This window comes from Passer domesticus, chromosome 33, assembly GCF_036417665.1.
Source record: "Passer domesticus isolate bPasDom1 chromosome 33, bPasDom1.hap1, whole genome shotgun sequence".
Taxonomy (NCBI): domain Eukaryota; kingdom Metazoa; phylum Chordata; class Aves; order Passeriformes; family Passeridae; genus Passer; species Passer domesticus.
This window is the reverse complement of record NC_087506.1, coordinates 1738292-1808188: the sequence shown is the minus strand read 5'-3', so window position 1 is coordinate 1808188 and position 69897 is coordinate 1738292. Positions and strand designations below refer to the sequence as shown.

The following is a 69897-nucleotide window of genomic DNA, read 5'->3' as shown; positions in this document are numbered from 1 at the left end:
GGGCATATGTCTTAGAGGTTCCTTCAAGGGGATTAGACATGTCATCATCATCATCATACCTGGCAGTTCGGCTATGGGCAATTGGAGCTGCTTTCCTTGTGGTGGAACTTCCTCTCTGAGCCCTGTCTTCCTTCAATTCACGCACCCTTCGGGCCAGAGCAGCGGTGGATTTTCCATCCCACAGCCTCATGTTTTCTCCACAATCATGCAGAAAGAACCACAGCTCAGCTCGTGGGGTGTACCTTCTCTCTCCATCTGGGGAACGTCTGCGTTGGGTACTAGAACCTCTGATCTGTACTGCCGAGATTTGGAGAAGGTCTTCTTTAATCTCCTCTCTGAGCTTCTTATGATTCTCCTCTATCTTATCCTCTAATCTCTGCAGACGTGTTTCCACCGCTGCGATTCTGGCATGTGTTGGGCCCATGTACAGCATCTGCATAAGCTCGGAGCTTCTTTGCCATGTCAAGCATGGTCTCATCCCTGTCATCCCGCTTCATGATAGCTAGAGCAGAAGCATATTCATGTGGCCCAAGTCGTACCAGTTTTCGCCACATCACAGACGTGCATGGTACCAAGTCTGGATTCCTAGTTGTTATGTCATCTGAGAAGATAATCTCAGCCACTGCCATTTCTCTCAGGCATTGAATCCCTTGTTCTGTGGTCTTCCACTGTGTTTGCTGCATGTAGAGATCATAGGCACACAGGTATCTTTGCGCTACACTGTCCAAGACCCGTGCCCAGAGGCTGTGAGGGTTAGCCCCCCTCATCATGCCTTGGTCGATGACAGGATCATGTGACAGGGATCCCAAATGCCTCGCTTCTGTGCCATCCAGAATTGTAGCCTCGCTTGCAGCATCCCAAAGACGGACTAACCAGCTAATTATGGATTCATCAGATCATCGGGTGTATACCCTTCCTTAGGCCACGCAGGTCCTTCAGGGAGAAGGACTCAATATTGGCCTCTGATCTTGTGCCAGTTGCTTTGACTCCTGATTTTATGTCAGGAAATGTTGAGGGTCCTTCTCCTGCATCATCATCATCATCATCCACTGGTCGATCGGTCTTGTCTGTGCACTTCCCACTTCTAGTGCTAGTAGCAACAGCCATTGCTTGAGGCTTATTGTCTGGTTTAACTGCTGGCTTAGGCTCACTATGTGGTTTAGCTGCTGGCTTTGAGCCTGGGGTGTTGGCTGCAGCCTGAGTGACTGGGATAGCTCTTGATGTATCTCCCTGCCCTCTTTCTTCTGTCTGCTGCCCTAGAGTATCTAGCAGTGTGTGATAAGCATATGCTAGGGCTTAGCTCACTGCAATGATCTTTTTCTCCTTAGGGTCATTATGATATTTCTCTTTCAGATATTTCTTCACCGTAGCTGGGTTCTGAATTTGTTCATGGGGAAAGTCCCAGACTATAGGGTCAGAGAATTCTTTCAGGATTTGGCCCATATTTTCCCATTCTCCACCCCACTCAGGATTCTCCACATGTGGGTCTACTTCTGGGTCAGGGGTCTCATCAGCCCTTCTAGACATCTCAGCCCTCATTCTAGAGAAGCTGCAGACCATATAGAGGAAGCTTACCAGATTAAATACCAGAAAGATGGTGTCTTTAACATTCAGGGGAAACTGAACATTCTCCAAAAGTGACGTAACAGATTCAAAGGAGAAGAAGGAAAGGAAAGGCTGGAAAGCCTCATTCCCCGCTCCTCCTCTAACTAGCTGGGTGTAATTACTAATAAATTCTCAAAACATACTGTTAGAACTGGGATGCAGGGTAGGACAAAGAAACCATAAACCACACATATCGTAAACAGACGCCAGTATCTTTGTAAACGCCCTATAAATCATTATCACCAAGGCCAGCACAATAGCTAATCTAATCCGTGTCTTTTTACTGCAAAAACTACATGATAGGGACAATAATTTTAGTGACCAGAAAGGTATTGAAACCTCAAAAAGGTCTAGAGACCAGAGCCACATAAAGGCCTCCCCAAGAGACATTACAAATTCAAACAACATGGCTACTGGGTACTTTAACTTACTACACAGCAAGCATAACCAACCTGCGATCAATAAAGGGGTTTTTCTACTTTCTCAAGCCCTACACTGGGCGCCACTACCTGTATTTGTCCTGGTTTAGGGCAAGTTTGGGAGATAACTCTTAAAGGGGCTTCTCTACAAAAGCAGATTCAATTGCCTTTCTTTTTTCTAACTGGTTCGGGAGAAAATATTTCTTTGGAGAAAAAGTGGAAAGAAACCTGTTCATTAAACAATGGAACCCAAACAATATTAAAGAATAAAACTTCTCACTGCTCCAAAAAAAAAAAGCAAACTCAGAACAGTCCCCTCCCCGAGTTGCAGCTCGGCTCACTCAGTCTTTGATCAGTCTCTCTGGTGCTGGAAACGCCGCGGCCCAGGCCCGGCCAGGGGTCCACAGGTGGAGCTGTTGGTGTTCTTTTGGGTGTTCAGTCTAGAGCAGGCTTGAACCGGTCTAAGAAAAAAGGAAAAAAAAATACAGTCTAGGGAACTTCTTTGCCTCAGCTAGCTAAAACTAACTAAAAGTAAAAAAAAAAAAAAAAAAAAAAAAAAGGAAAAAGGAGTTCTGTCCGGTTGTTTGTACATCTGCAGAAAACACAGTTTAGGAGCAGGAATGTGGAGGAGTGAGAACAGTCTGAAAACAAACTGTGCGCTTCTTCCCTCCCCTCTTCACTGTCTGGGAGAGTCTTAATGGTGTAAAACTTATTATTTGGTATAAACAGAACAAGATGATTGGGGATAAAAGCATTATATAGTCAACTCAGGACATGTAGTTAAAAACATTTTGTGGATTTTAATTGTAATTTTTTTTTGTTTTGCTTACATTTTCATGGTTTTTACGCTGTTGTAAAATAGCCATGGGCGAAGCCTTTTTAATGAATAAAGGTAGTGGAGTTGTGAAGGCCAGTGGGCCAACAGGGAAAAGTCTACAACTGTCCCCTGGATGGAAAACCCCTCAAGCAATAACCACTCTTGTCAAGGTGAGAAGAAAGGCTTCTTCCAGCATGCCTTGCTGTGATATGCAGATTCAATGTATCCCATTGGCCCTTCCCACTCTCTCCACCCCTGTGCCCTCATCCCATTGGCCCTGGTGTACTGTCCCGCCCCTCAAGAACCCTATATAAAGCTGTGCTTTCCCTGCCTGAGTGGCTCCTAGTCCCCAGACTTTCCTGAAGAAGAAGCTCAATGAAGGCTCTCCTTGGAACCCCACACAAAGACCCCATCTCTCTTTCTGCGTCGCCTGTATCTCAGAAGAGCAGAAATCACCCTGCATGAGCGCAGTCGTGCCTTGTGCTCCTGAGGAGTCTTTTCCAAGACACTTCTTTGGGAAGGTACTCTAGACAGCCACCCACCACGACAAGTGGTGCCCAACGTGAGGCAGCAATGCTAAGGCCCCTGAGGCCCTGATGATCATTGATTGCCAGCGTACCAGACACACTCCCCTTGGTAAGAAAGGAGAAGAGCTGAGCATCAGAGGCAGCAGAGACCGGGTAAAGACCAACAGCCCCGTAAGTCTTTTTTTTAAAAGTGCTGTCAAGCTAGGACAATTTTATAAAGAAGACCCAGGTCTCATCCCCAAGAGCTTTCAGGCCAAGATTGCAGGAACCCCCAGTCCTAGTGTTGCATGGGGGAAAGTTTACAGGGACAAAGATAAAGATGGGAACAATAATTACAAAGGAAGAACAGGTCATTTATAAACATTTTAATTTATTTTTAGATTCTTAAGGGACAGAGTTTTCTAAATGGGATCTGAAAAGAATTGTTTGGTGGCTTTACAACACTTTTCCTGGTGCATCTGCAAGACTCCATATTTACCATCAACTTTTGGGACCTAGTTTGTGTGAAGAACACTCACTATGGCACCTGAATTGCTGCCCATATCCTCTGCCATCCAAGAGACCTTACACCATCATGCAGCACATCGAGGCCTCCTGCCTTTGGTCATGTCTCCCAGAAAACCCCTTCTAGCTTCTGTGAAGCTCCCCTTATTCTGCCCCTCTCTAATTTTCCCATACCCTCCCCAGTCCCTGATCTGGAGTAGTGTTGGCCATGCCATCCCAGACCCTCCTTTTCAAGATGGTAATGGTCACACCACCTTGAAACTGTTTTCCAGCTCTTCACCTTCTCTTCCTGGCTCTGATCTCGCCTCTGGCTCTGCCTCTTCTCCCGAATGCACCATCTCTGGAGGCTCTGACCGTTCCATCATAGGGCACGTCTCTTCTAGGGAAGATGGAACCAGAGACCCCGCTCCGGAAACCATTCTTTTTTTTACTCCGCCAAAATGGTGGTGCCCATAACCCCGCTACTGGACCCCCAGACAACTTGCTACAGTTACCCAACATACAACATCAGGGCTTCCACTCCCTCTCCTGAGAGGGTCTCCCCCTTAGTTGCCTCCACCAGCACCATACAGCCCCTCTAAAGCCAGGCTGATCCATCAGACAGTTTGGGACATGTGTTCCAGTGTCGAGAGCCTCCTTGGAATGCAGCCATTGCCATCTGGACTCCCCAAAGAAACTTCATATTCAATGAATTTGTGCCTGCGCCAGTGACCACCGCCATGGATTGCAGTGGCAGGCATCTCCAGCATGCTGTGGCAAACTGCATTCAACAAAGTTTGACACCTAGAGCTCCCAAGCGCCGTCAGCAGAGGAGAAATCATCACCAAGCCTGCTCCAGGCAGCAAATTAATGTAACTGTACAAGTTTTCTATAGAAATCATAACACTTCCCCTTTTATTCCTCCTTCCTGGTAAATATATTTTCAGTTGTATTTAGATAATTTTAAGTTTAACCAAGTTCTAGATCACCTTGAAGATGTGTTTGTTTGATTAACCTTTTACAGATCCCCAGTCTTCATTAAAAAGGAGTAATTTGATTTAATAGTATTAATTGAAGTGATGTAAGCTATTCAATACCAGTACTATTATTTTGTTGGTTAAAGTTGATTTAGTTTTTACAGACTGTTATTATCTCTTTCAATTTTAATATATACAAAAATGTAAATAGTTCTCAACTAAAGTTACAAGAATTTAATATGACAGAAACAATCCTAACTCCCATTATTCATGTTAAATCTTTAAATGCCTCTATTTTAATTCATTGGAAAAATCGAGTTTTTAGAATGCACTCTTTATACCCTGTCTATTGTCCTTTCTGCAAGGAACCCCGCAGAAATACAATATCATATTGTAAAAGTATGTGTCAGTCATAGGTTAAGAAGGAAGTGAGTTTTTTTGGGAAGCTGTGATTAAAGCAATCAGTGCTTAGATTTGAATATTGGCACTTAGCTTGGCCACTGAAGGTATGGAGTGCCTTTGAGAACACCAGGGGTGAAAAGAGCAGAGAACTCCTAAGAGAACTTTCCTGGTCCCAGTCCGTGAAGCAAGTCAGACCTTCCCTACCCAGCCAGGGCTGGGTGGGGGAGGCGAAGCCTTGCGGCTGGGTGAAGTAGGCCGGAGCTTCAGGCAAAGGAGGGGAGGTGAAGGCCTTGTAAGATGAAAAAGTGGAACAGCCCTGAAAAGCATTGAGCCACCCCCTACTCCCCAGGAGAGAGAGAGAGCCAGTGCCTGTGCTGCCTTAAAATTCAATATCACAGCCTGACAGCACAGCCAGCCAGAAGGAGAAGTAAGGGATGTGGCACAAAAAAAGTGCCCAGCAGCCGTGGGAGTTCTGATTGTAAGACAAGGAGTGATAGTATAGAATACTTGAAAGACTTAAAGGGAAGAGAAAGAGGAAAAAAAGGAAAAAGAAAAGAGAGACAGTGAGAGTGAGAAAAAAGGACTAGTTTACTTAGATTAACGGCATTAAGTTGAGAACAAAGAAATGAAAGAAAAGACTTTCCTTAAGTGTTACTTTGATTATTATGTTAAACTTATTTTCTTACCTATACCTTTCAATCTTTACATATGTCAAAATTATTTTCTTGTATATACCCCTTTCATGTTTAATCTTTCCATTAAGATTCTTTATTGTCTGAAGTTTAGCTAAAATTATCAGTTCTATAATTGTCATTGTCTTGTTAATAGTGTTTCACTGTTCATTATTATGTCCCCGGGAATCCCTTTATGAGTTGTCCTAATGCCTCTAGAAGTTACCCCATAAGTATTAAGGAATTTAAGTTGAAGAGTATTCTGAGGCCATAACTTAAAGATTGTTCTCCGGTTTCTAAAAGAAATAAAAAAGGGGGAGTTGTTTTGTGCCCCCACCCCAGGTGGCAGGGATTCTACCCAGACAGACAGCATCGGTTGAGGGGTGTGATTTAAAGAAGATTCCACCCCTCCACCCTGTGGGGCATGTCCCTGGAAGTCCGGAAAAAGGCATTCCACTCCATCTTGTCAAAGAAGGAATGGCTCCAGAATGTTCTTCCTTTCCTGTACCCCCATTGGTTTCAATTCTACTGCAATGTCCTCACCTTAGTTTTTTCCATTGGCTGTCCTCCTGGACCCACCCATTTGCAGTCCCCTGCTCCTTCTGCTATTGGACCCTGACCCTAAATGCCACCCCTAGCCTGTCATATAAAACCCATGACTACCCCCTTGTTTCTTGTCTTGGTCGCTGGCACAATAAAGGATCAAGGCTTTTGCTAAAGCAAGAAGCATCCTGTTGCCTGCCTTTCCCTGTTGGTCATCGGTGCCTGCCTGAGGTCTGAGACTCCAGGGCCCAGGGGAGTTGTTGCAGCACAGTCCCCATCCCACTCAATTTGGAATTTTAGGAGGTGGAAGGCCATGGGGGGCCACAGGCCCCTGGGCTGGATGCAGATCCCTGGACACGAACGCCAGCCGTTTTTCATGGGAAACAAAACTGACCAGGCCAGTTTGCTGATGTCCTTTCCAGGAGGTGCTTCCCACTGCCAGGGCAGCCTGAGCTTTAGGTGGTACCAGGTTGCCTCTGGGAGACATCCTGCGCTGTCTGGGATTTCAGGAGGCAGCAGACTAGTTGGGGCCACAGGCCCCTTGGCTGAATGCAGGCCATTTTCCATTGGAAACAAAACTCACCACCCCAGTTTCATGGTGTCACTTTGCAAGAGGCACTTGGCACTGCCAGGGCAGCCCGAGTTGGAGGTGCTGGCAGCTTGGGTCTGGGAGACATCCTGTGGCATTTGGGATTTTAGGAGGCAGCAGCCCACTTGGGGTCACAGGCCCCTGGACATGAATGCCAGTGGAGGAAAGATCTAATTTTAAAAGCATGGCCCAGGCAATGCTCCTTTGACAAGTTCTGCCCTGAGCTTTCCTCAGGAAGATCTGAAATGTTCAATGTCACCAGCAAAAGCTCCTGCAATGGCTGCTCACCATCAGAGCAGGGCTGTCAGCTGTGAAACAAGTGCTGCCACAAGCAGCAGCTTACCCAGGGCAGCAAATCAAGAGCTAGGAAGGAGCTGATCTGAAGGCCAAACTTCCTTAGCTCCTTCTAAAAGAGCTGGAACAGTTCCTCATTCCAGTGCGGTGGAATGCTGGGCACCACAGTTCTCGGTGAGAACTGGGCACAAGTTTTCTCTCACTGAGTGCTGTGATGGTTTCTGGAGGAGCTCTGGGCTTCTGTGCATGCTGGCCACAATGAGGAGAGAAGGAATCAAGTGCACTGACACACCTTTGCCTTGAGCATAACCCAGCCTGGACCAAACACACTGAAAGGTTTCCCCCTGTCTCAAAATGGCAGGTCCACTGTTTGACAACTCAGGTTGATTTGGTGTCAAGGAATTTCCCTGAGAAATACTCAGTTTGTCTTCCTCTGTGCCTTTCCCTCAGCAGCCTTGGGGATGCTCCTATGTGAAGCCATCTGTCTCACAGAGTTTGAGACAACTTAAAACAGGATACTGTGCAATAAGTCGTCTCCTCTAAACTGTTGCAACAATCCCTTTCCTGCAATAGGAAATTATTACTAATAGATGAAAGTGGAAAAAAACCCCAACAGTTTATTAACAAACAGATCCCCCTATGACACGTGTTACAAGGTGGAGCCGGGATCTCTCTCAGGAAGAACAGGAGCTGTCATGGAGTAGTTCTAGCAGCTGATGAAAGCTTGCTGGCTCGTCTGGCATCGACTTTCTCCTAGTGGCAGAGCTCCATGGAACAGTCACAGCAGGTGAAGCAGCTGGGCTGGAGCCCCTCAGTGCCTTTTCTCCCTGGCGTGGCTCAGCTCACAGACTCTTGGGCTGGGAGCAGGGCTGCTCCGCTTCTGCCAGCACCATGTCCCTGGGCTTGGACAAACAGTTTTCTGCTAGGAGAGCCCTGCACTCTGTTCCACATCTCTTTCAAAAAGGCCCAAACCAACTCCAAACACTCAGTCTACAGCAGCTTTTCACAATGGGCTGCAAAAATCGAGGACTGCTGCAAGTGAGTGTTGGAAGGCTCTTGTCTTGCTCCTGCCAGCAGAATTCTCTGTGATTTTATGCAATTTTATTCAGATGCAACAGGAGAACTGAGGTTTTTTATTAAAATATTCCATAATGAGTAACAGGCCTCGGGAGCATGAGGTACAGAACTGACATGTGAAAGCATGAGCATATCCTCCAAAGTGGTCAGTTTAATTGTCCATTTTATTACTCTTCTATTTACTCTACACTAAGAAGGAAACGCAAGCTTTGCTTGGAGGCAAAGCAGGCATGGGATACACTAGGATCCCTCGCAGGCTCACCAGGGCTGGCAGTGACAAAGCAGGCAGACTGCTTCATTGTGAACCACTACAGAGCTACATCCCAATGTGCTTTTAAGTACTATGGTATTATTAAGAGCTCCTTTTCTGCATGAGATACAAAAAAGGAGGTACCAAATGATCTTCATGCAAGCATGCAGTAAAGACCTGATCCTGCTATCCTAATGAGGCTTTGGCTTTTGGCAATTACACTCTTCCCATTCATCTTTTGAGGCAAACACTTGTGGTTTTCCCCTACACCCTTGCAAGGCTGGCAGTTGCTGCTTCCCATTTCCTGTTCTTCCCTAGAGACAGTACAGTGGCTGCTTTGAAACAAAAAGCCCTGAGATCTGGATAGCTTGAAGGAGCATGAAATGCTAATTGAGTGTTCATGGTGGTCATACCCAGGTCTGCACTTCCCAGTGCTCTGAAGCAGCAGCAGGAGGACCGTGCATCATTCCTGTTGGTGGATGTTCATGTTTCTGGTGTGCAAGAGCAATGACTTTGAGGAGGGACAAAAATGCCCCAATTCAAACAGTGGCTGTGCAAGGAGATGTGAAGTTTCACAGCCTTTTCTAGAACATTATAGAAAGATCTAAGAGAATATTGTGGCATTGAGTAGGTCCCTAATTTTGTCTCCAGAGAAATCCCCAAAGGCCACATTCACTCTGCTGGTGATGGCAACCCCACAAGCTCACGGGTTAGTTTTCCCGGCAACATGCCACCCTGCCCTGGCTTTACTAGGCCAGGACTAGACCCATAGCTAAGCAAACACATGCAGCCAGGTGACATAGAATTTTTCTTTCAGAAAACCTAATTAACACATTCCCATGCCGTTTCTTCTGTAACATCAGAAGGTGGCAACCGTGAGAACTTTGCTGGCAAAAGGTTACATTTTGCACTGGGCCTAGAAGTGTTTTTCCCTAAGGCAAAGCAAATTGCAATGTGAAGTTCAAAAGCTTCAAATGCCTATGAAAGGAAACTGCAGAATAATTTCTGGAAAGGCAGCATTGTCAATGATCATGCAGCCCAGCAACAGCTGGAGCTGCATCCAGAATTGCTTCTTCCAGCTGTGCAGGAATTCACTTCAGTGGCAAGCACTGTTCCATGATGAACAAATTGTCCCCTAGCTCGGGCTGAATGGCACCCAGGCTGCGGTACAGATTTGAGGAACCCTTGTCACTTGTTATTGGCCTCCCAGTGCACTCATCCTTCTGCAAACAAGGTGCAAACAACACAGCTGGGCTGCTGTCCTGGGTAAATATACATACAGACGGTTTTTCCAAATCAGTGCATCTTTTCCCAGTGAAAGACACGAATTCCTCTTACCTATGAAATTGTGATTGAAGACACCTGTGAGCCAGATCTGTGTGAGACTGCAAAGGAGCAAAGCTTTGGGGTTTGGGCACATTTCTCTTTGTTTCTTTGCTCAGGCTTTTTCTGAGCACAGAACACACCTAGGTAGAAAGCTTTTGACTATAGCGGATCTTTTGGATCCATTGTCCCCCAAATAAATCGACACGTGGCCCTGTCATAATGCCAAGTAACAAAGAGCAGCACAAATGACACAAAGAAAACATGGCCAAAGAGGAAGAGGAGAGGCCCAGTGAGGAGGAAAGGATGTGGTGAGACACTGGCACATTGAGTGAGCTGCACTCCCACCATCTCTAGGCTAGCAGGACCTGGTCTCACATTCTTCTCCTGGTTTATTTAAATTTAATTTAATTATTTACTTTTTTTCCATCATCAGTATAAAATATATACAATTAAAAATATGTAATCAAGATTTAAAGGTACAATCAAAACACATTTATTCAAAACTACATCTAAGGATCAGAACATATGTACATCTACTACAAAACCTAACATATAAATCCTATTCTTCAAACAATATTCATACAGGCAGCAGCTTCTTCCTGAACTTGGAGAAAAGAGAGCTCTTCTGTACAGCAGGCAAGGACTTTGTGGGTAAGGCACCATGGGAATTGTCCAGAGGAACCTTCTCAGTAAGACTGTAACCAGTCCGATCTGCAAAATGGAGACACAAAATTTTAACAGGGGCCACAATGCAAACCTAAAGCAGCTAAAGCTCCATATCTCATGGGTCAGACTTCCTGCAAACTTCTAAAGAGCTGCACAGGGAAACATGCTCCTGCTGGCAGGCACTTGAGGCAGGCCAAGGGAAAACCCTGGCCCACTTCCACAGGGCTGCCACAGGAGCACCCTGGCCTCTGGGCTGCCCTGGGACAGCAGGGAGCCCAGAGCCCTGTGCTCTCCAGCAATGGCTCAGCTGCACATGCACCTTCCTGCTCCTCTGCCTGCCCCACAGCTGAGGAGCCCTCCAGCTCCACAGGCACTGGCAGCAGCACAGCTCATTGCAGGGGCACATGCAGGGCACAGCTGTTCCCTGGCAATGTGCACAGGCTCGCTGGGCTGCCACAAGACCCTTCCTCCCACCAGAGATTGGCCCAGCTCCCCCTCACCTCTGTGTGAGGCTGAGTCATGATCAGCCTTCACCTTGTCCTCAGTCTGGAGTTGCTTCAGGCCCCCCATGCCATGACTAGGAAGGGCGATGGAGAGAGAGGGGGCAGGTGCACACCCTTCCTTAGCATTTGGTCTCTTTTGGCACAGCTAACAAGGCAGATCTGGAGGTGTCCAACTCAGCACGTTGTCATCTCTCTGGAGAACATCATGCCTTCACCAGCCCAACATTTTGGAGAGGTTTTCCCGCACATGTGGAGGCTGGCTGGCAGCACATCTCTTCAGCTTGGTGCCCATCACCTTGTGGAGGGCAGAGGCAAGCTTGGTGGCCACAGTGCGGACATTGGCGCTTCGCACCGGCAGCGCCTTGTTCTCCAGGAAGGACCAGAGCACGGGCAGGGCGTCGTGCTGGACCACTTCAGGGCTCCTGGCATAAACCCACTCCACAAGCACTGCCGGGAGAGAGACACAGCTTCTCAACCACCAGCCTCAATGCAAACAGGGATCTACCTCTGCTTTTGCTAATTGGAAGCCTTCTGGCTAAGATCAGCAAAATAGCACAGAGCCCCATGATCCAGAAATGGGCAAAGCAGGTGATCATCCTGGAAACAGAACCACCAACCCCTCAGGACTAATTTCTCCAACCACAGCCTTGTCCCTGTGGCAGACTTTGTACCTTTACTAAATTATTCCACAATCACTTTCTGCATGAGCAATGAATGAAATGTCCAGTTGCTTTTTATTTCCATTAAGAAGTTGTCTAAACCCACACTGAAGATTTGGAAATGCACCATAGAGAAGAAATGGAGGGATTTCTAATAAAAGGGATGATTCCATTTTCATAACTTTGATGTCAAGTGCCACATGTTTAATCTGGCTCTTCCCTTTGCTCAGTGGCACACTGCAAAGGGCAGGATTAGAACACACCTCAAAACTCCAGCCTACCAGAGATGGCTGCTGCTTGACAGTTGGATTGGAAACATCAGTGACTAGCTGGTGTCTTTGGCAGAATGCTTCTGGGGCTTCCAACAAGCAGCTGTTTCAAACCTCAGGGTGCCTTAGAGAATTATCCAGACCCCATTGCTGTGGCATTTGAGCATCTCCACATTTTAATGCCATTTCCCCTCCCAATCTTAATGGCATTTTTTCTTATAATGTCCACTGAAGTAGGGGCATAGAGAGAGCAAAATGCTACACAAGGGACTGAAATTCATCCAAAACACAAGTATTTTCTCATATTGTCTCTGAAAACTGCTCTCTGCTCATTTTCTGAACCAAACTATGTCAAACACAGACAAAAATTTACTACCAACAGGCTCCTTGCATGGCAGATTTGGCTGAAAGATCAAATCCTGAAAAGCTCTGGAGACCATTCTTATTTTCTGATCAGGCAAAATGTTATCTAGTAGCCATTTATTATTCTGTGGTGGAAGAGACTTCATTTTCTCTATGCTTTTAATCCACTGGCAGTCATCAATATTAAAACAGCTCCTGAAAGTACCCAAACCCCAATTGTGCTAAGCAGGAAAAGGGTTATGATACCCATTTTAACATGGGAATTCATTTGAGTTTAAATGCAATTAAAGACATTGGTGACTATTGAAGGTAAGGAACAGCTGTCTCTTCCTACTGAATCTCAGAGAGAACATCTACTTTTTCTAAAGTAGTCCTAATTTATGTTTCATTCCTTTATTTGAAAAAGAGATCAAAAGATCTGTAAAACTAAATTCCCTGTTGCTGGAGATCTACTTTTTTCAAAGCTCTTTAAAGGGCCTTTGACATTCCCAATTGCTGAACATGCCCTTTTGAGATTCCCAATGAAGACACAAAGTGTATTAAACCTTGCATTCAAAGATGTTGGCCTAATTAGCAGTGGCTTTAGCCCCAGTTAAAGCAAGGCTATCAATAGTCTGTTCTACTATATATTGGGATTATAATTTTCCCATTCCTTGGCTATTGCTGACATAGCAAGCCCCTCTGAGGAATCAATTATCAGCTGCATTTGTAACATTTGGGACAGTGCTGACACAGGCAGACACTGTTTGCACACCCTGAAATGCTCAGTCCAGCGCCACTTTGGCAGCACAGGCAGGGAGCCTCAGCACTCTGCTTCTGCCCCTCTGCCCCCAAAGGCTGCCTTGCACTAAATCCCTGCCTCTAATACGTCTGTTGAGTTTTGACCTAAGCTGTGACCCCAGGCTCTGCACAGTTCAGCCTCAAAGCTTTCCAAGAGAAAAACAAGAGTTCTGTGAGGACAAAACAAACTGATCCCCTGAAACAGCATTTGCCACCATTTTCCCTAAAAGATGACAGATGTCCCTGAGCTTCCAAGAGAGGGGCCAGCTGGGGTATTTTGAGCCCCTCCCTTTCCTGGAGCTGGGTTCTGAGATGCCCCAGTGGGAGCTCAGCCCCGAGGCCGAGTTCTGCCCCCATCTCAGGTGCTGCACAGCTCTGCAGCAGCCAGGGAAACCTGCCAAATACACCTGCCTTGGGCACTGGGCAGGAGGGACAAGCTCAGCACCTCCTGGTTTGGAGGAGCTACTCTGCTGTCTGTTCACAGGCATTGCCTGTAAATACTCCCTGGGAAGACCTCTTGGCCTAGAAGGGGAGGCCCTACCTGTGATACACTCCGTGACATCCAGCAGAGCTTGGCTACTCAGGTGATTCCACTGGTAGCTGAACTCCTTCAGCAGTGATACTTTATCTACAAGTGAAACACATGTTTCTGCTCACTTTTCTGAGACCATAGGAGAAAGGACAGTGCAGAGGGAAAGGGCAGGGGCAACCACATTTTATAAAATAAAGACCATTTCTGCTGGTTTTTGAATCCTTTTCTTCTTTCCTTCCAGCCTGCTTGGCAGGGTTTTAAATTGCAAAAGAAAAGCTCTCCTTTCACATTTGTAAATGCAAAGTTGTCTGCTGTATCAGGAGCTATGTTAAAACATTGCCCATCAGGGACCTCAAGAGTTCAGTCACATGTAAGCAGTGAAAAGATTTTGCATCCCAGAGCAAAAAGGAAGAACCCCATACTTGGGACACAGAAAGGCACCGAGTCAGGCAGTTCCTGAATTCACAGAGCAGCTGAGGAGGAGAAAGTGGCAACTCCCCTTGAACACCTGCCTCTTCAACACTCCTATTTTCAGGCACATTTCCCCAGTGTGGCATTTTCAGAGCTGACATAAATCTGTGTGGCAAAGGAATTTAGAGCAGCCTTTGCCTATGTAGTTAACTGCTGTAGACATCTTGCCCCATGCAAAACAACATGTGGAACAGGGCATCATTGACAGCTGGGTTTATACCTATTTGTTATAAAGAAATGAACTTGGGGAATCCTAAGTTCCCCTTTGAAAATAGAAGACAAAGAAGAAAAGGGGTAAATAGGCAGCTAATGCCTATCATGTAGAGCATTCCCGGTGGCTGCTCTGCAGGAGCTCTGATGGGTCACTCTCCCTTCATGCCAAGAGCAAAGCTATTCATTTGGGAAGTCAAACGGGACCCAAGCAAACTCCAAACCCCCTTTGCCTCTGAACTGCAGCAAAGCTGTAGTCTGGGACTTGCTCTTCAGACAGGCAGCACAGAGCCAAGGGCTCCTGGGACTTTTGGGAAATGCTGATCACGTTCAAGCCTGTTGGGGGACTGGTGCATAAGGACTGCACCTGCACAGCTTCTGGGGGATGCCAGCTGGAGCTTTCCACAGACAACAGCAGCTATCAAGGCACTCAGCACTCTCTTGTGTCGGAGAGACAGAGACACAGGTGAGGAGAGTCCATGCCAGGGCTCAGCCTTACCTAAATGAGCAATGGATTCTTCCAGCGCTTTCACAGCTGCGGCACGAACCCTGGGATCCTTGGAGTTCAGGTTCTTCGTTATTCCTTCCAGCAAACCAATGATCACCGGGTTCAAGGCATCTTTCAGGACGCCTGTGATTTCAGCCAGCACGTCCAGTGCCTTCTGCTTCACTTTCTTGTGGCTGTCAGATATTCTCAGGACAAAATATTCAAAAATCTGTGAAGAGAACAAACAACATGAAAGCTGGATTCACATGTCCTTGTTTGAAGAGTGGATGTAGCAGTCAGCAATGTAAAAGATGAGAGTGATACTTTCTGTCAGGTCAGCACTTGCTTGCACAATTTCACTCTTTTCCTGTGGGCCACTCACTGGAATGGTGGCACAACCTCATGCTGCTAGAAAGATTTTCTTCTGTTTTTAAGAGGTTTGGTTGGGGACAGAATAGTTCCTATGGTATTTCACTCCATCTGTAAATCATTAAATCCATTCCATTTCTTCATGCTAAAGACTACCTTTGCTTTAGAAGTATGGAAGCAGATGTTTACAATGCCCGGTTTTCTACACAGTTGCCTCAAGTACTGAGGGCAATTAGGATTTTGCCAAAACTATGGCAGGAGGAGATCTAAGTTTTCTTTTGTTTGTCTCAGCAGCAGTATCTGGAGAAGTGCAGGGCTCTGATCAACTCTTCCAGGATGCAGATCATTTCTCTAAGTAACAGGTAGACTTCTGGAATTTAATGAGCTGTACAGCCCTCATTAGAGCAGGTTCAGTCCCTTGACAGACACATCATCAGGCACCTTTTCTTGGAGAAAGGGGAAAAGCAGCTACTGGGAGGAGATGGCAGAGATGAGTCCTTAGCTGTTTTCCTCCTTTTCCAAGGAGAAAAAAAGACCCCCCAAGAAGGGTGAGCACTGTCTTTACCAAGAGGAATAGGAACAAGGATGGAAATGAGAGCCAGAGTTGTGCCTGTGCAAGACAAATGGAGTATATGGAAGTATTCTTAAAAAAACCCTGGGTTTAAACCAACCCAGTCTGATCTTCTCTTCCCTAGGTAAACCCATTTTTGGTCTAGAGAATAATTGCCATGCTTTCAGTGGCTGGATTGCCTTCACTTAACCCAGCTGGGAGTAGGAGAGAGCAGCAGTCACACCAGCAGAAAATTCTGTCATCATCGATGAACAGCATCAATAGGCACCTGCCAGACAAATACAGCTGGACTGAAATAACTTGTCCTGAAGCCTGGACCTGCATTAAATTTGCCTGGGTAAGAGGGACCAGCATGTCCCAAACAGCCAGGATGGAGTGCCAAGACACACTGAATTAACTTTACTGCTGCAGGCTTAGGAAAGGAGCTAAAGGAAAGGAGCAATGAAGATACACTACATACCTGGACAATGTTAGTGGAGATGAGCTGGGGGCTGGTTTTGCACAGGTCTTGGAGGAGTGACACTCCTTCCATGCGCGTCTGAAACCCCTTGGCCTCCAGGAGATTGTAAAGCTTCTGGAGCAGCTCCGTTTCTTCCTCAACTGGAGGTAACGTGACCTGGGCTTGTGCACGGTGTAGGAGGCATCCATCAGAGGTAGATTTCACCCTGGAAAATAAAACCAAATGAGGACCTGTTGGTGATAATACCTTCAGTAAATTGTGAGCAAAACATCTTCAGTAGCTTTTCTAATGATGTGATTTCAAGCTAGAAAGTCATGAGGCTCTGAAAACCAACGTGGACCTAATAACAATCATTTTGGGAGACAATCTGCAAGGAACATTCTCGCCAGTGCTCACTCAGAAAAAGCAAGGATGAGATGCATCTGATCTATCTTCAGATGGCTGCCAAGGCACACAGGTCACATTGCTTTGTGGAGAAAGAGAGACACTACTTCCAAGTTTAAGTGGCTCCTCATATGGGATGTTTGTGTCTCATAATAAGGAAACTCATCACTCCGGAGAAGTGTCTCTACAACCAGGCATGACAATCTGCAAAAATAGCTCAGATGCATCTGAACAGATGAACAGGGTCATATGTGAAGGATTCAGAAAATCAGTCACAGAGATAAAAACAGAAGCCAGACACCCCAGACCTACACTCACATTTCATTTGCTTCCCTAGAGACTAAATCCACAGCTTAACAACCCCACTGGGAACAATTCTCCTGGATCAACCTGTCTCTTCCATGAGCATGGAAAGATGCTAGCTATGCTACTGAGGCATGTGGTCACTTTCCTGCCACTGCTGAGCATGACAGAGCTAAATAAATCCCCTCTGTGATCAGAGGAGAACAGGTACAAGTAGCTCTGCAACTGCCATGAAGAGACAGCAAGGACCAAATTCCTGTCTTAAATGCTGATTGCAGCACAGGACAAAGGAAACCAAACATGCTGTCTCCATCAAGCAAATCATATGAAGGACAGGAATATCAAGACAAAAAGTCCACATTGAGACACCTGTTGCCTGAAGTTGATCAGGAATTGCATTGCTACTTACTACTCAAACTTGATACTGTTTCAGGGTAAGAAAACCATGATTCAGCCAGGCCAAACCACATGCATGAGAACTGCATCTTTGTGGAATGGCATCCTCCTTCTAGACTGAGACTTCTCATCAAAACACCCATGTGGAAAAGACTCCACTCAGATGAAAAAAAAGCCCTGGTTGAATTTCCTTGTCCCAAGTCAGGCAGCAGAAACTTGGCCCTGTCATAGCCTCCATACCACTGCCCTTGCCACTGCACTGGATCGTCTGAGCTGCAACCAATGGGGTCTTTTTGTCTCTCAATTGTGAAAACCCCTCCAAAGAAGTTGTGTTCAGCCTAATGCAGAAGTAGACTTTTTTTTATCATAGAGCATTTGTAGGGAAAGAGAACAATCTGTGTCACTGGCCATCTCTGCCAGAAAGATTTTCCTGAGGAAGAGACATGTACAGCTTGTCATGTGCTTTGTCACATCTGAATAAAGTGCTCAGTACCATTTGCTAGAAGACAATGTGGCCTGGGGCTTCTTGGAGCCATCGTTCCTCTTCTTCACCAGCTCCTTGACAGATGGGCGTTCAGCCTTCTGGTTTTCCATCCCCTACAAAGACATAGAGAAACCCCATCAATCTTTAGAGTATAAAATAGGAAATTCCCTGCTTAAAACACAAGTTAGAACCAGGATCACTGCTACCAAGGCTTAGGGAAACATTTCCTAACTTGCAGATAGAAACAGCCCAGGGATTCAGTGATGCCAACTCTTTGCTTTCAATAGCCCAAGGCAGGCTATGGGTGCTACTAGACTGAGCAGCAGTCTAAAATCCCAAATTCATTAGTCTTCAGCATAAATGGGAATAATGCAAACTGGCAGGCAACAAGTGTTCGTAAACAACAGAAGCAACAGAAAAATCTGGACTCTCTGGGGGTTGGCCCATTGTGTTGGAAGGATTTGGTTCAACACTCACTCTCCCTCTGCCTGAACAAAGGCATGCTCCCTTCTGTAATGTCGATAAAAAAAATAAAATCCCCGCCCCCCCCACAAAAAAAAAAAAAACAAACCAAAAAAAACCAAAAACAAAGGGGTTTCCACTGGATGCTGCTGAATTCACCAAGATTTTTCCAGTTCCACAGAACTTGACAGCAGGGCAGTATTCCCAAAAGACTGTAACTGTAGTAACTAGGATTGACTTGGCCATCTTTTGTAAATTTGGAAATTTTTAGTACTACTACTTCCAGTATCTTTTGCAAAGACTCTGTTCTCTTCAGAAGCACTATTCTCACTTAATTGCTTTACTGGGCAGAGGAGGGAGAGCATGGTGGGGCCTTACACTTAAATGTAAACCCATTTGCTCTCTTTCCCTTTCTTCTTTGTGAGTGATATTGAAAATATTCAAACCCCACTTTTTCCCTAATAACATCAATTTCTTTGTGGTCTGCAGATGAACAGGCTGAGGATTAACAGCTCATTCCCAGGAGAAAAATGATTCAGTAGTAGAGGAATGAGATCAAGACAGATTGGGGATGTTTGACCTCACATTAGCAGTGGCAATACTTGCACAAAGGAGACATTTCTCCTGCCAAGCACTTACTTTCTTCTTCATTCTTGTCAGAATATCTTCCAGGTCACTGGTGGAAAGAGATCGTTCCAAAAGCATTTTAAATTTTTGATGATTGAGCAACATCTTCACCATCTCCTGTCCATAATGCCTAAGGAAGGAAGGGAGGGAGGGAGGAAAGGAAAGAAAAGTGAACAAAGAAAGGAAGAGTGTGAACAGAAGAGGCTTATACCTTAAATTCATCATGTGCAATCCTTGCACAAGAAGGCATTACCTACTCAGCAAAGAGGGAGATTTACCTCCAGTTGATACTGCACAGTGCTGTCAGATGAACACAGGAGGCAAGAGGAGAATGTGGGGCAACAGAAAAATACCATTTCACTCTGAAACTGTGGGTGTGCTCTTGTGGGATCAAAGGATCCCAGAGAACAAGCAAAACACATCTGCTTTGTTGTCAGAGCCTATTAGCAGTGTCTTGCTGCCATTGCACAATAATTTGCCTTTCTTTAACTGGCAGGGAAGCCAGGACAAAACACCTCATGCATCCTATTGATTATTCTATACTTTATGTATGCACAGGGGCAGTTAGTTGCTCTGGTGTTCTTGGCAGCTATTAATGGGAATTTCATCATCAGAGTAAGGGGACTTTGGTGGTTTGGGTTGATTTTGCCACTAGGAAATCACAGCTTTCTTCAAGAAGAAATTTGGAGGTCATTGAGCCACAGAAAACAGCATTCTAGAAATCTGCAGACCAAGTTCAGAAAGACTGAATATGTTGGCTAAAGACCCCTGAAATATTTCTAAGAAAGTCTGAAGTTAAGGAGAAATGGATGTTTGGAATCCTTCAGTGATAAATATTAGCCAACACTTTGGCTTTGTGTTGTGCACCCAAGGCCAAAGAAAACTGTTGGACTGGCTCATCTGAGCTCTTTTGATCTCAGTAAAGAATCCTTCAAGCCACAGGAAGCTGGCAATGCTCCTTTCTGCTAGCCAACCTCAGGTTACCCAGTACAGCCATTTGCCCAGGCAAGCCAGAGCAATGGTCACAGCACCAAGGCTGACAGAGCTCCAGAAGCCTTTGGACAATGCTCTCAAGCACATGCAGTGACTCTTGGGGTCACTGCACATGGCCGGGAGATGGACTCGATGACCCTGATGGGTCCCTTCCAACTCAGCATATTCCATGCTTCTATGACCCTTATTCACACAGTGAGGGAACTTCATATTTCCTTCAGTTTCCACTCTTATGGGGTTTTACCTTTATAGCCAGGCACAAAAGGCTTTTCCTGTTTTAGGAGGTGAAATGAAGATCATTACCTTGTGTCCTTGTGACAGTCCTGAGCAAGCTTCCCTGCCACGTGTGCCAGCCTCTCAGCCCTGGCTGTGCCTGCCAGCTTTGTGACTCCAATTCTCTCCATCAGGGACAGGAGGAGCTCGGCCCCACACTTCCGCACCTGGGCGTGACGGCTCCTGGGAAGGAGAGAGCAAACCCTGGGGCACAGGGAGAAGGAGCAGCAGCAGCACAGGCCTTGGCCAGAGCCTGCTCCCTGTCCTTGCTGGGGGAAGGAGGCCTGGCTTCTCCCTGCAACTTTAGACACCGCTAGAAGGTTCTGTCCTCAGGTAAACACAAAGCTAGCATTCTACAGAAGGACTGCCTGCAAGGCAGAGGGAGGAATTCAGTCTCCCTGCACTCTCTGATACCCAGCTCCTTTCACAGTATTTACTCTGAGAAAGATTAAGGAAATAGATTACACATTAATGATTTAGAAATTAAAGACACTTCATGCTGACCCATCAGAGGGCACCCAGTACACAGAGCTGCAGCGGGATTGAGGCTCTTTCCACCCATGATCCCCAAATCTGCAGACCTTTGGAAAAAAACAAATGCAGGGAAAACATGTTGTGGGCCATGAAGTTGCAGAATATCCAGCAATGCAGCCTGTTTCTTCTGTGAGGCTTGGCAACGGATACATCTGAATGTTTTACCCTATTCCAAAGCTGAGGAAAGGAGGGACAGGCAGTTTAGCCAGGCTGTCCTGTTCTAGAGAGTGTCTCTTGGGAACTATCAGGCCCAGCACCAACATTTAAGGCAGCATGTGCTTCAACTGTTCCATGGCAGTCAGGCTGTGAAGGTGCCTTTAAAGTGATTCATCATCCCAAGGCTAACATGAAACATGAGTTTGAATAGAAAGTAGAGTTCTATGGCCAGGACAGTCATACAAGACTCCTTTTGGCAGGAGCTGCACCTGCTGTGCAGGCTGTGCCACACCCAGCAGATTGTCCCCCATGTGCTCCACACCCCAGCAAGTACCCTCCTCCTTTCTCAAGCTAATGGCATCATGAGGAGACATGGTTTTCCCAGGGCCCCTGTGGTTAGTGCTGTGAAATACCAAACACCACTCACAGCTGCAATTGCAATTGTCCCTCTTGCCACAAAAGCACAAGGCTCTATCCTCAGGCTTTGCAGGCACTTTCACTTCCCCACCAGTCACCACAGCTAGGAAAATCTGACAGCCTGGGAGAACTCCAGGAAGCAGCAGGAAGCTGAGTCAGAGGAGCTTTCATTTGGGTATCAGGAAAAAGGTTTTTCACCCTGAGGGTGGTTGGGCACTGGAACAGGCTCCCCAGGGCAGTGGTCACAGCACCAAGCCTGACAGAGTTGAAGAAACATTTGGACAACAATCTCAGGCACTTGGTGTGACCCTTAGGCTGTTCTGTGCAAGGCCAGGAGCTGGACTCAATGGTCCTGATGAGCCCCTTCCAACTCCCCATATTCTAAAGTTCTGGGATTCTGAGAACTAATAGGCTGCAGGAGGGCAGAAACAGGTGACAAGAAGAGAGAAATGACGTTGATTGGAGAATGAAGTCACTGAGTTCACAGAAGATGCAGCATACAGGACCCTTCCCTCCCACCATTCCCATTCTCTGTCTCATCCCTTCTCCCTCCCACACACTAGAAGGTGAAGAATATCACTAAAAGAAGAACAACCTACTTGACTCCCATGTCCATGAGAGCAGTCATTGCTCGTGCAGGAGTCACATTCTCCACCATGATCCCCAGGGTCTGACTGGCTGCTTTCTGAACAAATTCTGGGGAGTTGGACACCATCTGCAGAAGGACCCGAGCAACCTCATCCACCTCAGAGTCCATGTTCTTCTTCAAGGTCGCAAAGAGCTCTCCCAGAGTGACAATTGCAGAGTAGGACACCTTGGAACGGAGGTTGGCCACCTGGACAAGTAATGAGGGGAAACATAAGAATCACCTTGAAAAGAAAACCAGTTGCCTGCAACAGAAGTCCCAGAAAATGACAACACATCCCACTGTGTCCAGAGGAACATCAAAATACAGTAAGAGCAGGAGAGCACAAGCACAGAAAGGCTTTTACTCTGGCACCAATTTCTGGTCTCACACCTGCTTACTGCAGGCCTAAAAAAAAATATTTCATTCAAGTGTTCTACTTAACTCTTCTAAAATGTTCACAGCTTTGATTTTAAGCCCTTTGACTAGAAAACTGAAGCAAGGGCTGCTTTCAAATCATAAAAGCACAAATCATAAAGATAGAAGAGTCAGGTGCTCCTGTTCAAAAAACAACACCAGCAGCTGAAGCACTCAGCCAGGAAACAGAAAACACAGGCTCAGACCCAGAGACCAATTTGCAGTGTTGAATTACAGCTTGGGCAGAGACTGGGACTCTGGCAAATAACCTCATTAGTGTCTCAGTTTCTGCATTTGCACATTGCATTATAAAGGCACCACACTCAAAGACAAGTGTCAGATACCCAACTTACCAGTAAATACAGCTACATGTACCCACAGATCGTACAGATAGCTGACAGAAATTAGAAATAGAAGGTCTAAAAGCAGAAATGAAGGCAGACCCTGAGCACACATGGAGACGAACAAGCACATACCTACTCTACACACCATGTATGAAGTATGTGGGACAATTCAGAACAATGTTCTCACCTCGCTGGTAACTGCCAAGCAAACATCATGAAGTCTACACAGCAGGACCTCTGAATGGGACCCAGCCAGGTGTTTGATGTTGTAGAGTCCCTTCTCCTTCAGCTCCCTGAAAGGCAGAAGATTGATTTTTTTCTCTCCCCCAAGGCAGCACCCTCTGAGATTATCAGGCTGGCAGCTCAGTCAAACAATGGGAGGTGCTTTTCAAGGAGTACTTAATTTAGTTGTGGAAAAGGTTGCCACAGGATGATGTGGCTGTCAAAAGCCTACACAAATCCAAGAGGTGAATAGAGGGGTTTCAGAGTGGCCATTTAAGCAGACAGCCTTTCTGAAATCTCTGGCACATGATGCCCCCCTGGCACTGCTTCCTAGAAGCTGTAGACCAGACCAAACTGCTGTTTCTTGTCACCTCCCTGTGCCTGTCCCTGAGACACAGTCCCACCGAGCTGTTATTGGGGCATTTTCCTTTTTTGTCAGCCCCAGCAGGCAGTTCAGCACTGAGAGTCTGCACTGGCACTCTGGAGCTGAGTTTCCCCTCTGCCATCTAGGCCTCTCTGTCACCCCCTCCACTCCACCTCACATATTCCCCCAAAAAGCAGCAGGATGTCCCAGAAGATTCCACCCCTGAGCAAGAACTGTTGAAACTCTGGCTTTTCCCAAAACCCCCTACCTAAAACAACCCCCACAACAGCAACGTGTTATTTAAAAGGTGCAAACAACTCTGTCTCTCAGCACTTTGTGCAGGGCCTCAGCTACAGGAAGGAATGTGAGGCATCAGGGCTGCAGCACAGGGCTGGCGACTGATCCCACTGGCACCCCTGAGCGTCATCCGGATCCCCCACACCTGCAGAAGCTCTCTGCACCTCACAGGGCACCCATGAGAAATGGGGAAGAGAAAGCAGAAGAGAAAGGACAAAACAAAGGTGACTGCACAAGGAGATGCATTGTGGCAGATTTTTCATGCTCATCCCAGTGTGAATGGAGTCCTTACCCCTGTGTGAATGAAGCATCTACCAGGGAGTGATCAAAAAGACATTAAAAAGAAAACCAATATCACCTAACATTTGTAGGGTTATCACCTCTGGGCCTCCTTCTGCCTGTGTATAATTTTGGGACACATGGTGAGTATTGACAAAACACCTCAGGCCCATATGAAGCAGTGAGAAGGAAAAAGTTGAATTCCAAAAGTGCAAGATTCCTAGAGGATTTCATTTCTTTTTCCTTCTCTTCTGCCATGAGCCCTTCAGGAGTAATGACAGGCTGAGGGACTGGACAGCACAACTCCCTGGAGGAACTCCCTGGAGCTGCTTCTGGGACTCCCATGCAGGAGGTCACAGGGAGACGCTGTCACCTGCCATTGCTGTCAGCAGTGGGGGCAGAGAGGAATCTCACTCAGTCCCACTGGGCCAGTGGCCCAAGGCACCCAAATCTCTACACTCAAAACTTCTTCCATCCCCTCAAGGTTTCCTTTGCAGCTCCATGGAACAACAGGCAAAGCGAGGAAACAGCACGGAGCTGCTGCAGCTGGAGCAGTGCTGCAGAGCAAGGCCAAGAAAAGGCTGCTCTCAAATCTTTATCCTCTCACTGCTCTGGAGTGCCCTTTGTCCACTCTGGGCTCTCAGGGGCTCAGAGGCACTAGCAAGACACAATTCTAACCTACCTTAATGCCAAGAGGGACACAGAGTGAACAAGGCCTTTCTTACCAGTCATCGCTGCTGAGCAAGGAGAGTGCCTCCAGCAAGGAGTGCTGTGGGTCTGGAGAGGCTCTGTCCTTCTGCCCATGCCCACGGAGCGGCTCCTCTCGGCGCTGGGCACCAGTGGCCGTCTGCGAGGTCACTGCAAGGAGAGGGTCGGCCATGGGCGCTGCGGCCCGGGCAAGGCACCCCGCCATGGAGCGGCCTGCAGCCCCATCTCCCAGCCAGGGTTCCCTGTGGTGCCAGCTGGCACTGGCTCAGAGACTTCCCTGCTCTCTGGCTCCTGGGGCTCCTTGCTTTCTCCCAGCCCCCCAGCTGGGCACAGCTCCAGGCTAAACCTGACAATTGCCCCGCAGCCCCAGCTCCCCAGGGCCACAGGTGCCACGGCCAGCGGCAGGTTCCTGCGGCCGCAGAGCTCCCGCTCCCTGCCAGACAGCGCTGAGCAGCAGCACTCGCTACCCAGGAGGGAACCCCTCAGTGCCCCTCTTGTCTCAGCACCCTGATTTCCCCAGCCCTGAGGACAGGGGCCCTCTGCAGCTCCCTGAGGAGAGACCTGCAGCTGCCTGGAGACAGCACCAAGCCAAGCCTGAACAGGCCAGCCCTGCTGGGCCCGGCTCAATCCTCACGGAGCAGCTACCAGGGAACAGCCATACCTGACCCTTCCCACCTGACAGCGCCTCTGTTCCCACGGACTGCAAATATTCTAGACAGCAGGCAGCTGAGTGCACATACATTTTAGTATCCCTACTATTGGGAAGGGAGTACTTTATGGATGTTGTTCTTTCCAAACATTATCAATCTGTACACTTTCAGAGGTGCACACTGCCTGTATTTCAAAGATGCTGAGGTGAAATTGGTCATCTAATGGATGTGTTTGCAAACTCAGTAGGTTCTAAGCTTTCTCTTGTGGAAAAATGTAATTTCCAGACTAGACAGTTGATTAAAAAGGTTTCCAAATGCACTCTGAGGATAAAAATATGCAAATACAGATCCACATTGTTGGCAGACACACTCTCTTGTTGATCAGTTGACCTGGGTTTGCCTTAATTAAATTTTATGGTAAGGAAAAAAAATTACAGGGTATGAAGAAAATCAGATGATAAATGCATTTCTTAGGAAACCCATTTGTCATCAAAAGCACTGCCAATCAAAAATTTCATGTTGTGCACTAAAAAGCTCATTTTCTAATGTATAGATGAAAACATTTCAGCTGTCTACAATGATGGAGTATAAATATTGCACAGAATCTTGATGAACTGCCCTAGACTTTATAGGGTTTTTGTGCTACCTTGCATATTCTCACCAAGTATGGAGGAACCATAACAAGAGAAATATTCAGACAGGAGCTAATCTGGATGTCACTGAGGTACCCCAGCCACTGACACCAGTGATGTCACTGCAGAAGTCTGTAGACATACACATCTGGATTCAGTATGAATGGAGAGCCACCTCAGGCTAGTTCTGGTCAATTCTGGGCATGGAAGTAGTATCACTAGAAAAGAGCATTGAAGTATCACTCCTAGCTGCCATCTTCTTATCTCACCCTGCTTGGGATCACAGCACAGGCAGGCTGCCCACAAAGGAGAGACAGGAGCCACTAGGGACTATCTGCTGTGTATTTCCTGCAGGCCGCAAACAGCCTGGGAGCAGCAGGCAGCCCCTCCTGGTGTCATCGGCTGCACATGGCTGCTGTATTTGCTGGGTGACACAGGAGGCACTGCTTGTTCCCTCTTGGCACTGCAGGCTGTGGGATGGCAGCAGCGAGGAGCCTTCGGGCACTTCTGGGAGCAGCAGCAGCACGACTGCACCAAGCTGCTGACTGCCCTGCAGAGACAGCCCTTGCTGGGATAGCAGAAAAGCTGGCTGCAGAACTGGACAGCAGCACAGGCAGAGGGCCAGATGGTGAGTGAGCAACTGATGGTGGTGGTTCTCGCAGGTGCACGGTGAGCACACCCTGGCAGACTGCCCTGCAGCTCACCCTGCAGCCACAGCTGCCTCCTGGCACCAGTGCTGTAGTTTGGACTATCAGGATGGGCAAAAGCCAGAGCTCAGGCCTTTACACTACTTGATTCAGCTCAACTTTCCAACAGAGCTCTAAGAACCACTGCTCCAGCACTCCCAAGCTGGAGTAACTCAAAAGTAGATTTGCTGTTCATTCTCAGGACAGACTACGGACCCAAGATCCCAGCTGTGCTGGCTGAGGCAGGAGGCAGTTTGTACTCCTTGTGCAAGGAAAACCCTGTGTGGAAAAAGCTGCCATGGAGCAGGCTTACCTGAGGAGCTGCGTGGGAAGCTGCCATCCCCATGGATGATGGGCCTATTGGGCAGTAGGGACACATTGTCCTGCTTCTTCAAGACCTTCTTCTTCAAGGCACTACCAGGGTGTTTTCTCTGCACTCTAGAAGCTGTGCCATCAACAGGTGGTAGGCTAAAGCCTGCAGGGACCAAAGAGGAGCTTCTAAGTGGAAGGCACTAGACAGGGTAATGATGGAAAGGGTGAGAAAACTTGCCAGAGCTGGGTAACATCTCTTTGTTATCCCAAAGAACTTCACATATAACAATGGCACACTAATATGGGAAAAAGAATCACAGATTCCTAGAAGAGTTTGGGTTGGAAGGCACCTTTAGGACCATCTAGTCCAACACCTGTGAGCAGGGACATCTTCATCCTGATCCGGTTCCCCAGTGCCCCATGTAAGCTGGCCTTGAACACCTTCAAGGATGGACCAACAACAGCTTCTCTGGGCAAACCCTTCCAGCTTTTAATCCCCTTCCTTTAAAAAAAATATCTCTAATATCTACTTTAAATCTACTCTCTTCTAGCTTCAAACCAAATTGCAGCAATGCTTCCCCTAAGAAACAAGGAAACCCAGTACTGCTTTGTTTTTGTTTTCCTGTTCCAGAGGCTGGCAGGGGAAGTTACCAGAGAAAGTGCAGATAACCTTGCGTGCTGCCCTGGGGCTGAGTGCTGCCTCCTGAGGGCCCTGCTGCCGCCCTCGGGCAGCGCCCACAGCCCTGCAGGCAGAGCCCCTCGGCCGGGATTCAGTCGGGAACGCTGCTTGCTCCCGGGGCTACAGCAGAAGCACTGCCTGGGGGCTTCAGCACAGCTCTACAGCACCAGCTCCTCAGCAGGGGAGTGGCAGGAGAAGGATCTCTGGTGTTTTCATGAGAAGGAGTTGCATTTTGTTTCTTCCAGGTTGCACCCTGGTTGAAAAGCATTCTTTTGGACTCACCTTGCCTGGAGGCTGCTCTCCAGGAGAGAGTCTGAAGCTCTAGTGTGCTTTGCAAGACAGAATTTTCTACTCTGAAAGACTTTCGAGGTGAAGGGGGGAAACTGATATTCTGTTACTGACTCACTGAGGCCATGGGCAAGACACTTCATGCCCCTGTATTTTTCTTTCAGAAACAGAATTAAATCCCAAGCAAGCTTCCACTCAAATGCAAGTGGAACAGTCCCCCAGTCTGACTGCAACACTGCAAAGGGCAAGCAAGTGGTCAAAAAGGACCACCACAAGTGTAGCCACCACTTACTTGCTTCAGCTTCATCCCCGGGCTCAACTGTCTCCAGAATGGGCTGCAAGGATGTTTTCCTTTGCCTCCTTTTCTTCATCTCTCTCTCCAAAAGCTCTGCATCCTTCCGCTCTAAGTTCTTTTGAGCCAACATGCACAATGCAGCACGGATCTAGGTGCAATGGAAATGCATCATAGACTGTAAGGAGAGACACACAAACCAGACACATCTCCTCAGGAGCACAGAGTCCAGAGTCCACAGAGTGCCATAGGTTTCAATGCAGCTCCATATCCATTCCAAAAGTTTCAGAGGAATGTCTCCCGTCCTCACCTTGGCAATTACAAACAGCCAGGTGGAACATTTCTGTGCCACAACCTTACACTGCTACAACTTCAGCCTATGTCAGGAAGCCCTGCTTGAAGCATGAAGGTCATAGGAGTGCTCCAAGACAGAGGAAGAGCTGACACGGCCAGTGAGCAGGCAGTTCAGTTCCTACAGGCCATGGCAGGAGAATGAAAACCATGTGCAATATCCAGCAAGGAGGGGTAATTAGCTGTTGCTTAACACTCATGGCCAGGAATTGCAGCTGTTTCTCACTTCCTGGCTTCTGAAGGACTCAGCTCTGAAGGACTCTGAAGGACTTGGTCTCTGACATCAGTAGACCAAAACGAGGAATCATATGAAAACAAGCTGCAGAAACACTGCTGTTAATGAGCAGAAAACTTGAGAATGAGAGGGCTGTGACATACAGCCAGAAAGGTAACCAGGAAAAATCAAACTCTCCCATTTTCTTTTGCAGCCTTGCTTACACACAACATTAGAATCTTTGCTTCTCTGCTTCCGAGGATGCACTTTGCTTACATTCACTGATGTGTAGCTTATTCTGTCATTCAGAACTTCTCTAAAACAGCCTTTGCACATAAATAATGCTTCTGACATGACCTTAGCACCATCTCCAAACCAGGCACCTTGACACCACTGGAAACAGCCAAGCAATTGCTCTCTAGTTGTCAAATATATTCCCAAGAGAATCCACATTGCCCAGGAGAGGATGATTATGATTTTTAGTGACATTTTGGGCCAAGCACTAAACCGCCACTGGAAAGGAATTCTGCTCATCCCTGTCCTTCTCCCTTACCTTTCCAAAACCTTCCCTCAGGTCTGTGTCACTCGTAAGACCAGGATTGGTGTGATGATCCATCTCCTTGGCCTGGCTCAGTGGGAGGCCTGGAAATGAAAGCAAAGGTTCATGTAAATCTCTGGCAGATGTCAAGCCCCCAAAACCACAATGCTGGACAACAGGCAAGACAGGTTCCAGATTGCAGAGCCCTCAGAAGACACAGAGACTGTGACTGAGAGCAGCAAGGTACAATGCCTAGAGCCTCTCCCAAGGGATGGGCTACTGGCAGCAGACATGACATTACTCTGCTGGCCAGCAGACTGAAACCTGCTGCATGATGAAGGCCCCAGCCCCTGGATGCTGGAGAGCCTCTGTGTCTGACAGAGAGGGGCAGAGATGGAGATTGCTCTTGACAGCAATTCTTATCTGCTCTTATTCATGCTGATATTAGTAAGCATCTTCTTTTGGTTCCTAAAAGTCCCAGGTTCTAATACCTGGATGCATTTAGATCAACATTTTCTTCTCTTTGTTGGAATATTTTAGAGGACATGCAAAGAAAAACTTAGCATTGCAGGAGTGTTACCCAAACATGAACTGTGTTCTTGGCACCAGATAATTCATTTTCCCCGAGGGTTTCCTTCTGAACTGTATGAGACTGGGCCAATTTTGGGCCAGCCTGATTAAAGGCTGATTTTCTAATCGCAAGAAGAACAATGGAGCTCATTCTGAAATACTCTCCAACAGAGCTGTTAGAGCTAAGAGAACTAATTCTTTACATGGCTTCACAGAGGGTAAATACATACAGCAGCCAAGCAGTTTGAGAGGAATCCCTGTCCTAAAATGGGATTCCTTCACCCTGTAGAATGCTTCAGTCAGTAATAAAAGTGGGCCAGCTAAGGATTAATGTCATAGGTCATTTCTAGTCCAGAATGAGTCCAGAAAAAAAGTCACCTTCCTTACTGAGCAATACTTCCCCCTAGCTGCATTAAGCATTCCAGCTGCACATCAGCAATTAAGGAGTCATTCCAAAGGGGCTGTACCCAGGATTTGCCAGAACTAACCCGGAGCAAAGGGACCAGGTCATCTGATCTCTTCTTCTGCATCAGCAGAATTATTTCTTCAAGTCTCATCTGTCCCATCATGACACAGCCAGAGATGGCAGAGGAACAACAACAGTGTCATTGGGGCTTTCAACTTGAAAGCATTGGCTGAGCCAGATGCACCAGAGAGTGCATTTTGTCTGGCCCAATTCCACTTGTCAGGGATCAGGCAAGGCAGGGAGGGAGGACAAGGCAGAAGGCATCTCCTCCCCCAGCCTCAGCCTGCAACACTGACACAGGCAGAGAGCCAGGGAAGAGATTTGTCATGATGAACCTGCCATAGGTGGCTTTGGGCTTGTGCTGTCACAGGATGACAAACTCAGACCCTGCATAGCATGCATCCATTTGGAAGGCTCCTTCTCCCTGACAGGAAAATTTATAGGGACATTCTGTCAGAGGAGGTTTCTCTATTTCTGCCAATACAAAATCAGGCAATGTCCATTAATGTCCATCCCGTCTCAAAGGGTTCAGCTCAGAAAGTGCCCCAAGGAAAGGTTTTCTGCTACAAAAGCAGGAGGAAGAAGTGGGAACATTTCTCATTTTGTGCTAAATGCCTTGTTTTCCTTACTAATTGTGACATTAGGAAGGCTGCAGGGAGATAAAAGGCATGTGCAGAATGGAGAGGAATATTTCCTTTTCCTGCACTGCATTTCCAGGGCCACGAGGTACTACTCCAGCTCCTGCCACTCAACACTTCAGACTGCAGGAATTTTCACTGCACTGCCAGAGAATACTCCCAGTGACTGGACTCTGGGAAAGTCCACTGAGCCCGTCAAGCAATTGAAATGCATTTAAAGAAATTTTTAAAAGAATGCGTTTTAATCAAGCTTTGCAAATGTCACCTCTGAGTCAAGACCAAAATGGTCATTTTAGGACAGACATGCCCTGTACCTACCTGCATGTTCAGAGTTCTCCTCCTTGCTTCTGCTGCTGGATCTTGGCCTGCAGAAAATGGAGGACAATGAACATGTGAGGAGGTAGAAAGAGAAAGGAGGGAATGGCTGTACCATGAAAGGAGGAAAACCGCCAGAGCATGGGCACTCTGATGAAAGAGGAAATGCAGCACAGAAACACACCAGGATGCAAAGCTGATTCATTGTCCTTAAGCTTTCCATTGCAGGAGTCACAGAGAGCTGGCCAAGCTCTGTGTGAAACAATAGCCAAGTCCAGCAGAGGACTCATCTTGAGGTGCTTTAAAGCCCTGCCTCCTCTTCCCCACCACCACCTCTGCTCTTGGCACATTGGTGTTGGCTTTCACATTGTGCTGGGTCATCATAGATGGGCAAAATGCCTAAATACATGGGACACCTGGCTGTGCAAAATAACCACACTTTGGGATGGGAACACACAGGTGAACAGCACACTGCAGCAGCAGCAGACACCTTGGCTTACCTCATCTCCTGGGACTCCTGGAATTCCAGCTGCGGAGAGCTTTGCAGAGAGCCCACAGCACTGCCAAGAGAGGGACTTACTGCCTTGCCTATGGGGGGGATCAGAGGTGGTCCCAATAACCCCTTCTTCATATCCCCTCCACTGGAATACAGCAAGGAAGCCTGCAAAGAGTAGAACACAGTGCTCAGATCAAGCATGCAGCCTTGTCCCCATTCATGCCTCAAGACATTTAGATGTGCATTTAATTGGGACCTGGCAGGAAAAGACAAGGCAAACTGATGGAGCAGCTTGGCCCAGGATGGGGAATGTTGACCTAGGAAAGGGAAGTGGTGAGGGAGATCCCAGGGCACACATTTGGCACCTCTCCCTTTGTGCTCAGTTTTCTGCATTCCCAGCTGGCATTCACATATTTGACATCAAAATGTTCTGAGGTGCCACTGCCTCCACCTGGAGGATAGGGTGTCATGGGAATGGGTTTAGATCACTATTCTCTCCCTGCCCCTTAGGTACCTCACAGCCAGTGCTGATCTCCAGTCATGTCCCCACAAAGCCATTCTGCAGGAGGCCAAAACCTGCTCTTCTCAAGCCCCTCATTTCTTCTGCTGCTGCCCTTCCCTCCTACACTTCCCCAGCAGCCTTTGAGCCCAGATGCTGCTGCTGAGCTCGCAGGATGCTCGCTGCTCTCCAGCCCCCACACATCCACCATCTCAGCCTCACTGGCTTTCAGGATGTTCAGCAGAGCTCCCTGCCCTGCTGCTCTCTGCAAGGTCTCTGCCTGCCCAAGTTCCTCCAGGGCCCCCATGCCATGGCCAGGAATGAGAATGGAGGCAGCAGGGGCAGATGCACACTCTTTGTTTGTATCCCATCATTTTTGGGCCAGCTAAAGAACCAAATCAAGACCTGTTCAGTTTCAGTGAGAGGGACAGTTCCTGTCAGGGAGACACTGGACCTTTCTCAGCAAGGCTGAAATCAAGTATCCAAGCCTTTGATTGGACATTTTGTCTACCAAAACTCTTGTTCATCTGCCTCCTTTTGCACCCCATGGCAAACCCAAAACAACTGCAGCTCCTGGCCCTGCTGACAAGGCAATCGTGTGCCTGGGCTCTGGGCTGCTCTCCCCATGGCCACTTCCCATCCCTTCCCTCTGGACAAAGCCATGCCACAGCACACAGCTGCCCAGAAGCTGATGATGTCTAGAAATAGCAGCAGAGACAACTGTGCAGAGGGCATGGCTGTACAAGTCAAAAGCTGAGACAACCTGGAACTGACTTTGCAGGACTGCCTGCTCCAGCAAAGACCTTGTTCCATCCCAACCAGACACAGCTGACAAAAAACACCACCAAGACATAGACATGGCTCACAGATACCCATAGGTTACTAAATCTAGAAGGACAGCTTGTCCAGATTGGACAACTTTAGCTGCTCTGACTGCTTGTTGGTGTTTTCTCAGCCATGAGACAGAGGAGGAACCACAACAGAGCCCAGAAACCATTCAAAGACCTCTCTTGTTATTGACACATGCTGAGGATATGAAGGCTGCACTACACAGCCACTGCAGAGACAGCCTGAAGCACAGTGTCCAGCTAAGATCTTCTTTGGCTCAGCTGCTTCCCTGAGGTCACACCACAGGAAAAGATCTCCAATCTCTGCCTCCATCACATAAACTGAAAATCTACTGCACAGGACGTAGTTTGGTCTCCTTACCTTATAACATTTTTCTTCTGAACTCTGCTCCTGGTGTTTTCTACTGTCATTATCATAGCCAGTGCCAATGTCCTTGTTCTCTTTCTCCATGCTGTACATTTTATTATTGTTAGAAGAAGGAGAGCTGATCCTGATGGGAGGCAATGGCTTTGAGGGAAGGAGTGAAGAGGGACATGGCCGGAAAGACTTGGAGAAAATGAACCTAGTCACGCCTGCAAAGTGGAGGAATTTTCACTGCACCACCAGAGAACACTCCCAGTGACTGGGCTCTGGGAGAGTCCACTGAGCGCGTCAAGCAATTGAAATGCATTTAAAGAAATTTTTAAAAGAATGCGTTTTAATCAAGCTTTGCAAATGTCACCTCTGAGTCAAGACCAAAATGGTCATTTTAGGACAGACATGCCCTGTACCTACCTGCATGTTCAGAGTTCTCCTCCTTGCTTCTGCTGCTGCATCCTGACCTGGAGAAAATGGAGGACAATGAACACGTGAGGAGGTAGAAAGAGAAGGGAGGGAATGGCTGTACCATGAAAGGATGTAAACATTCTTAGCATGGGCACTCTGATGAATGAGGAAATGCAGCACAGAAACACACCAGGATGCAAAGCTGATTAATTTTCCTTAAGCTTTCCATTGCGGGAGTCACAGAGAGCTGGCCAAGCTCTGTGTGAAACAATAGCCAAGTCCAGCAGAGGACCCATCTTGAGGTGCTTTGAAGCCCTGCCTCCTCTTCCTCACCACCATCAGTCATTCCTCAACTTGCATCCTAACTCCCCAATTCTGCTGTCTCTCCTTTTGGAGCCAAGTGGCTCCTACAGCCACACTGAAGCAGCAAGAGCTGCTCAGCTGAGACATGAGACTGTATGGAGGGCAGCTACTTTTGTACAGGTGCCAAAGCTTGACTTTGCCTGCTCGTGCCTAAACCTGGTGACAGTCTCATGCTACATGTGGTCAGAGCACTGCTGTCTCCCGAGAATGCTATGACACCTCCTGGCTCTTTCAAGAACAGAAAGGCTTTTTCCAACTCAGCTGCTAGGGGAGGATATTCAGATTGCACTTTAAAAGCCCTCCCAAAGATTTCCAATTCAAATGATACTTCTGTGTCTCCTTCTTTATTGTTATCACTCGGATAAGCTTGACAGCTACATTTTCTCTCCCATATCCAAGCCAATATCTTTCCATCAGGTACGGTCCTGTAACTCTTGTCTACCACCTTGCCCGCTTTGATCTTAAGCCCAGATCAAAATATTAAACATTGATCAGATTATACATCTATACCCCAAAACTTCTCTGGCATCTCATTTCACAGTGGAGGCCCAGGCACAGAGAAATTATTCCTGATGTTTACAGAAGCAGCACCTGAATTTGCAGACCCCTCTCCAGTAGCCAGTATTGGCCCATACATAATCTCATGGGTGCAGAAGTTAACAGTCAAGAATGACAGCATTCAAATATCTGCAGGACCCAGACCCAAGCAATTCACTTCCCAAAAAAGAGCACAACCATTACAAAGGGAATCAATAGCCAAGTCCAGCAGAGGACCAATCCTGAGGTGCTTTGAAGCCCTGCCTCCTCTTCCCCACCACCACCTCTGCTCTTGGCACATTGGTGTTGGCTTTGACATTGTGCTGGGTCATCATAGATCGGCAAAATGGGGAATACACAGAGGTTTGCCTAAATACATGGGACATCTGGCTGTGCAAAATAACCACACTTTGGGATGGGAACACAGAGATGAACAGCACACTGCAGCAGCAGCAGACACCTTGGCTTACCTCATCTCCTGGGACTCCTGGGATTCCAGCTGCAGAGAGCTTTGCAGAGAGCCCACAGCACTGCCAAGAGGGGGACTTACTGCCTTGCCTATGGGGGGGATCAGAGGTGGTCCCAATGACCCCTTCTTCATATCCCCTCCACTGGAACACAGCAAGGAAGCCTGCAAAGAGTAGAACACAGTGCTCAGATCAAGCATGCAGCCTTGTCCCCATTCATGCCTCAAGACATTCAGGAATGCATTTAACTGTGTCCTGGCAGGAAAAGACAAGGCAAACTGATGGAGCAGCTTGGCCCAGGATGGGGAATGGAAAGGGAGATGATGAGGGAGAGACCATGGCACATATTTGGCACCTCTCCCATTGTGCTCACTCTTCTCCAAAAGTGGCTTCATTCCCAGCTGGCATTCACATATTTGACATCAAGGTGTTCTGAGGTGTCACTGCCTCCACGGGCATTTTGGATGTCATGGGAGAGGCTTTATAACTCCCTGCCTCTAAGGTACCTCACAGCCAGTGCTGATCTCCAGTCATGTCCCCACAAAGCCATTCTGCAGGAGGCCAAAACCTGCTCTTCTCAAGCCCCTCATTTCTTCTGCTGCTGCCCTTCCCTCCTACACTTCCCCAGCAGCCTTTGAGCCCAGATGCTGCTGCTGAGCTCTCAGGATGCTCGCTGCTCTCCAGCCCCCACACATCCACCATCTCAGCCTCACTGGCATTTAGGATGTTCAGCAGAGCTCCCTGCCCTGCTGCTCTCTGCAAGGTCTCTGCCTGCCCAAGTTCCTCCAGGGCCCCCATGCCATGGCCAGGAATGGGAATGGAGGCAGCAGGGGCAGATGCACACCCTTTGTTTCTATCCCATCATTTCTGGGCCAGCTAAAGAACCAAATCAAGACCTGTTCAGCTTCAGTGAGAGGGACAGTTCCAGCCAGGGAAAAGGTCTGAGAGCTCTGCTGACAGCACAGAAACTGGAAATTGACCACACTGCACTTAGCTTGGTCTCCTTACCTTATATCCTTGTCCCTCTGAACTCAGCTCCTCTTCTTTTCTCATGTTCTCAGCATAGCCAATGCCATCTTTCCCATTCTCCTGCTCTCCGCTGCATATCAGGCTTGGCTTGGTAGAAGGAGAGCTCTTCTGGATGGGAGGCAATGGCTTGGAGGGAAAGAGCATAGAGGGACTTGCCAGGGAAATCCTCTTGGCAAGCGGGTAGCCAGACAGGCCTGCAAAGTGGAGACACAAAATATAAGTGAAACCAAAATGCAAACCCAAAGCATCTGAAGCTCCATATCTCATGGGACACATTCCCTGCAAACTTCTAAACAGCTGCACAGGGCTACATTCTCTTGCTGGCAGACACTTGAGGCAGGCCAAGGGAAAACCCTGACCTACTTCCACAGGGATGCTACAGGAGCACCCTGGCCTCTGGGCTGCCCTGGGACAGCAGGGAGCCCAGAGCCCTGTGCTCTCCAGCAATGGCTCAGCTGCACAAGCACGCTCCTGCTCCTCTCCCTGCCCCACAGCTGAGCAGCCCTCCAGCTCCACGGGGCACTGGCAGCAGCACAGCTCATTGCAGGGGCACATGCAGGGCACAGCTGTTCCCTGGCAATGTGCACAGGCTCTCTGGGCTGCCACAAGACCCTTCCTCCCAACAGAGATTGGCCCAGCTCTACCCCCTCACCTCTGTGTGAGGCTGAGCCATGCTCACAAGGGAAGAAGTGAGTTAGGTGAATTCCCACCTTTATCATTAACATATCTAATGGGTGTGGCACTCAAGGGGAATAATTTTTAATTTTAGAGAAAATTTATTTGGGTTCATTTTTCATGGAACTAGCCTGCATTTAATTCCTATGAACAGTATGAAGCTGGCAAGTCAGAAGGGAAAAGGCGAAGGCTCCAATGATAAGAGGAGAAAATATTCCTTCTTCAGTCTGGCCTGTGAATCCACAGGAAAAACCCACACAGCTGTGACTGCTATTTCTGTAAACCACCAAGTCCTGTCAGCAACAGGCAGGCCTTATTGGTGTTTCTGTAGCACTGTAATACCATCCTCAGGGTTGGACCTGACCAGCAAGCAGAGGAAGAACGGGAAATTTATCTGTAGTGAGACCTGACATTGATGGCAAGGAAAGCAACAGGACTTGCGTCTCATGACCATGTCCAGTCTGTGCTCAGCTGTGGCCACAGTCCCTGTCCTGGCTGACAGTATGAGTGATTTGGCTGCTGTCAAAAAGGAGAAAGCAGAGTAAACTAATGACAGAATGTTGTGATGCCATGGGCATCCTTGCAGGATCATCTGTATCTGTCAGCCACCTACTCTAACCCAGAACAGAGCACCATGGAGCAGTTTTCCCTGAAATATGGTGGGATTGTTTTTCCATTTGGCTTCAGCCTTTCAGCTCCTTCCTATGCTCACCTTTTCCTTCAGAGGTTTTTCCTTTTCCAGTAAACTCCATCTTTGAACCCGTGCTTCTGCCTGGCAGAAGGATCTGGGTTTGAATTTGGGAGCACTCTCAGTGTAGCCAGCGACAGGAGCTTGGTGCCCAGCCTCAGAACAAGGCCGGGTGACTCCGATCGCCAGCGCTCGGCACAGAGAGGCAGAGCCAGACGCGTCTGCTGCCGCTGCGGCCGTGCCAGCCACAACCTTCACAGCCTTCACAGCCCCAGCGTGGGGCTGCCCCTTTGTGACACAACAGCCCATGGGGCTGCCCCTTTGTGATGCAATAGCCCGTGGTTCTCTCATTTCCATGGCTGCAAAACCCCACCCCAACTCCATCCCTTTCCCTTCCCTTCCCAAGGGCAGCCAGCCTTAAGCCCAGCCTGGCCACGCCTGAGGGTTTCACACTGTCTAGGAAGTAAACCCTCTCCAAAGCTACTTTTCAATCCTTTATTTCTGAAATTCCCACTCAGTTCTGGGTTGCAGCTGGTTGGTGTGGGAATTGGTTAATTTCTCTTCACATCAAACAAAGTGCTGGGACACAAACAATGGCACCATGCTGTGGAAGTTAAAGCAGCTCTGCACTCCCCAGTAGATGAGCCCACAATTCAGCTGGCCGATAGCTTTAGGGAACTAATTGACCATCCAAACATTCCACTTTTGCTCTGCTTCTTTGTTCCGGCGGTTTATTTCCTGCTTTCTTGATTGCAGAGAAACCCAAACCCAATATAAACATCATCTTCCTCAAAACATTTCTGACCCTGGAAGTTCCTGAGAATTCAAAATTTTCTTCATAGAAATAGCACTTGGCAGGTCATTCTAAAATACTCTCCAACAGAGCAGATAAAACTAATCATCCTTGATTTGGCAGAACTAAGCCTGACCCACGGGACACGTGGGTCTGATCCCTTTTTCTGCATCTGCAAAATTATTCTTCAAGTCTCATCTCTCTTATCTATTCAAAGATCTCTGCATTAGATGCCCCCAGTGTTCAGTGGGCTGACATGATCAGTGTATCTGTAGGGTGTAATTGGCCATGCAAAGCTCTCCATTGTTGTGCAAGGGGTTTATTCCTGCTTTCTTTCCTGCAGACATACCCAAACCCAACATTACAACACCTGCCTCAAAGCAATTCTCATTTGGACTGTCCCTGAAAATTCAAACCTATACTCAGAGTGTTTCCCTGTCCCCAGGGACAGGCTCCAAGGCTGGGCTCTCTCCTGCATGGAATGAAGAAGAGCTGCTGCCCTTGCCAGCGGCTCCAGGGTCTCGTGGTCAGTGCTTTGAATGCAGCTTTTGTACACACACTGCCTCTCTGGGCCAAGCAGCATTCCTGGACATTGGCAGCACCTCTGCAGGCCAACATCCTCCAGGCACAGCTGCAGGAACGAGATTGCAGCAAGTGCTGGCTGAAGGAGTCTCCAGGCTGCAGCAGCCCTTCACCTGCAGCGGAATCATCTTGTGCTGCTCTGGGAGAAAGCAAAGGGAGTGACGGGCTCTTTGCAGATGAGGGTCTCCTCCATGTGCTGCTGCTCACTGGGCTGATACAGCTGCTGGTGCCCTTCCCTGCAGATGTACCAGGAGCCTGTCTGGAAAAATAACACTGCCAGTGCCAGTGCCAGCCACCCATCCCTGCCATGGCCCTGCCCACAGGGCGTCCTGCCTACCAAACTGCTCCAGTCAGGTGATGTCAGACACCATCAAAATACATTCAAACTATGCATTTTACACATTCTTTCCAAATCGTGGCCATGCAGCCCACATGCTGGAGGCAGACTGCTCTTGGCAGAATGGGGGAAGCCCCAGCAGCTGCTCTCCCCATGGCTGGATGGCCATGGCAGCAGAGCCAAGTCTCTCACCGTGCCCACTGCTGTTGGGACCCAGTGCTTTGGACATGTTCTCACTGAACTCAGGCTTCTGCTACAGCAGCATTGTGCCTTCACGCATTTGATAACAAAGAGTTGGAATGGCAAGGACTCCTTACAAGAGCTACCAAATAAAAGGGGAGGGAGGGGGTGAGTGAGTTAGAATAGTTTGCTTCTTTTTAATACAGGCATACCTGGACTGAAGCAGGGACACTGGGCTAATCGTACTGGGGACTGGTTTGTAAGCCTTGTCTCTAGCAATTCCCACCAGTCTGCAAGCATTTTTTAGTAGAAAGCAGTATATAAGATTTTACAGCACATCCATGAGCAAGTCGAAGCCAGAACTCCAAGTACAAAACAAATACTCCCAAATCGGCCACCCATGGGGAAAGGAAGAAGAAAAGCAGATGAAACAAGTGCCACTGCAACTGAATTGCTTGCGTTCATCCCATGGTCCAACTTTTGTGGACAAAAGCTCTTCAATTCAAACACACAGCTTAAGACCAAGGAATTCAATGTTTTGAGAGCATTTAAAGCCTAATTCCTATTACTTTCAAGGAAAGGTAGATGCTAAATTCCTTAAAAACTCAAATATGGGTCTAATTGGGACTTTATCCTCCAAATCAGGAATGGAGGTTTAGAATTGCAGAACTGTTTCCATTGGAAAAGGCCTTTAAGATCATAGAGTCCTCCCAATAACCTGACATCACTAACACTGCCAAGGCAACCACAAAAGCATATCCCAGGAAATGTTGGGAGATGGAACATCGTTCTTCTCTCTTTTGTCTCCCCAGGAGCCCCTTGGCAGGAGAAATGCCCACATGGGCTTTATCTGACTCCTTTCCAACCAACCCTTCCCTCACTCCCAGGTCTCATTTGCTCTGCAGGCTTCACTAGCTCGCTCAACTCAGAGGAGCTCTCAGAGGAGAAAATGCTGCCTGGCGTGGGGCTGTCTGATCCCTGTCCCATCTTGATTCCATCTGCCCCCTTCCCTCTCCCATCAAAGAGACCGAAGGATCCCCCACAACCCCACGGTACTGCAGCAGATCCTGGGCACGTTCCCTCCTCCGCTCCTTGGTGGCCCTGGGGAGGCTCCAGAGCCCTCCCTGTGTGCGGGACAGCTGCTGCAGCACCGCTGCGCCTGCGGGCCAGCAGCGCCCAAGGAGCAGCTGCGCAAGTTCAGAGTCTGAAACAGAATCCTCAGCGCACACAAATGACAACTGGCATTTCAGGGGCTGGCAGGAAAAACTAAATCCATCTGCTCGTTGCCCCTGCTAGCCATGGCCACGGTGATGCAACTGGAAGAATTGCCCCTGCCCAGGAAGCTCTCAGGTAGAAGAGAGGAGCAAAAGCCACGCATTTCTGAGCTGCTAGCTCCCAGTGCCTCAGGTTTTCCTTCCAATTTCTAAAGGGTTTGGACTATTTTTACTGTTTCAACCCTTGTTATGTGCTCCTGTGAACAAGTAAGCACAACAAAGCCTCTCCCTCAAAGCCTTGAGGGACTGCCAAAGCAGAACTTGTTCATGCTCTTTTCTCCTGGTGATTTTATAATCCCATACAGACTCTGACAGCAAACCCGTGCTAGAGGAAAGATTGCCCTTGGAATCATAGGGTACTTTCTGGGTGGGTGTTTTAATCTGCTTTTCCAGGGCCTTGGGCTGAGCAGGGTCAGGATCTGGGGGATTTCACAGAAGAACTGGCACAGGACATTGCCATGGCACAGGGGCAGGGAAAATGTATTGGCCGTTTGCAGCAGAGAATAGAGAAAGGCACTGGCCCAGGCAGCTGCTGCCATGTGGGCACAAGCTCTGCTGCCCAGGAGGGTCCCGTAGTGCAGGGGTTTGCAGATGGACACATAGCGGTCATAGCACATGATGGTCAGGAGGAAATACTCTGCTGACAGGAAGAAATACAAAAAAAAAGAGCTGAGAAGCACATCCTTTGTAGGAGATGGTGCGGGTGTCCCAGAGGGAATTGTGCATGGCTTTGGGCACAGTGGTGCAGATGGAGCCCAGGTCGCTGAGGGCCAGGTTGATCAGGAAGAAGAACATGGGCGTGTGCGGGTGGTGGCCGCAGGCTACGGCGCTGATGATGAGGCCGTTGCCCAGGAGGGCAGCCAGGGAGATGCCCAGCAAGAGGCAGAAGTGCAGGAGCTGCAGCTGCCGCGTGTCTGCCAATGCCAGCAGGAGGAAGTGGCTGATGGAGCTGTTGTTGGACATTTTTTGGGGCTGCACATGGGGACCTGTTCATGGAGAAAGGACAGTGAAGATTTAGAGGAGATACCTGTAACCAAAATCAAAGGCATTTCCCAGACACCCTCCTCGGTAACACACAGACACACCATTTCGTGTTCAAGAATTCTGCTGTTTTTTTTGCTAAGATCCCCTGTATCTTTGCTGCTGTTCTTGGATATCAGAAACCCTCAGCATTTCTGCTGCCCTCAGGTGGAACAGAGCAAGTTCTGTTAGGTTAAGTGATGAGTGAAGAGTAAGGGGAGATGGTCTCTCCTTCTGACCTATTGAGATTTTCTCTGGGCTTTAGCCTTTCTCAGGTGGAGGGTGATCACCTTCCCATGCTTCCCCTAAAATGTCACCAGGTACTGCTGAGAGGAGATGGATCCACCACAGCCCAGCTCCGTATCTGTAGCCAAGGACTCACAATGCTCGTTTCATGAACCCAGCAGCATTTTCAGTGTCAGAACACCTCTGCATTTCCTCATTAAACTTATAACTCAGAGATGCTCTAGGACAGTTTTGCACCCTGGGTTGAAGCTCCCAGCTTGCACTGCAATCTCAGAGGGACTTCCAAGTGTCCATATGCTGGCATTGGATGAAGGGAGATGCAGCTCCTTGCCTGGCTGCACTGACAGCATTGCCCAGAGCTGGGCACTGGGCACAGCGTCACCCTGAGCCAGCTGTGCCCCCTCCCAGAGCCCCCAGGGCCGGGCAGCTGCTCCCAGCCCTGTGCTCTGCAGAGGGAACTGGGCCCGGGGCTGCAGAGCTGCCCCACGGCTCTGCTGCAGCTCTGCCTGCACAGGAGGGGCTTCACGCCTTGGAGCCCCGGCCCTGAGGGCAGAGGCTTGGCTGGGGGACAGGAGGGAGGGGGCTTGTTCAGAGGGAGGGGCTGCACTGCAGGGGATCCTGAGGGCAACTCTAAACTCTCCCTGCCACAGCATTGCTGGCTTTTGTTTCCTCCCATTGCCTGATCATCTCTGCTTCCTGGAGATTTTCCTCCTGCCAGTGTTTCCCTGTGCCTGATCTCTCCCTGTCAGCAACCACAGACCCCAAATCTCTGTGCACTCTCCCTGGCCCTACAGAACCCTGCCTGTTTGCAGGGCACTGGCTGGGGGCAGGTTCTGTTTGCAGCTTGGAGAAAGGACAGCTCAGACTGAGCCTGATGGCTCGAGCAAAGGTGATGCTGGTGCTGTCCATGGGCAGAGTGGCTGAAAGCACATTAGGGATCTCCCGTGAACCTAGTGATCACTAAAAGAAACAGTTCAGATGTCTCAGACAATTTTCAAATTTCATAATGAATAATTCATAATCATCCTATATTGTTCATTCTCCTTCCCTGCCATTATCCAGTAGTAGGAAACTGAATACAAAGTCTTACGAAAATTATTGCTTTTTTACAAAAACCCTTATTTTGGAAATATTCCATGACTGATCAGAAGATCTCAGCATGTCAGAGTTTCATGAGCATTTCACCTCCCCTGCACCAAAAATACTCAGAGTTGTACTCACAGAGTCTGTAGGCATTGGGATGTTCCAGCTTTAGGAGATGGCTCCAGGAGCTGCAGCTGCATTGTCCTGCAGCCAGAGGTTCCTGTGCCAAGGGCTGGCAGTGATTCTGCCCCAGGCACTTCTCAGCACCTTCCCAGCCCTGACTGATTGAAGCTCTCTGTGCCTCTGGGCTGTGCCTGGGGAGGCTGCAGGCAGTGCCCCAGCCCTGCTGGGCTGGCAGAAGAGCTGCTCATCAAGAGAAATGTGCTCTTGAAGCTCTTCTTGGTTACCAGGAGCTGCCTCTGTGCCAGGAGCCCGGCCCAGCTCAGCAGCACAGACACAGCACAAGGACTTTAATGAGCCTCTGGGGCTTTGTGCTCAGGCCCTGAACATCAGTCCCTCAGAGGCAGCTGAAGAAACCTCTCCAGAACTCCATGTCAGAATCCAACTCCAAAGTTTCTTGGACTTTTAATGGGTCACACTGAGGGACACCACTGAGAAAGTGTCCCCAGGCCCCAGGCAGAGCAGAGAACTGGAGGCCGTGATGACAGGTGGGGACAAAGAGAAGCCAAGTCTTGGTGCCCTGGGGCACAGCAGGGTCTGTGCCAGCAAGGGCTGGGAGGACACACCTTGTCCTGAGGCCCTGGGGCCTCCTGGCACAGCCCCAGCCAGGCTGGGCACTGTCAGCCCCTTGTCCTGCCCTCAGCATCCCCCCCTAGCCCACATCCCAGTGGCCTTAGGGATCTGCTGGAAGGAATCCCTGGGGAGCCTTGTTTAGGAATGGCCCTGGGGGCTCCTGAATGCTCCCAGGGACTGCAGGGTTTTCCAAGGACTTTGGGTTTTGCTTTTGCCTTGGAGTCTCTGAGAGCTTTGTGCAATCATGGCCTCCAATAATCTGCTTTAAGGAGTCCCTTGAGAGCTTTCTACTGACATTCAGAGGGGCTCATTAATGCTTTGAGACACTCAAGGTGTTTAAGGTCCTTTGGATTCTCCTTTCCACACTGAGTCTCTAAGAGGCTTTTGTGCTATGCTGGCCACCAATTCTCTCCTCCAACTAGTACATGAGGAGCCTGTGTTGGAGAGGGACCTCAGTGGGACCCATTAATGCCTTGAGACACTTTGGGTGTTTCCTCTGACTTGGACTCCTGGAAAGGTTTGTGCAATGTCCTCTTAGGCCATGAAGTTCCAGGGCTCAGCTCTAAATGCACCACAGGGCTCATTAGGATCAAGCAAGTCCTGCCAAACCATGGCTCTGCCTTGATTTCCCTCCGCTCTAGTGCAGTTCATTAGGAGGGTTTCCTTTTTCAGTTATGGAGAAATATTTCAAAGAGCTTCTAGGAAGTATGTATTCCTATTTTAAAGGGTGTCTTTTATTGCTGTTCTTATTACACAAGAGATGATTGCAGCATTCAGTGACTGATATTGATCCAGCAGGGACTCTCCTAAGGAGCTCTGGCCTGCTCAGAGAAGCTGTGCCTTGAGCTCTGACCCAGTGTGGACAACCTTGCTCCACATTCCCCAAGCCCATTTTGTCTCTCCTCACTCAACGGGGACCTGCTTTGCTCAGAGAACTGGCTGTACACAGCCAAAGAGGGTACAGTTTCTTTTATATTTTGAAGCAATCTAAAACTCCTGACTTTCCCCATTGAAAACAGACATCCTCCTCAAGTGTGTGCCAAGCCCAAGCTGCCACCAAGGAGGTTCCCCTTCCCTAAGGCAGAACCCTGCAAGGAATGTTTTAGACACACAGGAAGTTCTGCAATAAACACAAATCCAGAGTTTGCTCAGGGCAGAATTAGACCAACTCCTGACGGACAGACCAGCTTTGAACTCCTTGCAGCTGAAAGCTCTGAGCTGGGAGGTGTGGGAGAGACCCAAGAGTGAGGGAAGGGAAATGCAGAGCACCCAGCAAGTGCTTCTGTGCAGACAGGCTGTGGGGAAGGGCACTGCAGAGCTGCCCTGGGCCAGCTGGGAGGGTGGATCATCATCCCAGTCTGCACTGGGCCATTACAAGACACTGTTGGATGGACACTGCACCGACCCCAGCGCGCCAGCCCATTGCTCAGGGCTGCTGTCACTGCCCAGAGCCAGAGGGGATCCCTGGCTGGGGGCTTGTGCCATGGCCACCTGCCCTGTGCCGCGCTGGCCGCTCAGGCACCAGGAACCAGCAGCAAAGGGCACTGCCAGGGCCAAAAGCCAGCTCAGCCAGACAGAAAGGGGCAGTGCTGGCACTGTTTCCATGGCAGCCCTCACTGGGGGTGACACCTGGGTCACCTGTCCTGGCAGCTGCCATGGAAAGCCCTGGCAGGGACTGAGGGCACAGACACTGGCACTGAGACACTGCTGGGCCGGGTGCTGAGCACAGGGCTGAGCACGCAGAGATGGTTTTGTTCTTGCTGAGCTGCAACAGAGCCAAGGCCTGTCCTGCCCCTCCTCCAGCCACGCTGGGCAGGGGCTGGGGCTGGGGGGGAGCTTGGCAGGGGACACAGCCAGGACAGGTGACGCCAACTGACCCCGGGGATACCCCAGACCACAGGACATCATGCTCAGTGTATGAAGTGCGGGGAACAAGGAGGAAGGGGGAAATGTTGGAGTGAGGGTTTTTGCCTTCCCAGGTAACTCTTAGGCAACAGGGAACCCTGTTTCACCAGCGGGAAGGGTCAGTACCAAAGACACAGACACCAACTTCAGGAATCCTGTAATTTATATAATGCACAGCTGCAAAGAATTACAAAAGGATAATCTCAGCAAAGCACATAATCATTAGCAAAGAATTACAAAAGAAGCTCAGCAATCCATCCAGTCATTACTAACAAAGATTGCCTACAGTGATTAAAGAAAGATCCACCACCAGTTACCCTCAGACTTTACCATCACCCAGATTCACACATCAGCTGGGGCAGACAAGGACTGCAGAGCCACTCCCAGACACTGGGAATTCCTGCATGTGCCTCCACCTTTGCAGGCAAGGAGCCTCCAAGCCCGCTGTGAGAGGACACAGCTTTTACACTCTCAAACAAACAAACTGACATCACTGCTAGGGTGGGAACATCTGGTTTCATTCTCCTGTTTGGTTTCTCCCAAAGCCTGGCCAGGGCTCAAGGAGGAATCAAGGGAGTTGACTTTGATCCTTCACCCCCAAACAAGGCCAGATGGGGCCTTGTCTGGTTTCTAAATACAGAAAGAGAAATCCATGTTTTATCAAGGAACACATCCACTGATCATGTTGTTAATAATGCTTTGTTAGGGAGTGGATACAAATATACCATTTATTTGGAAGGTTCATCTAGAGATGAACCTTGCCTCTGGGCCTGTTCAGGCCTTGATCCCAGCCTGTTCAGGCCTTGCTACTTGGATGGGTCCGGAGAGCTACAGTGAACTACTAGCTTCATAACAATTATTTCAATAGCACAGTTTAGATTTAGATATTAGGCATAACGGCATCTCCCCTTGTGCTTCAATTAAGTGCTGTTAAATTTTATTACTCAGAGCTATTCACGTTCCTTTTCAAACATGCCTAAAGAGTTGCTGTTATTCTGTTATTTATCAAATGCTCTCTTTACTTGAGACTGTCTCTTTTAAGACAAGTCTCAATACTTCACTTCCCAGCATAAAGTGTCACAACAACTTGAACATGGAATGTTAGAGTGCACACCAAGTGCACACACTGCAATGATGACAGACACTGCCACAAATGCATTTCACAGCAGCCTCCAATTTGGCAGCCATGAAGCCAATCCCACCAAGAAGAATTTTCTTCTTTCTGCCACTCTTCTCCTGCTCTTTCTGTCAAGGTGATTGCTGACTGTTGGCCTTCTAACGCATCACTGACAGCAGTGCAACATTCCTGTCCCATGACAGCCCAGGCTCCTCCTTGGCCAGCAAGCAGATAATCCAAGGCCATGCGGTTCTGTGCAGTCCCCATTTGTGTTTGTTGGAGCCCATAGGATGTGCTTATTGGACATTTTAACAGCATCATTTGCTACTTCTAATAATCCATCCAGTCAACTCCACAGGACGGGGCAGCACACATGGGGCACAGGATGAACCAGAATCTTTTGCTTTCTGAAACCCAAGGCACTCCACGGGGAAAATGTTCTCTGGGCCCCAACTCTTCCTTGTGGTTGTTGCTGAAGGACCCTAAATGGTGGCCCTGCAGCCAGGAGTGGGGTAACACTGACACTGACCAGCTCCAGCAGCCCAAGTTCTACTGACATTGGGAGTGATGGTAAAGCACAGAAATCCTCTCACACTGTGGCCTCTGTAACTAGAACAGGCTTGGGTTTCTCCTGAAGGGAAATCTTAGTGAATCCTGTCAAACGGATCATTGTATTCCTGTGTTTTCTTGAACTGTCCCTTCACTGACAGTTACGAGTCAGAGCCCACGGACTGAGTTCTGGCCACCCCACAGGGTGGGCCCTCCAAGAGAACCCCATTCCTCCCAACTTCAGCTGAGAACAAACACAGAAATTAGTGACATGGAGTACTTTGACTACCCTGATCTTGAAATTTTCAGAACTAATCATTAAATTTTGATGAACTAATCCCTTGGTGAAACACTGGAGGTGTTTGTGGCAAACAAAGATTCTGGCACACTATCAAGGTACAACTTACAGACATCAATAGTACTTTAGTGACACTGCTCTTAATTTTTTTCTCAATCTCATTTCAGTAAAGAATAATTGTGTTGTCCATGGAGATGGAGCCTTTTCAATTCCAGAACAAAGCCTCCAAAGTCCTTTGCTGGTCAGCTTTAGCATGTTGTCTGTGGCTAACAAGGCTTGGTGGGGCCCTTTCCCCTTTGGCTGGAAGGGGGCTGAGTCCCAGTCCCTGAGGGCACCAAAGCTCCTGGATGGAATTTGTGTGCAAGTCCCTCAGTGTCAGAGCAGCATTCACAGGGAGCCCTGTGGATCAGAGCATTTTCCAAAGGGGCCGTTGGGGCAAACAAGGAGATTTGGTCTGGCAGGATGTGTAAAACAGTATCCTGTAATATCTACTTGTTCTCACACAGAATACTTGGCTGCAGGGACATTCCCGTTGTTCCTGCCCAGGTTTCAGGATTCAATATTGTATTTCCTAGGAGCTGCTCCTTCAGCTGCCTCAGGAGGGCCTTTTGGCCTCCGGGCCCACACTCTGGCTCCATTGTTAGGACTGCTGCATCCAAACCCTTTATCTCCACAAATGGTAATGACTGGAGGTGGATCTCCATTTTTCACAATCGTGCTTAAAATTGCAATATCAATAATTGTGCTACCCTGTCATGGGGTTGAATAATCCAATCTTATTGACAATTGTTTAACAGAATTACTGTAATTTCTCCTTTATATTCAGCATCAATTCCTCCTTTCCTCCTGCCATGACATGAACATTTTGCAAGACCAAGCTCCAAGCGAGCAGTTACCAAACCCAAGTGTCCTGGAGGAATCGGAATTCCTCTCTCAGTATTGATAGCTTTCATTTGCTTTGGATTTATCCTAATTAATTCCAATGCATGAAGGTCCAGCCCTGCAGCCTCTGGGCTGGCCCTGCCAGGGGCCATCACACCCACAACAATTTCCCAGGCAGTCCAAGTCTCTCTGTCCATGGTTGTAGTTGCAAACTGGGTGCAGCCATGCACAGCCAGGGGTTTCCATTTCCCCAGTGGGCCATTGTTAAGGGTATGGAGCACATCTGGGAGATGGGTTCACCATGGGGACAGGTTCCCATCTCCTCCTTTTTTCAACTGCTCTTTTAACAACCCCCTCACCTGTTCAACAAATCCTGCAGCTTGAGGATAGTTTGGAACATGAAAAACCCTGCAGTCTTAATCACGGTATTTTTCACAGTAACAGACAAAGCACTCTGCATCACAGTATCAGCAAACCCTGTAAAAATAGACAATTTTATGCCCTCCTCCTTTTTTCATTGTATACAATCTCACAAAGTTTACCTCTGACATTAGGGTCCAGGCCAATCCTTTTCTATAGAGTGTTTAATGTTACATCCCTGAGCAGCCAAAGCTACCAAATTAGTATTGTCAGCACTATTTCACATTATTACTATTTTATACGTAGATATAGATATTGGTATAGAAATATAGATATAGCTAGATAGCTATAGACATATATATAAAATATATATATCAATATATATATTAAGGTCTTATTATACTATAAATATGTACATAGTTATTTATGATATTAATATTTCACTTGCACAAATGCATTGGAGCTCAAGATTAAAACCTTCTGTTGCTCCATGTGGGAGCATTCCAACAAGAATTGTTCCTTCTGAAGGTGCTGTTTTCAATGTACGGTTAACAAATTCATCTTTGTCTGCCCAAACCCACAAGTTCTTTTCCTTTTCCATATGCAATTTTTGGATACATTTTAAGACATCCAGGGGTTCAGCTTCTTTTAACCAACTGCCCCACTGCTCACACAGTGCTGCGACCTCAGCCCACTCCAGAGCCAGCCAACTCCAGGGAAGGGCTTCCCATCTGGGAATTTCTGATGCCACTGATTCCTCACATTTACATTTAACAAGTGACATTTTGCTGTGATCTGGCCAGACTGTGCCAGTTTTGTTTTACCAGTGGGCAGGGTCAGCACCAAAGACACAGACTGCAACTGAAGGAATCAGTGTCATTTACTGCAGCTCAAAGCAGCAAAGAATCACAAAAGGAGCAGCTCAGCAATGCACCCAATCATCAGAACCAAAGATTGCTTGCAGAAAGATCCAGCACCATTTACCCTCAGCCTTCACCATCCCCCAGATCCACACAGCAGCTGGGGGAAGCTGTCCCAGCCAAGGGCTGCAGAGCCACTCCTGGACACTGGGAATTCCTGCAGGTGCCTCCAGCCACAGGTGAGGCTCCAACCTCGCTGTGAGAGGGCCCAGCTCTGAGAGTGCTGAGTGAACAAACTGACAGCACTTCTAGTGCAGGAACATCTGGTTTCATCCTCCTCTTGGGTTCCTCCCAAAGCCTGGCCAGGGCTCAAGGAGGGACCAAGAGAGCTGACTTTGATCCTTCAGCCCCTAAGAAGGCCAGATGTCAGATTTCATGGCCCTGTCTGGCTTGCAAATACAAAAAGACCAATACATGTGTCACTGAGGAGTGGCTACATCCATCACAATGCTAATGACCATGCATATTTAATCAGTGAGCAGATACAAAGATAACCTTTGGTTGGAAGGTTCATCCAGAAGTCACCTTTGGCTCACGGCCTGCTGCTCAGGCCTCACTCAGGGCTGTTATCCAGGCCTTGGCACTTCAGGGACGTGGTTTAGTGCTGGGCTTGACACTGCTGGGTGAACAGCTGGACTGGATGAGCTCAGAGGTCTTTTCCAACAGAAAGGATGCTGTGATTCCATTATTCTATCCGCTGCATTTAGCTAGGTCTATTTGAGCAGCATTACTTTGCTCCAAAAGTTCCCTCTTGCTCAGCTCCTGTGGCCTGTGGCGGCAGCTCCTTCAGCTCCTGGTGCTAAGCTGCTCATGCTGAACGAGATGACTCGGAGAGTTGAATACAGTCCATGCAATTCCTTCTGGGACACAGAGAGGGGAGGGTGTGGAAACAGGAGCATTGTTTGGTGAGGCCTCCTCTCTGCCCTTCATGCCCTTCAGTGCTTTGAACCAGCCAAGAGGTTTTTCCAAAAGTGCAGTGAAGCAGCTGTTCCTGCTGCTGGCTCTGGCTCTCTCCAGTCTCTGACCTCGCCTGGTTTTGTCCCTCTTGCTGTGCCCTCTCTTCCCCCAGGGCTCAGTGGCTGCTGCCCAGGACTCTGGGACTGGCTCAGATCCAGTGGTCGAGACTCTCCTTTCTTTGCCCTTGGAGCTGCCTGGTCACAGCAGCCTTTTCCATCTGGAAGCTCCCCATGGACAGGGAGTCCCCACCTCTGTTCCTTGCAAAACCTCCAGGAGCCCAGGGCTGCCATCTCAAGTCCCTGCTGGCACTGGGGGCTCCCAGGTGCCTCAGGCTGCTGTGACACCGCTGCACACGGGAGGGAAGAGTGGCAGGGGCTGTGCTGAAAGTCAGCTCCATGTGCTGCTGCTGCTGCTGCTGTGGGGTCATTTGTCCAGCCCTGCCCCAGAGTCAGGGATCAGATCCAGGCCCTGCTGCTGTTTCCTCAGGATCAGCCCCAGTTTGGGTGTTGCTGTCAGGGTCAGCAGGAGTGGTGGCTGGAGCAGCAGGTGCTGACAGTGCCCCAAGCCCTGGGGCTGGAGGGGTCCCTGGGCTGGGCTGGGAGGGAGCTGCCCCTTGTTCTCCCTCTGCCCCAGGCAGAGCTGGGCTGGGCACTGTCGCCCTGATTTTTTAAGACTTTCTAAAGCCTTCTGATGTTTGCATTCTTGTATGAAACTTTCTCACACACTTTTCTGTCAACAACTTATTGTTTGCATTCTTTCATGGAGGAGGAGAAATTTGATGGACTGTTGGTTTGTCCAGTGTCCCTGGAGAGGTGGCACTTTCACCTTCCAATCCTCTGTCACCTTTGGAAATCTATAAATGTAGGAGTCAGAAAATAAACTCTTTTTTTTCCTGTCTGAGAGCAGCAGCGTGTCTGCGTCGTGTTGTCTTGTGTCCTGTAGCGACAGGGCACAAGTGGGGCAGCACAGCCACCAGGGAGCCTGCGAGTCTCTTCCAGCCCTGGCTGCTCAGAGTTTGGGCCTTGGAGCCTCAGGTGGCCAAAGGCAGCTGCTCCTGGTGCCTCTGGGTGTGCCCGTGTTCAGCAGTGCTGCTCCATCAGTCTGTGCCCAGCAGTGGGGAAAAGCCTCAGCCCTGCAGGGCCAGGAGCTGCCGGGCTCTGCCTGAGCAGCTCAGCCAGCAGGAAGGGAGCTGCTCCATACGGGAACCAGGAGCAAAGGGCTGCAGCACCTCGTGCTGGGGCAGAGCCCAAATTCTGAGAGGGAATAACAGAGTTATTCATGTGCATTGGTGTGTCAGCACTGCAGGTGCTGTGCCTGCAAACACAAGGTTCGAGATCTGCAAAAGAATTCTGCAGCTCTTGACTAGATCAGGATGTCAGCAGTGCTGAACTCCAGCACAGTCCAAATGAAACACTTCACACCTCTGCTCATATCTGCTAGATAATTTTCTTCAGGGTATCCATAGAAAAGGAAACAGAGGAGGAGCCTACATTTTCATTGTTTATCAGAAATATTTCTCATTTTGCTGTACATTCCTTTTGTAGGAGTTCTCTGAGTTCTCTGTTAAAAACACTGGACAAAAAAGGAAAGAAAAAAATATGAAAGATAAAACCAAAAAAACAAATGTGTAGTGAAAATCTTTGGTAACTTTGCATTAAGAGGCAACTGATCTTTTTAAGAAGAGAAATCAGTTACTCTGTAAATGTTCTGATGGCATGGATTCATCTTACTGACCTCAGCATCCCTTTTTTAAAACATTCAGGGTTTTGTTTGCAATATTATGTTATTTTAAATTGTGATGGAATCAATAGGAAATTGAAAGATCTATTATGCATTTATGCATTACTGTGTCTTGAGTGTAAAAATATTGCAGTTTGAAATTTGGATTTAAAGTGTTGCAAATGAAAGTTATAAATCCCAATAGATTGTCTGACAGCAGCTTTTCCTAGAGGATGTACAGCACTCCAAGGACTTAATCAGTGGTGTTGGGGGTACTTGGACCTTTGTCCTGTGCCACTCTGAGAATGTCACAGAATGGAACTTCACCTGCCACCAGCCCAGGTCACCCTCTGCCACCAAAGCTCCTTGGACCTTGTGTCCCCCAGGCAGGCACAAAGTGTTTGTGCTGCTCCCCCTTTTGCACAAACCCACAGAGAGCTGGGATTTTTCCAAGTCTCATGTCTGCATTGGGCCGAATTCCTAGAGAAGCAGCAGCCCATCCCAATGAATATGGCGAGTTATGTGGATGGTTGTGAGCTCCACTTCCTGCCTAGAAATCCTGAAACTGTTCTGAATGCTGCTCCTTCAGCTCTGGGACACCTTCTCACACAGAGTAGGGAAAAAATCCCCTGGCCACGAGTTAAATGGTGAGTTATGCTAAAGTTACTGCACTGTGGGAAACCCCTATCCATCCATATCCTATTAATATATCCATACCTGGGGGTGTGCCTGGTTTTGTCTTGTATACAAAGGAAGGAGTGTGCAAGCAACATGACTGACACTTTCACTGTCCATGTTCATGCCATACCCATGGGTACAGAGACATTATGGAAACCCAGGCACACACAGAGCCTTCTGTCCATGGATGCACAGACATCCAAGAGTCTCTGGCACACACAGACCCTTCTGTCCATGGATACAGAGACATCCAAGAGCCCCTGGCACACACAGACCCTTCAGTCCATGGATGCACAGACATCCAAGAGCCCCTGGCACACACAGACCCTTCTGTAACTGGATACAGAGACATCCAAGAGCCCCTGGCATACACAGACCCTTCTGTCCATGGATACAGAGACATCCAAGAGCCCCTGGCACACACAGAGCCTTCTGTCCATGGATGCACAGACATCCAAGAGCCCCTGGCACACACAGACCCTTCTGTCCATGGATACAGAGACATCCAAGAGCCCCTGGCACACACAGAACCTTCTGTCTCTGGAGGATGGAGCGTGGTGGGTGGGGGCGGTTGGTGGGCAGCGAGTCCCAGACAGCAGGCCAGACCTGGCTCCAGCCCTGCCAGGCCCTGCCAAGGCTCAGTACCAGCTCCTCTGGAATGGGAAAGCCCTTCAGCATTGTCCCTGCCCAGAGGGGCAGTGCTGGCCTGGCAGCACAGGTTGTTTTCCCCTCAGGCTGCAGGAGATGAGAACACACCACTTGCCAGCACTGAGTGCGAGGCACAGCTGCGGGTGCTCCCCATGAACCTCAGCTCTGGGAGCACTGTCTGCCCCAAGCTCCAGGGGCTGCAGTGGGAGCCCAGCTGGGCTCTGCCCCGGGGCCATCCTGCAGGGACAGCTGGAAACAGGGAGCATTCAGCTGCCACAAACAGCCAAGCCAGGGCTGCAGGGCAGCTGCTCCAGCCCGGACTGCACTGCTGTGTGCTGTGCTCTGGGGCTGGGGCTCCCCACACAGGGGACTGGACTGGTGTGCCAGAGGAGACAGAGAAGCTTCAGCTTCAGCCTCACTGAGGTGGCTGTGTGGGCTGGGAAGAGTGGGGAGGCTCAAGGGGATTCACAGAGCTCATCCTGCTGCAAGGATGAAGAAAAGGGAGTGGGAACTCAGCAGTGAGGAGAGCTGAGGGCTGGAGAGTGGCTCTGAATGACACTAAAATCCCACTGGACCTCTGAGACATTGCTGCTCCTCAGCCAGTGACAGCACGAGTCCCTAAGCCTGGGGCTCGGCCTTCCTTGTGGTCAGGGGCAACACGGAAGGCCAGCAAGTAAAGGAGACTGTGATGGGCTGGGAATTCACTGGGGGAAAAAAGGGAGCAGTTGAGAAGTAAAAGGCAGGTGGGGGAGAGAACTGTTCAGAGAAGGGCTGAGCTACATCTTGAGCAAGCTGAAAAACGTCATTTGGAGTCATTCCAGATTGATTTGATTTCAGAAGGTATTGAACAATTTTAATTTTTGGGAGGTGTCATGTTTTCCCTTGGAGGTGTCCACGCTGCAAACTTGAGCTGCGTTGTCAAAATGCTCAAGCAAGTCTGTGCTGCAGGTGACACCATTTCTTCTTTGGCTGATTCCAGCCCGGTGCTGAGCTCCAGCAGAGCCCTGCCAGAGCCCAGAGCATCCTCAGCATCTGCAGAGCCTGGCTGCAAGGAGAGAAAGCAGAAACTGCCCGTCAGCTGAGGGCTCCTGTCCCCTTGTCCCAGCTGCCCGCAGTGCCCAGGCCGTGCTGGCTGTGCCCAGAGCTGTGCCCAGAGCTGCCCATCAGTGCTGTCTTTGGGAGCAGGGCAGGAGGGCAGGACATGTGCCCAGCCTGCAGCCAGCCATGGCACATCCACCTGCTCAGCAGCTGCCCAGAGCAGGATGCTCCTGTGCTCGCTGCCATCTCCCAAAAGCTCTGATCCCACCCTGCCAAGCAGACGGGCACCCACCTCACGCCATCCACGGCTGGAAGAAAAGCTGGTCCCAAACGATGTCCTCAGCCTGCTCCAAGGGCACGGCCCATCCACGCTGCAGCTGGTCCCAAGCACTTCCCAATCCAGACTGGACCACCTAGAATGCTTCCTCTAGAAAAAAACAAACAAATTGTTGAAAAGAGGTTAGAGACAAAAAGGGAAAAGAAGAAGAAAGGTCAAAACTCTTAGCTCTGTCAGGGCCTTGAGGAAGGCCCAACCCCTACATGCTAGGGAAAAATCCAGCCATGGGTGAGGGAGGTCCACACTTTCTCTCTTTCCCTCTGCACTGCCCCCCAAAATAACAGTGATCCCAAAGCAAACAAGGGCAGTGGAGCAGCCCAAGCCCTTCCTTGCCTGCACAGCAAAGCAGCCCCTGCACAGGTTCTGGAGTCCCACTTCTGCTCCCACCACGGGGGTTTGTGTCGGGCTGGCTGCCCCAGCCCCAGCCCCAGCCCGGGGCACGGTGGGTGCTGGGGGCTGTTGGCAGGGCCAGGAGCCCACTCCCATTTCGTACCCACTCCAGCCCATCCCACCAGCCCTGCCAAAAAAGCAGCTGGGCAGCTGACTGAAGATTTAGTTCCATCTGCCCCAGCAAAGGGGCAACCTTTGCTTCCCAGCCAGGCTGGGCAATGCCCAAATCTGGGAGCATTTCCCCACATGTGGACTCATCTGCAAACTCCCTGTGGAGTTTGGCTTTGAAGAAGGTGCCACAATCATAGTGCATCACCTTCAACTGCTGGTGGCCAGGTCCAGGGAGAGGTTGTCATCATCATGTCATCCTCGCTGTCTCCTGCAGCAGCAGTCCCACCCGGTACAGCTTCTCCAGGGGCTCCTTCTCTTTCCCTGGGGTGAGACCAGGCCGTCAGGGCTCTGCCCAGGGCCCCAGCTGTCAGGGAACCAGGTCAAGCAAAACCTGCTTGGATGGCAGCCACCAGGGCTGGGCAGAGCAGCTCAGCTCCAGCACAAGGGCTGCGTGTTCCCATCCCATGACCCTGGTGCAGTGACACAGGCTGGGTTCCTTTGCTTCTCATTGCCAAGGCATGTGTGCAGCTGTAACTTACCAGGGCCCTGGATCTAAGTGTGCCTGTGGCTCTCTCCCTTCTTCTAGGGCAGATGAATATCCTGCATCCAAGGATGACAGTACACCTCTTCTAATGAGGGTCTGGCCAAGGGGTGCATGGATAAACACCACCCGATCAGATTTTGGCACTCTGGGGAGAGAAACCAGAAACTGCCCGTCAGCTGGAGAAGGCTCCTGTTGGTTTTGCCCCACTATTCCCTGCCCAGGCCATGCTGGATGCGCTCAGAGCTGGGCCTGAACTTTCCCATCAATTCTTGGTTTTGGGGGAGAGCAGGACATGTGCCACCTCCTCAGCAGCTGCCAGAGCGGGACGCTCCCGAGCCCGCTGCTGTCTCCCAGCACTGGTATTGCACCCATGCCCAGAGAAGAGGATCCACCTGGAGAGAGCCGTTGTGGCAGCGAGAGCTGGCCCCAGCTGAAGTTCCAGCCCCTCCTGAAAGGCATCTTCCCACAGACCATCTCGTGCAGCAGGATGCCCAGGGACCAGATGGTAGCTGGCTCGCCATGGTACCAGCCAAAGCGGGTCCATTCCGGGGGGCTGTATGATGGTGTTCCTGTGGAATACAGATGGAGTTCATCAGGGGGATGCTGCTGCTCCCAGAGCCTGGCCCCAGCATCCCTGGGCGGGCGAGGGCTGCATCAGTGGCACACAGGGTGACCACTGTCCTCTCACCAGCACCTGGGACTGGTGTACAAACTTGGGATTGCAAAAGAAGCCACTGGTGTGGGAAGGGGACAGTGGAAGCCCTGGCTAGGCCTGACCATGACATGCAAAGGAAATACCCACTGCGTGCTGGGGAAAAACCATGCCCTCATTCTCCCTGCCTGCATTGCCCCAAACATATTATAAAGCCAAGACAAACAGGGCAAGTGGAGCAGTCCAAGCCCTTCCTCTTGCCTGCACACAAACTGGCTGGGACACAGGTTCCAACCTCCCTCTCTGCTACCCCCACCCACGGCTGTTTTTGTCAGGCTGGCTGCCCCAGCCCAGCCCCAGTCCTGGGCACAATGGTGGGCAAAGGCTGCCAGCAGGGCTGGAAGCTGGCTCCCCACCCACCCCTGCTCTAAAGCAACTCAGCTGCAGATTCAGTCCCCTGAGTGGCAGCAAAAGGGAGAATCCCCGCTGCCACAGCCAGCTTGGGCTGAGAGATGTTGGGCCATGAGATGCCAGGAGCGGGAGCACAGCCCTGTGTAGGCTCACCTGCAAAGTGAGTGTAGGCTGTGTCTTGCAGGTAGGTGCCACAGCCAAAGTCAATCAGCTTAGCCTGCCCGGTGGCCAGGTCAACCAGGATGTTCGCTGGTTTGATGTCGCGGTGCAGGACCCCGCAGCTGGTGCAGTGCCGCACGGCCTCCAGCACCTGGCGGAACAGCGGCCGTGCCACCTCCTCGCGCAGGAACCCCCGTGCCCGAATGAAATGCAGGAGGTCCTGAGACTGCTCTGGCCGCTGCAGCACCATGACAATGTCGCTGGGGAGCTCAAGCCACTCCAGCAGCTTTACGACACCGGGAAAGCCAGTGGACACCTTGTCCTGCAGCACAACCTCCAGGGGAGCGCTGGTGCCGTCGGGCTGCGGGAGGAGCACGATGCCGTCAGTGGGGCCGATGCCGGGCCAGGGCTGGGCAACCCCTCAGCCAGCCCGGGATGCTCTGCGCCCTGCGCTGGCCCCACGCCCACTCTCCCTCGGGACGTCCTGGCGGCTTCCACCATGCCGGGGCTCAGCTCATCCCCGCCCGGCACGGCCCGGCTTCTCCCGCTGTCCCGGCTCACTCACCAGCTCGCTCCAGTGCCGGATGCGGTTCCGTGGCACCCTTTTGATGGCGACCTGCAAGCCAAGGGGAGCAGCGGGTTCAGCTCAACGCCTGCCCTGCCCAGCCCCATCCTCCTCCTCCTCCTCCTCCTGCGCCCCCTCCTCCTCCGCCCGCCACCGGCCCCGCCGCTCACCGGGGCGCCGTCCGAGAGCCGCGTCGCCGAGCAGACGCTGCCGAATCCGCCGCGCCCCAGCAGGGAACCCAGGCGGTACCGCTCCTGTAGGGCCTCCTGCGCCTTCCCTGCGGGCGAGACGCGGCTGTCAGCGCTCGGCCCGGGGCCAGCAACGGCCCCCGAGCGCCCCTCACCCGCCCCGGCCCGGCCATCCCCCGGCGTTCGGTTTTCGGAACGCGGCACGGGAGGCTCGGGGCCGGCGGCTGCGCTGCCGAGCGGCGGAGCTCGGGCCGGGCAAGCCGCAGCGGAGGCGGCGGGAGAGGCAACGCCGCCTGTGTCCTCCGCGGGCCCCGGGAGGAGCCGGGGCCGGGCTCGGGGTCGGGGCCGGGGCCGGGGCCGGGGCCGGGGCCGGGGCCGGGGCCGGGGCCGGGCCAGGCGGAGCCAAAAGCCGGTGAAGCCGCCCCAGCCCCAGGCATTGACGCCCGCCCAGCACCGCCAGCGCCAGCACGGCCAGAGCCGGGCTGAGGCCAGGCGGCGGCGGGACGGCCGGGGGCGGGCACGGGGCAGCCCCGCCCGGGGCCGGGGGCGGGCCGGGGGCATGGCCCGGCCCGGCACGGGGAGAGGGAGGCGGGGAGAGGAGAGGGACGGCGGGAAAGGGAGAGCGGGAGAGGTACGGGGCGGCGGGAAAGGGAGAGGAGAAGGGAATCTAAAGTTTCTTCTATCGCCGAAGCTGCCGCTGCTGCTGCTGCCGCTGCTGCCGCTGCTGCCGCTGCTGCAACTGAAGCTCCGGGGCCGTTTGTCCCCGTGTCCGTTTGTCCGTTGCCCGCTCGCCCCGCCCCGAGCCCCACGTTCCCCGAGGGCAGCCCCTGAGCCTGTCCAAACACGGGAACTTTGCCGAGTTCAGCCAAGATCCAGAGTCTGGACTCCTGCACAGTGGCTCAGGAATCCCCTCGGTCACTGCTGTGCATTGTCCCTGCTGAGGGTCAAACACTCTCAGAGCGCATTCCCTGAATGCAGAATTTGTACCTGACCCAAGCACTGCACTTACCTCTCCAGCATTGATTTCCAAGAAAAACAGGGGAAGCCAAAGTGTGTCTAGGTCATGGTATCTTAAAATGTCTAAAACTTGCCAACTCATGGATCTTAGAAGTGATCTTAGAAGTGAGATCTGTTTGGAATTAATGGGATGGACAACTAGTGCAAGATGGAAAAGGGGAGCATAAAAACAAATCGAGAAAAACATCTTGAATTGTTTCAATTTTCATTTAATTTCTTAAAAGCTCTTTCATTTTTTCCAGAATCTTCTCCTCAGTCCTGTTTGCTTTTTCCAAGAACCTTTCCCGGAGAACGAGGTGCAGCTTGTGTCACAAGGTGTGCCACCAACTGCAGCTTTCCACACTGTGGGTGCAGCACAACACTTGCAGCAAAGCAGGAGAAATATTTGAAGAATTTGACAGCTTGTTCTTTTCTTTTCCTTGTGGGCTGGGCAGTTGTGCCATTGGTAAGGTTTTCATTGTTACTGTTCTACCCTAAGAAAAGATGACAGGCTACCAAGAACTCTTAGGGAATGCAAGCCTGACTGAATGCAGAGAAAGAAACTCTAGAGCCTGCAGCCAGAAGTGGAGAGGTGTGTGATTATCATTCCAACACCCCCAAGGACATCTTGAAAATGATCTAGAAGATGAAAATGGGCTGACAGGGAGTTTGTTTCTGTCTTCAGTCCAGATTCTTCTACATCTAAAAACAATTCCACAGTCTCCATCTAAATCAAGAGTACAATCAGTTCATGAAAAGCCCCAAAACAAACTGTACCTCTGAGGAGATGACTGAAAGAATCTGAAAAGGGAAAATGCAGGAGAAATGCATTTCTCAGCACTGCAATACTTGCCCACCTGAAACCCTCCTCCATTTCCTCTGCATGCCTGGATCTGTTGGTGTCAGTTCTGTATTCAGTGGTGCCTCCAGCCCTGAATCCCCTCATCTACAGCCTGAGGAACCAGGAGCTCAAGGCTGCAGTGAGGAGACTGATGACTGGACATCTTAGGAAGCATTAAACTGATTGCTAATTTGGGCAAATCACTTGTAATAAAAGTAATCTTTTATAGCTCTTTTGGTTTGGTTCTTTGATTTCCCTGTCGTTTTTCTTTTTAAATATTCTTCCTAAAGCTAGACGATTGTTTCTGCCATCTCTGACTTTGTTTCTCTCCACCTTCCCTGTGGCCACAGACTGTGCCAATGAGGGGCTGCAGTCTCAAAGGTTTTAAAGGAACTAAAGGATCTCCCAGCAAAGTTTTCTGCAGAGATCCCTCTATTCTTGCCTTCTCTGGAGCTGCAGCAGCAATGTCGGTGTGCAGAGCTGGGGCAGATCAGTGCTGGCACAGCAGCTGTGCCCAGCAGCAGCAGCAGCACTTGGTGTTGCCAATGCTGCTGCTGTGGCCCTGCCCCGCTGCCCTGGTGGCCCTGGTGTTGCTGCAGGGCCTGAGTGCTCTCGGGGCCGGGCACAGTCCTGGGGGTGGCAGTGCCGGGGCTGCAGCAGGGACAGGCCATGGGCACTGCTGGGGCAGCACTGACCCTCAGGCCAGGCCCTGGGGCCTCCAGGCTCCTTGCCCAGGCTCTCTCAAGAACACGGCCAGGCCAATGCTCAGCACAGAAAAGCCCCAGGGTGAGCAGCCCCAGGCTGGCCGTGGGCAGGCTGGGGGCAAACAGCATGGCTGGGGCTCTGCAAGGGCCCTGGGGGAGACGGGAAGGAGCAGCAGAGCAGGGGCTGATCCATCCCCAGGGTGCTGCACAGCCCAGGGCAGCGTCCCAGAGCGTCCTCATGGAGCTGCCAACAACATCCCCCCTCTGCAGCCCTGGCCTCTCCCCCAGCTCACAGAGGTGCTGCATCCTTGCAGGCACAGCCACGGCAGCAGTGGCTCAGGAGCCCCTGTTTGCATTGCACAGAGCAGGCAGGAGCACCCCCATGCTGCTGCTGTGGGGACATGAACCTGAGGGAGCACAAATGTCATCAGCCCCTGGGGCCAGGAAGAGCTGGGGGACACCAGGGAAACCACTCAGCTTTGTCCTGGCCTCTGCAGTCAGCCAGAAACTTTGTTCCCATTAGCTGGGAGATTCCTGTCCCACTGCAGACGCTATTGCTCAGAGCCAGGGCTGTCTGTCAGCCACCCCTGAACAGCCCTGAGCATTTCCTTGGCTTCACCTTTGCTTTTTTCCCCCCTTTTTTTGGTACAAATTTCTTCCTGTTGCCCACCCCTGTTCCCTCCCCTGCAAAAAGCCCATCCCTGTTTGCCCTTTCCTCTCTGGCCCCACTCCCCATTGCAGTTCCTGACTTGGCACCATGGGAAGGTCCCTTGGGCAGCAGGATCATCCCCCAGGTGCTGCAGGAATTGTCTGCAGGCTCCTGCAGTGCCTGGTGCTGCTCCCTTGCCAGAGGCACCACAGGCCAGGGGGGCACATCTGGGCTGCTGTGTCTGCCTGTGGGGTCCCTGTTCTGGGCAATGAGGAGGAGCTGCAGAGGCTCTGCAGGACTGACAGGATGGGCTTTGGGCCTGGGAGGAGAAGCTGAGGCACCTGGGCTGCTTGCGCTTCTGAGGAGGAGGCCCAGGGCTCATCGTGCAACTGCTGCAAGGGTGGTTTCAGAGAATCCCAGAATCAGCAAGGTTGGAAAAGTCCTTGGAGATCATCAAGTCCAACCTGTGCCCTGACACCACCTTGTCTCCCCCGGGCCTCCTCTTCTCCAGGATAAACAACCCCAGCTCCCTCAGCCTCTCTTCACAGGATTTTTGCTCCAGACCCTTCACCAGCCTTGTTGCCCTTCTCTGGACACACTCCAGCCCCTCCAATTCTTGCTAAATTTGGGGTCCCAGAACTGGACACAGCACCCGAGGTGCTGCCCAACCAGCGCCCAGCACAGGGGAAGAATTGCTGTCCTGGTCCTGCTGGTGACACCATTGCTGGTCCATAGGAGTGCCAGGGGTTGGATGAGGGAAATGGTTGGGAGGGGGCAGGAGACACAGTCTGATTGACTCTCAGCCATGAAGGGTCTAGATTTTCATAGCTATTCAGTCTGCATTAGAAGGTGCTGGGGGTCAATATCAACTGGACATTGCTGATATCAATCTATAAACAGGAAAAAAATTAAACAGAACACACTGTTCTCTCTGCATTGTTTTCAAGACAGTATATACACTTTGAATACACTTCAGATATCTGTCTAATTAATTAGAGAAAACTTGAAAACTTCTGTTATTCCAAATGGCTTTTCTTCTTTGGGCATGTTGAACAAATGTTTATGAGCTTTTCTCACTGAATTCCTGAACTGAAGAGCTCAAGAAAGAAGAGGCCTTGGGAGTAGGAAAATTCATCATCAACCTCCAAGTGGCTGAGGATCCATCCCCATCAGAGCAGCAATGAACAGCAATGGGCACAGCTTTGTGGCTGCCCCAGCTTTGGGATAGGCCCTGGGCCTGGAGCAGGAGCAGCTCTTGAGGGCCCCAAGGCCGGGGCTTTTGTGCTGCCCTGGGCACATGGGATGGCAGCAGGGGCTGCAGAGCTCTCAGCACCTGAGCCAGAGGGGAGCAGGGCAGCCAGGGAGCCTCCTTTGGCCTTGGCCCAGCACCTTCCACCATGGCTGGGGCAGAGTCCTGTGTGAGCTGCAGCTGCTGCTGTGCCCTTGGCAGGGGCTGAGGCCGTGGGGCCAGTGGCCAGAGCAGCCTGGCCTGAGCAGAGCTGTGGGGCCAGAGCCGGCTGGGCTGGGGAGAGGCCCTTGGTGCTGCCCAGAGCTCAGGGCAGCTGGCAGAGCTTGTAGGGAGCTGGGCTGGGCTCAGAGAGCCTGCCCCAGAAACCATCAGTGTCCATCTCAGCCTGGCTGAGCGTGCAGGGGCAGGACTCAGGCCAGGCCTTGTGGGGCAGGGCCAGCGCCTGTGCAAGGCATTGCAAACAGGCAAGCGTCCCAGAGAGGAGGCTGCTCTGTGCCCTTGGGGGCATGGACAGAGCAGGGAGGGGGCCCAGGACATTTGTCACTGCCAGCCTCTGTCCCCAGGCCTTGGCAGCCCTGGCTGCTGAGCCCAGCTTTGCCCTGGGCTGAGTTTGGCTGTGGCCCAGCTCCATCCTCCTGCGGGGCTCAGGGCCTGTTCCCGGCCATGGCCAGCCCTGGCCGGCCTCTCTGCTGGCCCAGAGGCCGGCAGAGCCCGGGGCAGGGCTGTCTGTGCAGGCCCACAGGTGCCTGGGGCTGTGCAGGAGCTGGCAGAGGCTGCCCAGCAGGGAGGCCATGGGGCACAGAGCCCCAAGGCTGCTGTGGGCAGCACGGCACAGGGGCCGTTCCCAGCCGCAATGCTCCTGGCCTGGGCTGGGCCTGCACAGGGGCTGGGCCACCATGGCTGGGCCAATACAGGGCCACCAAGGGGCCACGCAGCCGCTGCCGGGGCTGACAGCAAGGCCAGGTACACACAAGCAATTGCTGAGCATGGCCTGCGCTGGCCAGGGCTGACTGTGCCACAGGCAGAGCTCAGCTGCCCTGGGGGGCTGCAGGAACAGTCAGGAGCCCAAAGAGCCTCCATGGCTGTGTTGGAGACCAAGGCTGGAGCAGGGAAATGCAGGGCTGCTGCAGGATGGGGAGAGCATGGAATTCCAGCACACACCTCAGCTCTCTGATGATCCCGGCACCATGCTGGGCCCTGTTTCAGACTGGGGCAGGGCAGAAGTTGATGGGACAGGAGCCCTGCGGGGCTGTCAGGGACCTGCAGCTTGCAAGGTGCTCTGCTCTCCCTCAGGTGCTCTCAGAGAGATCCAATCCCTGGGCACCTCAATGCAGAAGTGGCACTGCCTCTTCATGGACACAAAAGTGATGTCTGCCTGGAAAGGTGCAAAGGTTTTAATACCTGTTGGTTTCATAATATACCAGAAAATATTTTTTATCGGGGTCATTTGAGTACTTTTAAGAAATGGCAAAATTTTCCCACCAGGAACGGGAATTTCCTGGATCTACTGGTTTCTTTTACTGATGTCAGGAGAAGAAATACTGATCTTCCCCTCAACCATTGCTACCAACTTTCAGTCTAGTATTTCATGGCTTTCTTCCTTCAGGTGTTTCCAGCTCTCTTGTTGAAATGGCCATGTCTAAGGAGATTTCTTGATTTGGAGTAACCGGATCTATGTAATTCCAGTTGTTCCCAGATCTCCTCCTGCAGCTGGTCTCTGCTCATTCCATTGTGTCTCTGTTGACTGCCTTAGTGCTTTGAGCATCAGGGAGTGGCCCAATCTTTCAGGAGTTTCAACACCTTCTTAGTGAACATCTTAGTTGTATTTGTATCTTTTATGTCACCTCTTCCTAAGTCTTTGTCTAAAATCCTTCCTGTATGGCAATCCGTTGTGGATGGTGGACATGTCAGATGTTGCTGGCATGTCACAAGCTGCTGAGGGAAGGGTTTTGATGTTTCTTAAATTTTATCATGTTCACATTTATTATGTGTGCCATGAAGAGAAACCTTTCTATGCCTCTGAGTCTCACCCGTTCCTGCTCCCTCAAAGCATACAAACCTGATGAGTTGTGGCTCCCACTCCAGGGGCTGCGCTTGGATCTCTCTCCACAGCCACAGCAGAGCTCCCTGGCAAAGGAGGGATGAAGGAAAGAGGACAGGCTGTGGGGATCAGGGCCAGGGCCAGAGCCAGGGAGAAGAATGACTTTTGCATTTGATGGAGCTGTGCCTACCCTCGGCTTTGTTGGCTGACAAGAAATGAACATCCCTCTGTGTCTCAGGCAGTTCCTTCTCCAAGGAAAGCAGGTGGGAGTTGGAGCCAAGGAGCTGAAAGCTGCAGGTGCAGCCTCGGCTGGAGGGAGCTCAGATTTGCACAAGGCTGCTCTGAGTGCCAGGGCTTGGATGGGGGAAATGGTGGGGAGGGGGTAGGGACAGAGTCTGATTGATTGTCAGCCATGGAGGGTCTTGATTTTCATATCTATTCAAACTGCATGAGGAGGTACTTGGATGCAGTGTCAATTGTAGATTGCACATATCGATTTATGATCAGGAAAAAAAAAAACTAATTAGGACCTAAAGAATATTTTCTCACTGTCTTTGTAAGTATTCATTCAATTATACATTCACTTTGAATACACTTATGAAATGTGTTGAATTAACCACACAAGATTTGAAAGCTAAAATCAAATTATTCCCAAAGGCTTGGCTTGTTAAGGTGTTCTGAATGTCAGTGAGCCCTTGGACACTGAATTCCTGCACTGAAGAGCTGCAGGCTGAACAAGCCTCTGCAGCAGTGAAATCCAGCAGCAGGCTCCAAGTTGCTGAGGATGTCAGCAGCCCCCACTGAGGCCATCCCTGCCCAGAGACCGTGGGGGAATGGGCAGACAAGGAGAGCGTCCCTGGGGCTGGGCCAGCAGAACTCAGAGGCAGCAGCGGCTCCAGCTGGCCAATGGAGTGTGGAATGTGGCTGGGAAAGCCCTGCCTGGGCTGTGCCAAGCAGGACATACAAGCCCTGACCTCCATCCCCCAGAGAACTCTGAGTTGGACTCCCTGGAGAAATACTGACAAGAGAAAGAGCAATACAGCCTTTACTGGCAACTTTAGAAAATCAGAGAAACTTTGGCAAAAGTTTTATTATGACATTAAATCAACAAAAAACACTTTTCAAAGCATTAATTTGGCACATTCAACTTCGCAAACTCTAAGCTGTTCAATTTTAAGTTCATCAAAATTTCCAAGGGGCATATAAAGTAGAAGCAGACAGGGAGAGAGAAAAAAGTAAGAAAAATACAGAGGAGCACACACACAGCTACTGCCTCCTGGATTTCAGCAGTGTTCAGACAGAAATTCCAAGAGGAGGTAGCGTCAAGATGTGTGCTTGCCTTGTGGTCAGCCTTCAATACCCCTTGGTCTTCCTGGGCCCTTCCCCCAGGTGAGACTTGGGCTCATTTGGTCACTCAGGAGCTGGGTTGGGGGCTCCAGAGGTGGCTGTGGAGCATTGCCTGTGCTGTGCCAGGGACTGGCAGCCACTGCTGGGCTGGGATAGAGGTTCTGGGGGGATTGTGGTCCCAGGGCAGGGCAGTGCTGGGCTTCCAGGGCAGGGCTGGACCTGCCCCTTCCTCCCCTACACGTGAAATGTTTCCAGCCAACAATCTCCTCCAGTCTGTCACAATAGGGAATATTGGAGGTGAAATCCTAATTGTGGTCATGGGCACCTGGACAAGAAGGACAGTTCTTTTCCATAGGAAGGAAAGCACAGAGCCCCAGGGTTTGAAAGGCAGGTAAGAGCCTCACTAGGCCAAGGTCAGCAGAGTTGTCAGCAATGGCAGATTTTGTCTGGGAGCAGTCTTTGGATTTAGGGAATTTTGGAGATGGAACCCCAGTCTTGGCCATGGGTGCCTGGAGAAGCAGGACAGTTCTTTCCCTAGGAAGGAAAGCACGGAGCCTTCACCAGTGTTTTGAAGACAGATGGGAAGTGACCATGAAACCACTGCCAGCCAGACTTGTCCTGGCAATATTCCTGTGGAAAGAATTCCTTGAGATAAGGAAATTTGGAGGTGAAATCTGAATTCTGGCCATGTGTGCCTGGAGGAGAAGGAGAGTTCTTTTCCATAGGAAGGAAAGCACGGAGCCCCAGTGTTTCAGTAGGAGGTAACAGGAGATTCTCAACATACCAAGGTCAGCTGGACCATTCAGGGGGCCCGGAAGGCCAAACCAGCCAGACTTGTTCCGTGTTCCCTTAGTTTTATGGTGCCTCATAATGTCACAACGATGCCTGGGTTCCATGAAGCCTTGCATTGTCACAATGGTCTCTGTGGTTCCCTAGGCCCCACAATGACATGTGACTCCTCTGTTCCATGAGCACTGCAATGTCACAATGGACCTTTGGACCCTGGGGGTTTGCAGTGTCACAATGGTCTCCTTTGGCTCCACAGTGTCACAATAGACCATTGATGACAGGAGGCCCCTCTGTGTTGCCCTGGAGCTTTGGTTCCATGAGCCCTGGAGTGTCACAATTGTCTCCTTTGGTTGCCCAGTGTCTCAATGGAGCACTGATGCGACGAGGCCCTGCAATGTCACAATGGAACTTTGGTTCCAGCCCTGCAGTGTCACAAAGGCCTTTTGGTTTCACAAGGCCCCACAGTATCACAATGTTCCTCTTGGTTCTGTGGGGACCCCCAGGGTCACAATGGTCTCACTGGTTCCATGAGGCCTCACAGTATCAAAATGCTTTGCTTATTCCATAGGGCCCCATAGTATCTTCATGATTCCATGAGTGCCCTCCTTGTCACAGCGGCCCCATGGTTCCATGAGGCTGTAAAGTCACTTAATGGTGCCTCCATGGTTCCACGAGGCCTTGCAATGTCACAAGGGACATTTGGCTTCATGGAGTCCCCTCAGTGTCACAATGGCCCCTTGGTCCCATGACACCCCAAAGTGTCATAATGGTCTCCACGGTTGCAGGAGGCCCCACGATGTTACAATGGACCCTTGGTTTGATGGGGCGTCTCAGTGTCACAATGATACCTACATTCCATGGAGTCACACAGTATCAGTACAGTCCTCTTGGTTCCATGAGCCCAGCGATGTCACAGTGCTCTCCATGATTCCATGTGGCCCCACAGTGTCACAATTGTCCCTTGGTCTCACAGGGCCCCACAATGTCACAATGGTCCCTTGGTCTCACAAGTCCCCACAGTGTCACAATGGTCCCTTGGTGTCACAAGGCCCCACAGTGTCACAATGGTCCCTTGGTTCCATGGGCCCTGTGCTGCTGCATTCCCCCCTCCCCTTCTCAGGCCGCCCTGCTAGATGAGAAATGCTCCTTGGGCCTCGGCCTTGGCCAACAGCCCCTGGGCTCAGCTCTTCTGCAGCTCAGCACAAACACTGTCTGCCCCAGGCACTGCTGCTGCCCAACCAGCTCCTGGTTGCTGTAGAAGCAGCCCTGGGAACTGGTTTTGTTCCCTCAGGGGCACAACATGCCTGTTCTCACACTGCCAAAGAAAGCTGTTGATGCCAAGTGCGGCCAGGAGGAACCATTGCTGTGACTGCAGCCCCTCTCTTGGGGCCCTACAAACAGCGCTGCAAAAGGAGCCCCTTGGAGCTCTCCTGGGCCAGCGACTCCCTCTGAGTGGGGCCTCTCCCAGCCGGGAACTCTCCCGTTTGCTGCACTCGGGGATCCTGAACAAGGACAGAGCCTGGGCCAATCCCCCCACTCCTCCAGGCTCAACCCTTCATCCGCTGGGGAGATGCCAAAGCATCCACAGGGAGTATTTCCTGCCCTCAGGGGAATTTGTCACAGGTGCCTTGCACTGACTCTTTGTGTCTGTGTGCACACAAGAGTGCCTGTGCTGGGGAAAAGTGACAGAAATGCTGCTCTCGGAGGGGTTGGAGTGCCTTGGATAGCTGAGTCAGCCAGGCCTGTAAGTGAGGTGACTTATCACAAGGTCTAAGTGAAGTTAAATGCTGCTAAGAGTTGCTCCTTTGCTATGTTGTTATGTTTAATATAAGTTATAAGCTGAGCTAAATACTGTTAAGTGTTATTTCTCTATTAAATTGGTATGGCATAGGTTGCAAGTTACGTGAAATACTGTTAAGCTTTGTTCTTTTGCTAAATTGTGAAGTTCGAGGTAGAAGTCAAGGTTTAGTCCTGTTAGGTTTGAGCTGTGTTAAGCTTTTAGGCCATATTCCTTTTATCCTTGCCTTCACTGCCCTTTTGGCACACTCACACACACAGGGAGAGTTCTTGTTTCATTTCTGGTTTGATTGCCTGGATTTGTTTTGGCTTTGTTGTTTCTTTGTTTCCTTTGTGTGCCTGAATTGCCCATTCAGGAACAGAGCGACTCTTGCCAAGGAACTTTGAGCTGCTGTCCCTTAATATTAAATCTGGTTTTTGCTGATCCCTTGCTGGGGATTTTTTGCGCGCTCTCAAGCGCTCGTGCATAAGAGGGTGAAAGAGCCCTGGCCCAGGCTCTGGCCCTGGGGGACACGAGGACGCTGCCGGAGGGTCCCTGTCCCCCTGTCCCCCCCCCCAGGGCCCCGACCCCCCGTCCCCATGTCAGACTCTGGGGTCGATCTCGTGGAACATCCTCTGGGGGAGGCTGCGGCGCCGGGGATGGGGGGACCCGGGGGGACAGGGGACCCCACTGTGCACGAGCAGCGTTGGACTGCTCTGGGGGAACTGTGATGGGGGGGCTGGGGCAGAGGGACCTCCCCAGTGACCTCACACAGCACCTGTGATGTCACACAGCCATTCTGTGATGTCACACAGCCCCCTGTGATGTCTTACAGCTCTTGTGATGTCACACAGCTGATCTGTGATGTCACACAGCTCCCTGTGATGTCACAGCCCACATGATGATGTCACAGATTCTTCTGTGATATCACACAACCTACCCTGCGATGTCATACAGCCATTCAATGATGTCACAAACTGATCTGTGATGTCACAGCCCCTCTGTGATGTCAGAGAGATACCCTGTGATGGCACAATCCGTTCTATGATGTCCAGCCATTTATGTCACAGAGCCTACTCCTCGATGTCGAAGGCAACTCTGAGATGAAACACACCTACTCTGTGATGTCACAGCCTGCTCTGTGATGTTACACAGTCACACGGCGATGTCACAACCCACTCTCTGATGTCACAAAGCCACTTTC

General features: G+C 50.2%; 2 protein-coding genes and 1 long non-coding RNA gene across 3 annotated transcripts; all 3 read right to left on the bottom strand.

Annotated features, from left to right (window-relative positions):
* Nucleotides 1-10457: 10457 nt before the first annotated feature.
* LOC135288597 (uncharacterized) lies at nucleotides 10458-11619 on the bottom strand. The gene is made up of 2 exons (XR_010351654.1): nucleotides 11147-11619; nucleotides 10458-10691 (listed from the first exon to the last, which is right to left on the bottom strand). It is a non-coding gene; the product is annotated as an uncharacterized LOC135288597 (long non-coding RNA).
* Nucleotides 11620-14252: 2633 nt separating this feature from the next.
* LOC135288595 (TOG array regulator of axonemal microtubules protein 2-like) lies at nucleotides 14253-19243 on the bottom strand. Its single transcript, XM_064401965.1, has 4 exons — nucleotides 18989-19243; nucleotides 17897-18000; nucleotides 16321-16525; nucleotides 14253-15149 (listed from the first exon to the last, which is right to left on the bottom strand). The coding sequence occupies exons 1-4, from the start codon at nucleotides 19199-19201 to the stop codon at nucleotides 14706-14708; spliced, it is 966 nt and encodes a 321-aa protein (XP_064258035.1). The 5' UTR covers nucleotides 19202-19243; the 3' UTR covers nucleotides 14253-14705.
* Nucleotides 19244-55228: 35985 nt separating this feature from the next.
* On the bottom strand, nucleotides 55229-61872 carry LOC135288465 (serine/threonine-protein kinase pim-1-like). Its single transcript, XM_064401854.1, has 8 exons — nucleotides 61794-61872; nucleotides 58283-58389; nucleotides 58113-58163; nucleotides 57542-57908; nucleotides 56718-56894; nucleotides 56321-56470; nucleotides 55987-56102; nucleotides 55229-55370 (listed from the first exon to the last, which is right to left on the bottom strand). Exons 1-6 carry the CDS (start codon nucleotides 61870-61872, stop codon nucleotides 56364-56366), a joined length of 888 nt encoding a protein of 295 aa, XP_064257924.1. The 3' UTR covers nucleotides 55229-55370; nucleotides 55987-56102; nucleotides 56321-56363.
* Nucleotides 61873-69897: the final 8025 nt, after the last annotated feature.

Coding starts and splice junctions, on each gene's coding strand:
- LOC135288595 (XM_064401965.1), bottom strand. CDS start 19,201: ATGATGAATTTAAGGTATAAGCCTCTTCTGTTCACACTCTTCCTTTCT. Junction 18,001..18,988: donor TGACAAGAATGAAGAAGAAA/GTAAGTGCTTGG, acceptor ATGTCTTTGTAG/GGGATGGAAAACCAGAAGGC. Junction 15,150..16,320: donor TCTCCACTAACATTGTCCAG/GTATGTAGTGTA, acceptor TTCTCTTCACAG/ATTTTTGAATATTTTGTCCT.
- LOC135288465 (XM_064401854.1), bottom strand. CDS start 61,872: ATGAGCCCTGGGCCTCCTCCTCAGAAGCGCAAGCAGCCCAGGTGCCTC. Junction 58,390..61,793: donor CCAGGCCCAAAGCCCATCCT/GTCAGTCCTGCA, acceptor TCTCGCCCGCAG/GGAAGGCGCAGGAGGCCCTA. Junction 56,471..56,717: donor GCCACAACGGCTCTCTCCAG/GTGGATCCTCTT, acceptor TTCTCTCCCCAG/AGTGCCAAAATCTGATCGGG.